This window comes from Zingiber officinale, chromosome 3B, assembly GCF_018446385.1.
Source record: "Zingiber officinale cultivar Zhangliang chromosome 3B, Zo_v1.1, whole genome shotgun sequence".
Lineage (NCBI taxonomy): Eukaryota > Viridiplantae > Streptophyta > Magnoliopsida > Zingiberales > Zingiberaceae > Zingiber > Zingiber officinale.
The window spans coordinates 20,632,909-20,704,388 of NC_055991.1; the positions used below are offsets into that span (position 1 = coordinate 20,632,909).

General features: G+C 41.4%; 5 protein-coding genes across 5 annotated transcripts; 2 read left to right on the top strand and 3 right to left on the bottom strand.

Moving 5' to 3' along the window:
* Positions 1-13,296: 13,296 nt before the first annotated feature.
* LOC122056102 (G-type lectin S-receptor-like serine/threonine-protein kinase At2g19130) lies at positions 13,297-16,113 on the bottom strand. The gene has a single exon (XM_042617888.1). The coding sequence runs from the start codon at positions 16,092-16,094 to the stop codon at positions 13,602-13,604; it is 2,493 nt and encodes an 830-aa protein (XP_042473822.1). The 5' UTR covers positions 16,095-16,113; the 3' UTR covers positions 13,297-13,601.
* A 16,771-nt stretch (positions 16,114-32,884) lies between these two features.
* Positions 32,885-36,231, top strand: LOC122056103 (O-glucosyltransferase rumi-like). Its single transcript, XM_042617889.1, has 6 exons — positions 32,885-33,205; positions 34,071-34,648; positions 34,812-35,004; positions 35,090-35,154; positions 35,230-35,440; positions 35,534-36,231. Exons 1-6 carry the CDS (start codon positions 33,032-33,034, stop codon positions 35,894-35,896), a joined length of 1,584 nt encoding a protein of 527 aa, XP_042473823.1. The 5' UTR covers positions 32,885-33,031; the 3' UTR covers positions 35,897-36,231.
* Positions 36,232-38,076: 1,845 nt separating this feature from the next.
* Positions 38,077-40,078, bottom strand: LOC122056104 (probable CoA ligase CCL9). The gene is made up of 4 exons (XM_042617891.1): positions 39,837-40,078; positions 38,711-39,761; positions 38,530-38,633; positions 38,077-38,447 (listed from the first exon to the last, which is right to left on the bottom strand). Exons 1-4 carry the CDS (start codon positions 40,038-40,040, stop codon positions 38,238-38,240), a joined length of 1,569 nt encoding a protein of 522 aa, XP_042473825.1. The 5' UTR covers positions 40,041-40,078; the 3' UTR covers positions 38,077-38,237.
* Positions 40,079-41,165: 1,087 nt separating this feature from the next.
* Positions 41,166-45,056, bottom strand: LOC122056105. The gene is made up of 2 exons (XM_042617892.1): positions 44,861-45,056; positions 41,166-41,446 (listed from the first exon to the last, which is right to left on the bottom strand). The coding sequence occupies exons 1-2, from the start codon at positions 44,978-44,980 to the stop codon at positions 41,336-41,338; spliced, it is 231 nt and encodes a 76-aa protein (XP_042473826.1). The 5' UTR covers positions 44,981-45,056; the 3' UTR covers positions 41,166-41,335.
* Positions 45,057-59,758: 14,702 nt separating this feature from the next.
* On the top strand, positions 59,759-62,881 carry LOC122056106 (G-type lectin S-receptor-like serine/threonine-protein kinase At2g19130). Its single transcript, XM_042617893.1, has one exon. The coding sequence runs from the start codon at positions 59,859-59,861 to the stop codon at positions 62,352-62,354; it is 2,496 nt and encodes an 831-aa protein (XP_042473827.1). The 5' UTR covers positions 59,759-59,858; the 3' UTR covers positions 62,355-62,881.
* Positions 62,882-71,480: the final 8,599 nt, after the last annotated feature.

Below are 71,480 nucleotides of genomic sequence, written 5' to 3' on the forward strand. Positions count from 1 at the left end.
ATCAAACGTGTTAAGTTCCGCAGGCGATCCAAAATTTAATTTAAAAGAACACATGGTAGCTAGGAAAAAGTTCAGACCTTTGTACAAAATTTTTGTACAGTGGAACCTCTAGGTTTTCCGAGTAGCAACCAACAATTCCGCACCCTTGAAGTCGTACCAGCTCATAGAGATAGGGGATCTTTTTCGGATGAAATGCCTAGACGAGATGACAGAAAGGGGAAAGCCCCCCGAGCGGACGCATCACCCGAGAGGATTAATCGCCAATTTTCAGAGGCTATTCTGCGAGATCCTCTGCCGAAGCACTACGTGCCTCCGACGATCGGCGAGTATAATGGGACAACCGACCCAGATGATCATCTGGGTAAATTCGATAACACAGCTACTCTCCATCAATACACAGATGGAGTAAAGTGCCGAGTTTTTCTTACCACTCTCTCGGGATCGGCTCAACGGTGGTTTCGGAGGTTGCCGGACGGATCCATCACAAGCTTCAAGGACTTCCGAACGGCCTTCCTCCACCATTTTGCAAGCAGCCGACGCTACCAGAAAACGAGCGTGAGCCTGTTCGCCATCAAGCAAGAAGCCCGTGAATCGCTCCGAGCTTACATCCAGCGGTTCAACAAAGTGGCAATGGATATTCCAACGGCCACTTCGGAAACCATGATGAACGCCTTCACACAAGGCCTAGTGGATGGGGATTTTTTCCGATCACTCATCCGAAAGCCGCCCCGAGATTACGATCACATGCTACACCGGGCTAACGAATACATCAACGTGGAAGAAGCGCAAGCGGCCAGGAAAAAAGAAACTCCAACCGAGCGGGCTCCCCCTGCCGAGCGGAAACAGCACGCCGCTCATCAGCCGCCTAGAGGACCAAGGGTCGAAGCAATCTGATCCCCCCACGCCAGGTCCCATGTGCAAGAGGTAGCTGCCAAAGAAGAGATGGACCCGATGTTCGCTTCCTTCCACCGGACGGATACGTAACACAAGGAATTGTCAAGTCTTCCTTCGTGACTCATCCTCGCCCCGAATGCCGGACGACGTTTCCCTCACGACACAGAGAACTCATGAAGCGATCGGACGCGGTGATAGGCCAAGAAGAATAGACTCCGATCGGCATCGTTCTCCAAGGCAGGAGAAGAGAACGGTCCCGACCGTCCGCTCGGGAGGAAAATAAAGCAATACTTCCCGAGGCGAGATCAACGTTATTCGCGGGGCGACCGGAGGAGACTCCAACCGAGCTAGAAAGGCGAGCGTCCGGCCGCTCCGCTGTAGCCAAGAACGAGCGGAAGGACCCGAAATTAGTTTCCCGGGGACTGGAAGAAGTTGAAGTACCCCACGGCTATGCTCATCAAAGCGGTAATAGCCAATTACACTATTCACGCGTATTTGTTGACACAGGAGCTCATCAACATCATATTCAAGAAGGCGCGATCACCGCAAATTGATCGAGCCGAGTCATACCCATGACAACTCCGCCTACGGGTTTCACGGTATCTAAGTTCAAATTTGACAGATCCGGCTACCTCACTGAAAAGAGCCGCCAGAGGACAAGGACAATAAACTTCGTGGTGGTCGACTCTCCTCGTCCTACAATGTCATTTTGGGACGACCGGCGAATTCCGAGCGATCGTCTCAACCTTCCATCAAGATCAAGTTCCCGTGGAGGACAAAGTGGGAGAAGTACGGGAGATCAGCTAGCAGCTCGGCGATGCTACATCGAGATGGTCCGAGCAAATCGGAAGGCGCCCGGATCGAGGTAAACGCCATCATCGAAAAGCCACCCTCTTTAATTTATGAAGAAAAGAGGAAGCAGATTCACCCAACCCGATGAAGGCCACGACTTTTATTGCCCAATCTAGAGGAGAAGCGAAAGAGGAGTTGATCCAATGCCTCAAGAAATCATGATGTTTTCGTCTGGTCACATGAGCTGCCGAATTTCGCGAGCATAGCGCAAAGACGAGTTGCATGTCCGACCGGCCGGTAGCGTAGAAAAGAGATTTCAGCCGAGCGTAATGCCATCATCCCAGAGGTGGAGAAGCTCGAAGCCGCCATATACGCCAAGTGCAATTCCCGAGTCGGTCAGAATGTAGTATTAGTCTCCAAGCCGGACAACAAATGGAGAGTATGCATAGATTTCGGGATCTCAACAAAGCTTGCCCAGAATCACCCACCTATACACTATTTATCAATTAATATGTATGTTCGAAATTACCAAGGCTATCATCTGTCGCTCAAAAATCAATCAATATCAATGACCTATTGCTATAATGTGATGCCGTTCGGATTGAAGAATGCGGTAGCCACATATCAGCGCTTGATGAATAAAGTATTCAGAGAGCAGATTGGGTGAAATCTGGAAGTGTATGTGGACGACATTCTCATCAAATCTGTCCGAGCGGCCAATCTCTTCAAAGACATGGAGGAAACCTTCCGAACACTGCACAAATATGGAGTCAAGCTAAATCCCCAGAAGTGCTTGTTCGGAGCGAAAGGAGGGCGTTTTCTGGGGTACATAGTGACCGAGCGGGGAATCGAAGCAAATCCCAGCTAGGTGAAAGCTCTCCAAGACATGCCGCCTCCAAGAAATACAAGGGAAGTGCAACGTTTGACCGGTCGGATAACTGCTTTGTCCAGATTCATCTCCAAAACTGCCGACCGGAGCCTCCCTTTCTTCAAAATCTTGCGCAAGGCCACTAAGTTTCACTGGGATGAAGAATGCGATCGGGCGTTCGAAGACTTGAAGGCATATCTGAACTCTCTCCCGGTATTGGCCAAGCCGACTGCGGGTGAGCCACTTTATATGTACTTGTCTTCAACCGAGCATGCAATCGGCTCGGCTTTAGTGAGGGCGAGCGGAGAAGAGCCTGTGTATTTCCTTAGTCACATTTTAAAAGATGCTGAATCTCGCTACACTGGGCTCGAGAAGCTGGCTTTCGCTCTGGTCCTTGTCCTGGCGCATACCATCATTGTCAAAACAAATAGCCCGCTCGGTCGTGTGTTACTAAATGCAGAAGCCTCCGGGCGGCTCATCAAGTGGACGACAGAGTTAAGTGAATTCGACATCCAATACCATCCCCGCTCGGCGATCAAAGCGCAATCCTTGGCCGATTTTGTGACTGAGGTGCAACGGCCGGAGCCGGAAGCTATGTGAAGAATATATGTGGATGGGTCGTCCACTCGGCTCGGAAGCGGGATTGGAATATTGTTGCTCTCCCCTCAAGAAGAAAAGACGCATTTATCCATCCGGCTGGATTATAAAGCTACCAACAATGAAGGCTTGCAGGCAGCACGGCATGTAGGAGCCGGTCGGGTAACGCCCACTCGGATTCGCAGTGGCCGCTCAGCAGCTCTCTGGTACCTTCGAAATCAATAGTGCTTGGCTCAAGCTCTACGCTGAAGCCTTTGAGAAGCTCAAAGCCGATTTTAGAGAAGTTATTGTCCAGAAGATACCCAGAGCAGAAAATCAAGCAGCTGATGAGTTAGCCAAACTCGCGAGCTCAATAACGCCGGTCGCCATTCTGCAGCCAATTGAAAAAGTACTGTTGGTGACGCACGTCGACCGGATGGAAGGCCTCACATTTCCAAGCGATTGGCGGACACCCATCATAGAGTTCCTCCGCTCGGGCGCCACACCATCCAATGAGTATGAAGCCCAGCTGCTAAGGAGGAGGCGATCAGCTTTACAAAAAGGCTTTCTCACGCCTGTTGTTGAAATGCGTGAGCTCGGAGGACTCGGCTTACATCCTCCAAGAAGTACATCAAGGATCGTGCGGAGGACATCCGGGCGGACGAGCACTAGCTAAGAAGATCCTGCTAGCTGGATACTTTTGGCCGACTTTACAAGCAGACGTCGCTCGGACCGTGTCGAAGATGCCTTTCATGCCAGAAGTACCATAACTTCAACCACCGACCGGCAGAGGAAATGAAGGCATCAACAGTTTCATGTCCTTTCGATCAATGGGGAATGGATATTGTTGGTCCATTTCCGATGGCGACCGGGCAGCGGAAATTTTTGCTAGTGGCGGTTGATTATTTTTCCAAGTGGGTGGAGGCCGAGCCGCTAGCCAAGATCACCGAGCAGATGGTCAAAAAATTTATCTGGCAACACATCATCTGTCGGTTCGGCATCCCTTGCCGATTGGTTTCCGACAATGGGCGGCAGTTCACAGGGAAGATGCTAGAGGATTGGTGCAAAAGCTACGGCATCGAGCAACACTTCACGTTCGTGGCTTATCTCCAGAGCAACGGTCAAGCCGAAGTAGCCAATCGGGAAATTCTTCGCATTCTACGCACTCGGCTCGACCATTTGGGAGGGAGTTGGGTAGATGAAGTGCCGGGCGTCTTATGGGTCATCCGAACGGCTCCAAAGGAAGGGACGGGCGTCACGCCTTTCCACATGGTGTATGGCGGCGAAGCGGTCATTCCTGTTGAAGTTGGAGTCAAATCCGCTCGGATCCAAAGCTATGATGAGGGCAACGCCGAGCGGAGGAACATGGAGCTGGATCTGGTCGAAGAAGAAAGAGCCAAGGCGTCCATCCGGCTGATGGCGTACCGGCAACGGATGAAGCAAAATTACAACCGCGTAATCCCGGATCATTCCGGTCGGCGATCTTGTTCGAAGAAAGTCAAGCCGGCGACGTCCGGAAGGAGGCACCGTGGGCCCTTTAAGGTGATTAAAGCTCCGCCGGGCGCATATTATTTGGAGGATGAAGACGGACGGCACTGGATCGACCGTGGAGTGTAAATCATCTCCACTTTATCGAAATGGGATGAAAGGTACGAATGCAACTCATTTTATGTATATGCTAGTCGCCCGTGTCCTTGTAATGCAGGAAGCGAAATTAATTCAAAGGATGGCCAAGGGTTCCGCCGATCGGCAGATGTCGAGCGGAAGGCCGCCGAGCTCCGACGTTAAATATCGAGAGACGAGATGGCGTCTATAAACGCCGAGCGGAAGGCCGTCGAGCTCCGACGTTAAATATCGAGAGAGCGGCGTCTATAAACGTCCGAGCGGAAGGCCGCCGAGCTCCGCGTTAAATATCGAGACGAGCCGGCGTTTATAAACGTCCGAGCGGAAGGCCGCCGAGCTCACGTTAAATATTGAGAGACGAGCCGGCGTCTATACGCCCGGCGGAAGGCCGTCGAGCTCGGCGTTAAATATCGAGAGACGCGGCGTCTATAAACGTCCGAGCGGAAGGCCGTCGAGCTCCGACGTTAAATATCGGGAGACGAGCCGGCGTCTATAAACGTCCGAGCGGAAGGCCGTCGAGCTCCGACGTTAAATATCGAGAGACGAGCCGGCGTCTATAAACGTCCGAGCGGAAGGCCGTCGAGCTCCGACGTTAAATATCGAGAGACGAGCCGGCGTCTATAAACGTCCGAGCGGAAGAGCCATCCATGTAATATATTCTGGCGGTAAGAAGTCGATCGACGACAAAGCTCGTTCTTTAAGACCCCTGAGCAGTCGAGCGGCTCGCATAGCAAAATCTGTGGAAAACCCCTTTGAGGTAAGGCGCAAAGCAAAAGATGGTTAATTAGAATTAAAGACGTGAGCACGTGAACGAGTGACATTCGCGCGCCGAGAGGCTGCGCAATCGCATGGAGAAAGAAAAAGGTCTTGCCAAAACAAAAATTGCAAGGAAGGGAAGATGATCTATTTACGCCAAGCACTGGGCAAACGAAAAAAGTTACAGCAAAAAATAAGTTTGGCCGAGCGGCGAAGATAAAAAAAAAAAGTTGGTAAAAAACCCTCCTCACGCATCAAATTCAAAAAGAGCATCAGGAATGGCGCCCATCACGGTTGCCAAGTCCTCTGATGGGATGGTCAGCTCGGCGGGAAGGTGGCCTTTGGTCTTCAAGTAATCCACAGTCGCCTTAATCGCCTCTTCGAAAGTGAGGGAAATTTTGTCGGTAAATTTCTCTCCGAATTCGTCCGAGCGGACAAACGCCTTCCTCACTTCGTCAGAACGAGCCGACTCCCCGTCCTGATACTCTTTAAGCGTGGCCTGGGCAGCATCATTGGCAGCCTGGAGATCCTTTAAATCCCCTTCGAATTTGAGCAAATCAGCCGAGCGGCTCTCCTTCTCGGTGGTCAGAAGAGCATCCAGATCCTTGATGCGTTGCTCCAGCCCTCTGATCTCCACCTTCATTCGGTCCATGTCATCGATGGCCTGGCGCTTCCGAGTGGTCGCCGTCTTGATCTCCTTATCTCGTTGTTTGACCATCGCTTCGAGCCGAACGACCTTGCTCGCCAGATCGGAAGCTCGTTTCCGTTCGGCTTCCAGTAATTTTTTGGCCTTCTCCAGAGCGGTCGTCGACTGTCGGCTGTCTCCCGCGGCCTTGAGTTTTTTCAATTCATCCTCCAGCTCGGCCAACCGATTGCTAACGGCAATCTGCTCCACCCAGTTCTATGAGCAAAAGTGAACAGGTTAAAAACTTAATTCAAATACACGAACAGAGAAAAAGAGCATACCCCGGTGGCCTGTTGAAGGTTGTTGTCGCCGAGCTGCCCGGGAGTCATCGCTTTTATTCGGCGCCGAGCGTCCTCCCAAGCTTTTGCAAGAGGGCCCGTCAAGGTGATCTGCTGCTCGGGGACCACTGGCCGATCAGCAGCAGCCATGTATTCCTCTGAGGGGAGGCGCAGGACGGTTTTAATTAAATTCGGGCCGCTCGGCTCGCTCTGAGAAGCATCGGCCTTACCGGATGGCCCACCGGTGGACGAGGCAGGAAGCTCGCCCAAATGCCTGATACGGCGCAGGGTTCTTGAAGGGCTGGACGGCGGCACCTCATAGCTTGCCCTCGGAGAGCCATGTGGGGTCGGGGTACTCTCTAGAGAAATGGTCCCCGATAACATCGGAGCATCCGCGCCCCGCTCGGGCTGTGGCTCATCAAAGGCAGTTGATGCGGATGCCGGCTTTGGCCGTCTACGCTTTCGAGTGAGCAGGGGAACATCATCGGCCGAACGACCCTCCACTTCAGCTTGGGTAGAAGGTTCTGTGCCGCCCGCTGCCTCGTCGTGAGAGGTAGTAGCTGCTAATGCTTCAGGGGCATCCTGAGTCCCCTCACTTGCTTCGCCGGTCGGATCAGCTGGATCAAGGCCCCGCTCGGCGACCTCCTTGTTCTTCACCGCCTCAATCTGAGTGGCTTTCAATTTGAGCTTCTCGGTCGCCTTAGCACACCACATAACTTCAGCTGCAGAAACAAAGATTAAATCAATTAGAACAAAAGAAAAGGGAGGGATGAGAATCGCTTACTCATGCTGCAGGGCAGATCGGCTGTGGTAGAAGACAGGCCGAATATATGCATTACTCCCGGGAGGAGCAGCTTGTCAATATGATAGCGTTGACCGACCAGCCGTTCGGCTGCATGAAGGTTGCGCCGGCATCGCCGTCTGCCACTTGGTACGAAAAGTTGGCAGCTCGGGAAAATGCACATAGAAAAAGTGCTCCTTCCAATGTTTGTTGGAGCTCGCCATGTTATCGAAGAAGACGAAACATATCCTAGACTGGAAAACAAAGGTGCCCCACTCGGCTTGCTTAGGATAAAAAAAGTAGTGAAAAATCTTAGGGTCGCGGAGAATGTTGTTCAGTTTAAAAAGGACTATCACTCCGCTCAGCAGCCTAATGGAGTTAGGGACTACCTGGCCGAGCGGAATGCGAAAATAATTGCAGACTTGTAAGAAGAACTTGTGAGGTGGAAAACGCAGTCCGGCCAAAAATTGGTCTCGGAAGAAAAGAACGGTGCCGGGCGGCGGTTCATGTTGCCGATCGCCCGGTGTGGCTAACACTATGTGATGGTCAGGAGGAATATCATAGGTTCGAGTGAGGCGCAAGGCGTCCTCCTCATCGAACCAACTTTCCATGGTCGAATACCAAAGACCAGGAACACCGCCGGTCGGCTGTGAGGTACTGGTCATGGTATAAGGCCAGGGATGGACGCGTGATGGAAGAAAGGAGAAATAAAGCTAGGAAAGAGTGCGGGATGATAAAAGAAATAGCTAATAGAGAGAAGAAAGGAGAGGCAGCAAGGAAAAGGAAGCCTTACGGGCAAGGGAGATGATCGGAAGAAGCTGTAGGGTCGTCGGAGAGCCGGAACGCAAGGTCGCCGGAGAAGAAAGGAGCAGCGAAACGTCGGGAGGAGATGAGGCCGAAATGCAGCGGAAAGCGGAAGTCGGAGCTTTATAAGGGCGGCCGCTATTAATTTCAGCCGTCCGATCCAGGTCGCCGATATCGAGGTCGTCATCTAGCCGCTCATTTCAAACGGCGGCTGTCCCATCGGAAGTGACGCCACCGCCATACGCTGACAAACGCACGATCGCCACGTGTCAGCAGGATACTGGCCGCATTTAATGAGCTCCCCTTACCGTGCAAAGCGCACGTGATGGGTAGTAGGGGAAAGCATCGGACATGGATTCCAAGAGAACACAAGGCACGGACAAGATACCGCCGAACGGATGAGTATCCCTATACCTGGTCGAGCGGCCTAATGCAGTGATAATTGCTCAGTCAGATCGGCAGTCCAGTCAGTCGGACTTCGCCTCCTTCGACTAGACTCGAGGGGAAGGCCCGGGACCCCCTAACGAGGGGTCAACGCCCGTGGAGGTCAAAGGGCCAGGTGGTCCGTCGAAGAAGGGTGAGCCGACCGGACTCATGAGAAAAGGGCAGCCGATCGGTCCGCCAGTAAACATCGATAGTAAAAGGCGCCCGACAGGGATCGGGACGCTCAATGAAACAATAAATAATGACCGAGCGGAAGGCCTAAGAGAAGGCAGGGCGTAATGGGCCAGGGAATTAGGACCGTCCGGACGGCGCTCTTCGTAGCCGGACGGACGCCCCGGGGGTAAATAGGAACAGAACATCTGGCCGCCAAGTCGTATGGCTGTCATACTCCTAGTCCGACAACGGGGTGTCATGTTGTCCCATGTCAGGTAAGCTTTCGACAAACTCATACCGAGGTATGGGCTGCGGACACGCACGCGCCTCGGTGGTAGAAGCTCTTTCAACGCTTTATATAAAGAGCCGCATACGGAGGTACGCGTTCTACAAGCTTTGGAGCTACTTTTTCCACCACTTGCTTACCTGACTTGAGCGTCGGAGAGTCGCCGCCGGGAACCCCTTCCCGGCCCGACTTCTGTGCAGGTTCGCCGGAGTTTCGTGAGACTAGCCGGAGATCTACATCAGCAACCCGGAGAGCGCCACGTGCCCAGCGTCCGTTGATTCAGCATTCGGACAGGATCACCGAGTATATGGCAGCCTCTGAGGGAGCCAAAGAAGCAGTATGGCTCAGAAACTTCTTGATGGACTTAGATGTGATTCTTGGTTTGTCCAAAATTATCACAATTTATTGTGATAATAGTGGTACAGTAGCAAACTCAAAGGAACCACGAGCCCATAAGGCAAGTAAACACATTGAGCGCAAGTACCACCTGATACGAGATATCGTGAAGCGAGGAGAAGTTGTTGTCGTCATGATTGCATCAGCAGATAACCTGGCAGATCCTTTCACTAAGGCCCTTCCGGCGATAGCTTTTGATGGGCATGTTGAGGGGATGGAAATCAGATGTATGGCAACATATATGCCAGCATAGTCTTTTAGTATAAGTGGGAGACTATTAGAATGTATACTAAAAGCCTAGTTTTTGTATAAACATTTATATTTTTAAATGAGAATCACTCTGGTCAAATGTTGCATGTTAATGCAGTTATCCATTTAATTTATATTGTAAATAACATGGTGTGTGGTGCCACACAAAAGATCATGGTATCAGTTCCTTATAAATTATAAATAGTAGCTCACAACCAAAATGGATTGGGACAAATCATTGGAATGGTTGTAGTGTAATTTGGTATTAGTTTATCTTGACTATAAAATTACACTAGTACACTATGTGTGTATTGAGCAAGACCATTTGAGGTTATTTCTTTTTATACTGACTGCATAAAAGAATAAAACCTCTATTATTATGGATGTGCATACTCTTAATCCCGATATAATGACAAACACATATACTTAGTATTTATTTCTTTAATTTATCTAAGGGTGAGATTTATTCAGTTAAATCAATAGGCCCGATAAGTTGGGAAATAATATTATTTATATCGTGTGTTGTTGATTATAAAAAGAAACTGTGTCCTAGTAATCTAGGTTGATGATGTCCCCTTGAGGAGCTAAGGATTATCATGTAAACCCTACAGGTAGACTTAGCCCGACATGATAATAAGGTTGAGTGGTACTACTCTTGGAGCTAGATGTTAATTAAGTGATTTGTCAATAACTCATTTAATTAACGGACATACAATATCTTAAACACAGGGAGACTAACGCACTCATGATAAGTAGGAGTCCATATTGTAATATGGGATTGGTGCGGTAATTCAATATAACTCTTTAGTGGTATGAGTTATTATTGATGAACTTGAGTTGGGTGTTCGGGTCGAACACAGGAAGCGCAAGTCCATCAGGAGGCCAAAACTAATTCCTCCTCTCGGTCCTTGTTGTAGCCTCTATAAAGTCTCGCATTCACCCGTTTTGATTTTGCTTCCTACCCAAGAAAGGGGCTGGCCACATCCTTGCTTGGTGCCCAAGCAAGGGGAAGGCCAAGCCTTGCTTCCTACCCAAGAAATGGGCCGACCAAGCCTTGCTTGGTGCCCAAGTAAGGGGCCGGCCAAACCAAAAGAAAAGAAAAAAAAAAAAAGGAATTTTTTCTCAACAGAATTAGAGATTTTTCTAAAAATAATTATATTAATTCTTTCCTAGAAATTTTTCTAAAAAGAATTATGTTGATTCTTTCTTAGAAATTTTCTAAAAAGAATTATACTAATTCTTTCTTAAGAAATTTTTCTAAAAAGAATTATGTTAATTCTTTTCTAGAGATTTTTTCTAAACAAAAATCTATTACTTTTTCTCCTTTTTTATCTAGGGAAAAGGGTTATAAAAGGAGAGGAGGTTGTACCACAAAAATCAACAATTCAATTAAGAATTAATAAATTTCTCTCCACAACTAAAAACCCTCTCCTTTCCATTAAGGTCAGCGCCTCATTCTTTCTTTTCTTTCCTCTAGGGTTGGCGCCCCACTTCTTTTCTTCTTCCCTTTTCTTCCCTTTAGGGCCGGCGCCCCATCTTCTCTTGGTGGCCGGAGCTTGGAGGAAAAGAAAACCAAGAGACAAAGCACCTTGGTGGCCGACGGTTTGGAGGAGAAGAAGAAGGAGGAGGCGTTCCTTTCTTTGCATCTTTTGGTGGTAGTCGACTTGGAAACAAAAGGGGTTCGGATGTTTTTTTCTTGGTAGATCGTCGCTCACACGACGTCCAAGAAAAGGAGAGGAAAACGACAAAAGATCAAGAGGTCTTTGTCTACAAAGAAATGTACAACTAGTTATTTATTCCGCAGCACAACTAGTTTTGTTTTCTTTGTATGGATCCTGAAATACCAACGCAAGAGGCTAGCGATTTCGTGTTTTCGTTTTTGTGCTTCGATTTGTGTTTCGATCTTGTGCTTTGATTTGGGTCTCTGTAGTTAAACCTAAGGTTACTATGAGAAGTTTAAATATTCAATTTCTTTGAAAAGCTTTGTCTAGGAAGTGGTAGATGATCACATAACCAAGAAGGCCTAGTGTCTCGCCTACGACCTGGAAGCCGATCCTTGAAATAAATACTTAATCAACTTCTGTAATATGATTTAACTTCAGAAGAACACAAGGGTTGAACTTGGAGTAAAAATATTAAGTTTCGTTTCCAATCCAGGTTTAACTTTGAAAAACGAACTTGGAGTAAAAATGTTAAGTTTCGTTTCCAATCCAAGTTTAACTTCTGAAGAGCACATGGGTTGCTAGGAAAAGTTTTGTGCTTGTACAAATTTTTTTTTTACAGGGGAAACAGAACGGTATTCCAAGTAGCACCCAACAAACCTATTGTATAACAATAATCACGAGAATCATTAGATGTGATTCTCTTGTGTAGAAAGAATTCTAATAAAACTTCGGTCGTTTTCGTGGAGTAGGCATGTCGCTGAATCACGGTAACTCTTCTTCTTTTTCTCTTCTTTGCTCTCCTTTTATGCATCTTTGTTTTGTTGCTCAGCGCGATTTCTTTTCTCTCTTCCTCTTTTTCTGCACGTTAGAGGTTGAGAGATGTTGGCCACCTCTTTGCGCAACAAGATAGATAGAGGTTTGTATATAAATATACAAGTACCCTCTGAAACGAAGGATCAAATTGAGTTTTCAATTTCAATTGGTATCGATCGCTGCAGCGACAGAAAGGTCCGTAGCACGCATACACCGAGCAGCTAAACTTGGGCTTTGTACACAAGAACATCCATGATTGTGTATTCTCCATCAACGTCGAACTGAGCATCTGGCCGGACTAAGAATCGATGACAAATCTAATCTTGGGTTGGGATCATTAGCAGCCTAGGTAAATAGGTCTCCTCAGTGTTGTTGATGAACGCGAAGTTGAAGACGCCTCTCCACCTCATCTCCGGGACAGAAGTAAAGATGTCTCCGTCCCAGATTCCACCGGTCCAATATTCCTTGGACGAATTCCATAAAAGAAAATACTGAGAGGTTGCACCGGTTGGATCACTCTGGAGAGTGAAGAGTCTAGGAGAAGGGTCAATTTTGTTCTTCCAGGAAGTGAGACGTTGGGGTGTGCTGGTGAGCTTGTTGAACCCGAGCTTGATACCGGGAAGCCAGGTGTCGGTGGGTTGGTCGAAGCTCTGCCACAAGACGACGGAGGAGTTGGTTTCATTCCTGAGCTGGAAATTACCATTGTCAAGGATGACGGCGACGACTGTGGAGTTAGAGGATGAGATGGTGGTGACATTGGTGGACCATATGGGTTTTGAACTGGTTGAGGAGGACTATAAGTTGCCATCGTGGGAGATCTTAATCTCCGACGTGGTTGTTTCCGTGTGCGTGACTAGAGTGACTCTGTTGGCCACCCACACGAGGGTGAGCACAGAGATCTTATCATACCAGATGCCGATGTAGTAGTTGCCGCAACTGCCTGGTGTCGTGAAGAAGCCGAGCACGAACGTGCCGGTGCCGCCTCCAGAGGTGATGGTTTGGTTTCCGGTCAGAGAATGTTGTGTGGAGATTGTGTCAGTTGACGTAACTGTGAAGGTCGGCATTCCTCCTGTTCTAATGTCACTCCAAGTCCTAAACTGGTCATGGACCAAGAGCATCAATTCCTCTAGTTCACATCAGAACTAAGGATTCCTCAGATAAGGAGTGCTGCAACTTAAATCCTGTTTAAAGTTCCAATAAAATAAGAAAAAGAGTTGCTACTAAAATGTATAAGTTGAAATAAATTGGGCGTTTAGAACAAACAATTTACATCTCTAATTGAAGTGTAATTATACAATTACATTCTACATACGAACATAATGCAGCTTTCAAGGTAGCAATCATCTAAGGACATACAAAATAAGAAAATGCGATACCCTTTCAGAATAGCGTTTGGGCGATACCTAACATCGACCTATCTACCGAAAAAAAAAACACAACTTGGTCACATTTTATAGACCAACAAACTTGATATGCAGATGAAAAACAATACATAACAAATAAACTCGATGCATATCTTTGTTCTGTCTTAACTAGAGATTAAGTTGTAGCATTGTTTATCTGATGGCTAGTTGAAGAGGCACAACTGTTGGAATTCTGATTTGAAGAGAAATTTCCAGGGGAATTGATGTTGTCGGGCCAAGAGTCGGTTAGGTCTTGGAGAAACTTGGGAATAGGAGGAATGTTGATGTCTAGATTGCCCTCTAGAGCTTGAACAATCTGACTCATCGTTGGCCTGGAACTCTCATCATCTTGAATGCACCAACCAGCCAATTTACAAGCTACTTCAAGCTCTCCCAAGTCAGCTTCACCCTCGAGCCGGTGGTCTAGCAATCCTTCGACATCTCCATTAATGAGTTTGCTTGTTGCCACTGTTGGAAAGAACTCAAAACAACTGTCTGTTGCACAGACTAAATTTCTCTTGCCGGATATGATCTCGAACAACATCATTCCATAGCTATAAACATCTACTTTGGTGGTGATGGGTGTACCTTCAATCCATTCAGGTGCAAGATATCCTCTACTCCCTCGAATGGTAGTGAGAACTTTGCTAAAGTTCCTTCCAAAGAGCTTTGCTAGACCGAAATCTGCCACTTTTGGCATGAGCGCATCATCCAACAGTATGTTCTCTGGCTTAATATCACAATGTATAATGTTGTCTCTGCACTGCTCATGAAGATAAGCTAATCCTCTCGCAGTTCTGATAGCAATTTGATATCTTGTGTTCCAGTCCAAAACATTTGAATTGTTATGAAAAAGCTGAGTAGCTAAAGAACCGCTCGACATGAACTCATAAACCAGTAATTTCTTGGTTCCTTGAGAGCAAAAGCCCATTAGTCGAATAAGGTTTACATGTTGAATGGCTCCTAGTGTGCTCACCTCTGCTCTGAACTGTTTCTCTCCTTGATAAAAACCTTCGAGTTTCTTCACTGCAATATCAATTGAACCAGGCAACGACCCTTTAAACACTGATCCAAAGCCCCCTCCTCCAAGCTTATCTGAGAAATTTTTGGTGGCAATGCGCAGCTCATTGTATGTAAAAGAGACTAAAGAACTTTGCACAGCCTCTGACTTCTGAACCATTCTTCTACGTCCTGGCTTCAGAATTAAGATACAAACAACAAACAAACAAACAATGATACATGGCACAACCCCTACTATTACCCATATGACCACTCTCTTTTTGCTGCTTTCAGAACTTGGCAACTCAGAGGCCGCCAACCGAAGGTAAAGTGTACCTGCATCAGATTCATTAGATTCTTCTTGGAGATTAAGCAACTCTCCCTGCCAAACAAAACACCCACTAGAGTTAAAGGAATAAGCATTACAAGAGCAGTTATTCAAGCAAACTAGTTCGCAATCTTGTGAGCTCCTAAGCATGGTCAATTTGAAGGGGTTATCTGGTAGCCTAACATTTGTCATCTCAAAGAAGCCATCTTTCTCTGAATCGGCAGAGTTGTTATTTAAACCACTACATTGTAAAGCAGTCATCCTCTCACAACCCTGACTTCTATCACCCAAATCCCAATCTCTCTGAGACTTGATCCTGAAACCTTTAACACAATAACAGAAGGGTGATCTGAAGTCAGTGCAGCTACCAAAAGGTCCACATACCCCATAAACTGAGCACTTGCTTTTTGGTTGAGCCCAGATGAGCATCCATGACTTCAAATTCTCCATCCACACCAGTTCTTGGATCTCACCGGAATCATAATCCAGTACTAGTCTAGACGTGAGATAATTGGTTTCATCTACAGTGTATGTGACATACATCTCATCTGTATCATTGACTACTTGCATGTGGTACATATAATTTGATGTGGCCTCAGGGACTGAACTAAATTCGTGGCCATCCCACAGTCCACTAGCCCAACATATCCGAGACATATTCCACAAAATTAAGTATTGTAAGCATCCAGTCGGATCCATCCCATAGGTGAAGATCCCAGGAGAAGGGTCAACTTTATTCTTCCAGGAAGTGAGGTGTTGAGGTCTTTTGGTGATCTTATTGAACACCAACTTGCCACCAGGAAGCCAAGTGTCAGTGGGGTGATCAAAGCTCTGCCAAAAGATGAGTGAGGAGTTGGATCCATCCATGAGCTGGAGATTACCATTGTCAAGGATGACGGCAACTGTGGAGTTGGAGGAAGAGATGGTGGTGACATTGGTGGACCATAGGATGGTTTTGGAGTAGTTGACGCGGAGGACGAGGTTACCATCGTCAGAGATTCTGAGCTCTGACGTGGTCGGGTCTGTGACTGGGGTGGCTCTGTTGGCCACCCATACTGGGGTGAGCACGGAGATCTTATTGTACCAGATGCCGATATAATAGTTGAGAGAGGAGCTACCTGGTGGCGTGAAGAAGCCAAGAACGAAATTGCCATCTTTGGAGGTGATGCTTTGGTTCCCTGTCACAGAGTCATTTACAGCGATTGTGTCAGTTGATGTTGCTGAGGAGAAGAGTAGAAGAAGAGAAAACAAGAAGCAGCAGCAGAAGCATGACTCAATTGATGATGATGAACAACAAGCCATGGATTTGCTGCAACTTTGATTGGTTACATATATAAAGGCTCCAAGGACATGTCCTAAATGATTCCTTCCATGCACGTCATTTAAGTCTAACAACAAGCATTCATGTCCTCTCACAATCAACTGCTCCTTTGTATTTAATGATATCATAAATTTTCAAAAAATATGTTGGGACACGACTACCAAGGAATAAAACGTTTGAGTGATGAGTTTGAAAATGAAAGAATTGAATGATAGTAAAATGATAGTGTTTGAATTATGAATTTGGGAATGATTTTTAAATTTGTGAGAATAAATAAAACTCATATAATTAGGTGGGTTTCATTTCCATTCTTATTCTTATTCTATCTTACTATCAAACCTATATCTATAATCATTTTCATCATTTAACCAAACGTCACCTAAATTATTCATCCATCTGATTCATTTGCGAACCCAATAAACTGATGAAACATCCTCAATTATAGATCTATGAACTGGAATTATAGCAGTTATACAGACAATACCAAGCTTATACCAAGTAGAGCAAATACTCAACTCAAGGCATAGATCATTAAGATCTATATCTAGGTTCCCTAGTATATTGAGGTCCATAAATTTTATATATATATACCTATATAAATTAAATATAAATATTAATTATAAAGCATATAAGTATAGATATTGAATATTAAAATTATAGTTAAAATAAATTTTAGTCGAGATTTATTTTTATCGATAATTTTAATTTTTTACTAGCTAAATTATATTTAGTCAAAATTTTTAATTTTTCATAGATTAAATTTGGATCATTTTTATTTTTTTACTCGTGTTGGATTTAATTGATAATTTAAATTTTTTACTATTAAAATTAGATTTGGTTGGTAATTTATTTTTATTTTTTTTATTAAAATTTAATTAGTAATTTTAAATTTTTTTAATGATAAAATTTTGATTTATTAATCAAAATTAAATTTTGTTAATAAATTAAAAATATTTATTGGTCACACTTAATTGATATATATATATATATGATCCTGTCGGGAAGCTGATAAGACGAACCTGCCGGTGTGACGTGTCTGGAAGGTTGACCGCATCCCCATGACCCGGATGGTGATCTGTCTCCTGTGTTGACCAAGTCGCCCGGAATCCTCGGGTCAACAATACCTGTAGCCATCGACCGGGTTGACCTCGACTCTTAGGCCGGAATGCAACAGCAGCACGAAGGTCGAACACTCCATCGGCTCGCAGGCCGGGATACAATAGCGGCACGAAGGTCGAACACGCTCTCGGCTCGCAGGCCGGAATATAGGCATAGTACGATACCTGAACCCTTTGACGGCGGCGACCCGGAGGGTGACGACGCTGGACGCGGGAGGTGCTGTCTGCCATAGGCGGCTGTGGCCGGAGGCGGCCCCCACTGCAGGGTGATGTCGGCGGCTGCTGGACATGGTTGGCGTCGGCAGCAATGAATATACCATCTGTCTACACTTCTATCGTGCTGGTTGGGCACGAGGAAGCCCACGCCGGAGGAGATTTCCGGCAAGAAGAGAAGTAGTGCCTATGTTCCAGCAGGTGACGACCGGCAAAGGAGGAGGACATGAGGTGTCTTCCTCGCGGCGGCCTGGATCGACGAGGAGAAGGTAAAGAAGCAGGGGTGGCCTCGCTGGAGATGGTTGGCGCTGGGAACACTGAAGAGAGGCGACCTCTCGGGCCAAGGTCGTGACTGCCGGCGAGAGGAGAGGGAGAGAGGAGAAGGCCGACGGCGGCAGCGGCAACAACGAACCTAGCGAGCCCCCCTATTTCCTCCTCATGGCAGCGGCACTGGAATGAGAAGGCCGGAGTAATGGAGGGTAGAGGAGAGGAAGAAGGGAGCGCCGGCGGCTTCGTCGGTGCCGGCGGAGAGCTTGAGAAGGAGAGAGCCTCTCCCTAGTGGCTGGCGGAGGAAAGGAGCATGAACCAGACCTCCTTTCCTGGATGAACAGTGTCATTTTAATACAGCAAACCCTCACAAAGCCAAAAGACCAAACTACCCTTTCTCCCCTTCCTTATTACATCTAAGCCAACCCCATATATCCGCATCACAAGCCTCCCCTTCAAGTCTAATCGAAGGAGGCGCAAGTCCTACTGACTAGACCAAGTCCCAAAACAGAATCGCTGCAGAACATGAAATCATATCACTGTGCTCATCTTATCACGTCGAACGAGTAGTTGTGGTGATGCAAAGCAAGTGACTCAGGTAGTAGCAAGCAAGCGACGAGAAATAATGCGATCCGGGCAACAAAGATAGTGCTAATCGGACAGAAAGGCGGGAGATCAGGACAGAAAGGCAATCCGATATGATCCGTGACCCGTGAAAACTGCGCGACCCCGAACGGGGGAGATAAATGCTCGTGAAGACTGCTCGGCCCCGAACAGGGGAAATAGGATATCTGAAGCTGGTCCAAGACCAACGATGCCCGCTCGACCCCGAACGGGGGAGATATATGATATGATAAGTTGGTCCGAGACCAGTGAATACAACTCGACCCCGAACGGGGGAGAAAGAATATCCGAAGCTGGTCCGAGACCAGTGACGACCACTCGACCCTAAACGGGGGACATATAAAATCCAAGGCTGATCCGAGACCAGTGGCGACCGCTCGACCCCGAACGGGGGAGATATATGATATGATAAGCTGGTCCGAGACCAGTGAAGATAACTCGACCCCGAACGGGGGAGAAAGAATATCCGAAACTGGTCCGAGACCAGTGACGACCACTCGACCCCGAACGGGGGAGATAGAATATCCGAGGCTGATCCGAGACCAGTGGCGACCGCTCGACCCCGAACGGGGGAGAAAGAATATCCGAAACTGGTCCGAGACCAGTGACGACCACTCGACCCCGAACGGGGGAGATAGAATATCCGAGGCTGATCCGAGACCAGTGGCGACCGCTCGACCCCGAACGGGGGAGATATATGATATGATAAGCTGGTCCGAGACCAGTGAAGACAACTCGACCCCGAACGGGGGAGAAAGAATATCCGAAGCTGGTCCAAGACCAGTGACGACCACTCGACCCCGAACAGGGGAGATAGAATATCCGAGGCTAATCCGAGACCAGTGGCGACCGCTCGACCCCGAACGGTGGAGATAAGAAATATGATGCGCTGATAAGCTGGTCCGAGACCAGTGAAGACCACTCGACCCCGAACGGGGGAGATAAAAATACCCGAAGAACTGGCCGTGAAGACGGGGGTTTAACGTCACCGTTCGACGGTCTTCAAGCCGAGGTTTTTATAGTCGCTGGTTCGACTCTAGAGTTTAACGTCGCCGCTCGACGATCTTTAAGCCGGGGTTTTTATAGTCGCCAGTTCGACTCTAGAGTTTAACGTCGCCGCTCGACGATCTTCAAGCTGGGGTTTTATAGTCGCTGGTTCGACTCTAGAGTTTAACGTCGCCGCTCGACGGTCTTCAAGCCGGGGTTTTTATAGTCGTCGGTTCGACTCTAGAGTGTAACATCGCCACTCGACGGTCTTCAAGCCAGGGCTTTTATAGTCGCCGGTTCGACTCTAGAGTTTAACGTCGCCGCTCGACGGTCTTCAAATCGGGGTTTTTATAGTCGCCGGTTCGACTCTAGAGTTTAACGTCGCCGCTCGACGGTCTTCAAACCGGGGTTTTTATAATCGCCGGTTCGACTCTACAGTTTAACGTCGCCGCTTGACAGTCTTAAAGCCGGGGTTTTTATTGTCGCCGGTTCGACTCTAGAGTTTAACGTCATCGCTCGACGGTCTTCAACAATGAGCTCGCAGCTCGGATAATATACACCCGGCCGATCGGCGCGGGGTCTTCGACATCGAGCCGGTGGCTCAGATAATGTACGCCCAGCCGATCGGCACGGGGTCTTCGGCATCGAGCCGGTGGCTCGGATAATGTATGCCCGACCGATCGACGCGGAGTCTTCGGCATCGAGCCGGTGGCTCGGATAATGTACGCCCGACCGATCGGCGCGGGGTCTTCGACATTGAGCCGGTGGATCGGATAATGTACACCCGGCCGATCGGCGCGGGGTATTCGACATCGAGCCGATGGCTCGGATATGATGGAAACCCGACCGATCGACACGAGAGTCCTCGTCGAGAAACTATGATAAATTCTATGAACGAAAGAGAATATAGCTGAAAAACTAACCTGCCGACCAGCAAAGGTTCTGCATCAATTTCTCGACTCCCGAATACCCGTGGAGTGAGGAGGATACGATATACTCGTCGAACCCCCTCAAGGCCATGAGGATGTCTTGAGGATGTCGGACTTTCCGGGTCGTCTGTCTTCACGTTCCAGACCATGTGCGTTCCCACAGACTGCGCCAATTTGATCTTGTGATCCTGTTGGGAAGCTGAGAAGACGAACCCGCCGGTGTGACGTGTCTGGAAGGTTGACCGCATCCCCATGACCCGGATGGTGATCTGTCTCCTGTGTTGACCAAGTCGCCCGGAATCCTCGGGTCAACAATACCTGTAGTCATTGACCGGGTTGCCCCGGTCTCTGGTACCTCGGTGCTCGAGGCGAATCCCACAAATATATAAGCAGTCGAATAAATGACTAGCAGAATAATGACGTAAATGAGATATGAATACAGGAACGTACCCTGGCCCCGGGGGGGCGCCCTCGGATGGATGAATGAACTGATCGAGTCGCTGCGACCCTGAATAGTAGGTGAAGGTCCACCAGGCGAGTAGCTGGCTCTGGTGGCTCGAAGCCGGACGCGATATGGATCCGCAGGACGACGCACGGTCCAACTACAGCATCGGCTCTTAGGCCGGAATGCAACAGCAGCACAAAGGTCGAACACTCCATCAGCTCGCAGGTCGGGATACAATAGCGGCACGAAGGCCGAACACGCTCTCGACTCGCAGGCCAGAATATAGGCATAGTACGATACCAGAAGAGAAGCAGTGCCTCTGTTCCGGCAGGTGACGGCCGGCAAAGGAGGAGGACATGAGGTGTCTTCCTCGCGGCGGCCTGGATCGACGAGGAGAAGGTAAAGAAGCAGGGGTGGCCTCGCTGGAGATGGCCAGCGCTGGGAACACTGAAGAGAGGTGACCTTTCGGGCCAAGGTCGTGACTGCCGACGAGAGGAGAGGGAGAGAGAAGGCCGACGGCGGCAGCGGCAACAACGAACCTAGCGAGCCCCCCCCCCCCCCCCTCCCTATTTCCTCCTTATGGCGGCGGCGCTGGAATGAGAAGGCCGGAGTAATGGAGGGTAGAGGAGAGGAAGAAGGGAGTGCCGGCAGCTTCGTCGGCGCTGGCGGAGAGCTTGAGAAGGAGAGAACCTCTCCCTGGTGGCTGGCGGCGGAAAGGAGCACGAACCAGACCTCCTTTCCCTGGATGAACAATGTCATTTTAATACAACAAACCCTCACAAAGCCAAAAGACCAAACTGCCCTTTCTCCCAATCCTTATTACATCTAAGTCATCCCCATATATCTGCATCAAAATATATATATATATATATATATATATATATATATATATATATATATATATATATATATATATTTTTGAAAGTCAAAAAATATATTCAATAATGTAATATTATTCCTTTCTTAAATTTTATTTTTCTTTCACTTCTTTTTAATAATTCACCATCAATATTTCTAGCTAAATATTTTTGGATAAATAAATTTTATTAATAATTTATCAAAGTTAAAATGAATAAAAAGGCAGTTTGATTCACGAAGTTCCCGTCAATGAGGGATTCCGAGGAAGAGTCTATTATACGTAGTGATTATATCAAGTACTCGAATCTATTTCCTCTAGATCACACAATAATTTTACTGTTGTGTCAAAACTTTCCTTCAGTTAAAAATGATTGATATTTTTTGAAAAAAAATTATAATTAAAATGTATATTAATAGTATTACAATAATTTATTATTGTTTCTAAATTAGATAACATAAAATATTTTTTATTTTTTAAATTTTACTAATAATAAAAAAGTAAGGTTTGACATAAGATAAAGTTATTACTATGTGGTCACTGCTTCTAATTGTATACATAATTATTAACAATATATGAAAATACCCTTTTAAATCTTAATAACAGAATTAAATGTCGCTCCCGGAATATGATTAAGTTAATTAATATGGGGTAGATATTGTTACAATGGGTAAGGTGTCGAATCTCGACAAAGTCAAGAAAATTGCTCTCTCCGCAGTGGTCAACTATAGCTTTCCAATTTACCTCCTCACAGATGATCATAGGATCGTTCGTGTCGGACTACTAAGGTGGCAAATTCCACCTTTTACTATAACTAATAAAATTAAATATTTCTAATAATATTTATTTAAAAAAGTATTAAATTCTTTATTCTGCTTATTTGTGAAAATGAAGAACTACACATGCGAGCTCCTTTATTCGAATATGATCAATGCAGGCAGTCTCCTCTCATCTGTCATACTAAAAACTCTTCTTTTTTCTTTTCATCAAGTTGCTTACCAAACAGTTTATTAAATGATATTTCATATAAAAAAAAACTGTCTTCTTTGGGTCAAATATCAAAACAATCTTCATAGTCTATCGGTATCAAATTATTTAGTGAAATGATGTGTTATCTTTGTTCAATGGATACGAAAAGACAAGAGTTGAATCGGTCATTTTCAAACAGGAAGACTAGATTCAATGGATACCACGGTGAGATCGGTATTTGCCCTACCATTCATGTCCTTGATGCCCCTGTTGAATGCTCCTATCAACATCCATCAACTCAATACAGTGGACGCTTCGGATCCCTCGCCAAACAGCCGCCGGCCTCGCTGCCTGGAACCTTCTTCGCCTCTGCCTCTCCGACGGCATTGAATGCCATCTTAAAGAAGGCATCATTCGCCAACAGCCGATTTATTTATCGATCGATCATTAAAAAACTAAAAAAAATATCTTTAATTCGATCCGTTAGATTAGGAATCGATCAGTCACCTTAAGACGTTACCTGGTTATTCGCTGGTTGTAAATGAGGCGAAGCTATTGAAGGTGGAGGTGATTGGCCGGCGTCGCCAGAGCCCTAGCGAAGTCGTTTGTCCTGCATGAACCTTGACATCTCGTGCTACGTTGTGACACGATAATGCGGTTTATTGCATGGGCTCTGTTTTTTCTGATCCACTTTAAATATCTTTACGACGATGATAAAACCTGAATCCCGTAGAATTGAGTGATAGTTTGATTGAAAATTGCAATCATCAGCTACTTTGTTTAATATATAATTTAGAATCACATCACGTTACAAGTCACTCTATCCGTCAAATAACGATAATTTATCAAAAGGTGCAGGAGATATTTAAATTTATCAAAAAAAAATATATGTTATTTTAATATTTACTAAAGAACACATCTTTTTAAATGTATTTTCTATTTTATCCTTATGATAAATCTAACTTTTTTTTTCACTGTCGTTTCTCACTTTCTTTTCTATTTATTTTTTTCTATGCATGTAACCAATCTAATTTTTCCTCTCCGCTCTTCTCTTTCCTCTCTTTTTTTTTCAATGTGTGTATACATAACATAGGCTTGATATATAAATTATATCAGCCCCATAACGTTTAGGCTGCGTTTGGTAGGGCGTAATCTGCCTTGTAATGTAATCCTTATTACATTACAAGGCAGATTATTTTATTTGTTTCACTTTTAAACTTGTAATGTAATGTAATCTGGATTACAAAATGTAGTGAAGTTTTGTAATCTGGATTACAAAGCAAATGTTATGTAATCCGATTACATTACGAGGTCATCGTCCCACCAAAATTTAAATACCGAATATACCCGGCCGGCGGTCGACGGCCGGCGACGGCCGGTAGCTGCCGCAAGCTCCGGCAGAAGTGCGGCGACCGTCAGTAGAGGTCGTAGGACATTTTTGTCATTTTGTAATAATACAAATTACATTCCTGATAAAAAATAATATATACCAAACAAAAGAATGTAATCATCCTTGTAATCAAATATTACATACATTACATTTCCAAACGTAGTAATGTAATCAAGATTACATTACATTACATTACAAATTTGATTACATTACAAGCTAGATTACATTACACCCAACCAAACGTAGCCTTAGAGTTTAGTTAATTTTTTGATAACATTTTAATATATTTGGAGAAGTCAAATTAATCAATAGATGACATATTTGAATTCTTTGCAACCCCATAAATCAACAGAAACTGATCTATTATTTATTTCGACTTCTACGGAGGTGTAAAATTGTATTAATGATGAATTGACAAAAATCCTCATGCGTGGGCCTGATATGAATCATATCAGGCCCAACATATGAGAATTATTTTACTGATTCTTTCTTATTATATTTTAATATATTTTAGAAGTTGAAATAAATAATAGATAGCATATTTTAACTCCTTTCAACATTAAAAATCCACAAGAACTGAAATGGGTGCAATCGGAGCTCTCTAGGTCCATTAGTGAGTTTTGACCGGAACCCACTAATCGACCTAGAGAACTCAGATTACAGTCATTTCAGTTCTTATGGATTTCTAAAATTGCAAGGAATCCAAATATGTTCTTTATATTATTTTCGGCATTCCTACTGGTGGACCAGAGGTTTTGAAAAATCTAAATATCTCTTTCTTTCTTTTTTCCTTTTTTTTCTTTTTTTTTTGTTATTAGGCCTGATATCTCCCATATCAAGCCCACGTTGGACCTGATATAGGAAGATATAAGGCCCACATTGGGCCTGATATGAAGAGATATTAGGCCCAACGTGGGTCTGATATCTCTTCATATCATGCCTAATAACAAAAAAAGAGAAAAAAAAAAAAAGATTTAGGTTTTTCAAAATCTCTGGTCCACCACTAGGAATACCAAAAATAATAATGAAAAGCATATTTGGACTCCTTGCAATTTAAGAAATCCATAGGAACTGAAATGGGTGCAATCGGAACTCTCTAGGTTCATTAGTAGGTTTCGATCAAAATCCACTAATGGACCTAGAGAGCTCCGATTGCACCCATTTCAGTTTCTGTGGATTTCTAATATTGCAAGGAGTTCAAATATGCTCTCCATTGTTATTTTTGGAATTCCTAGTAGTGGACTAGAGGTTTTGAAAAACCTAAAACGTATGGAGAATGTTTTGCTGATTCTTTCTTATTATATTTTAATATCTTTTAGAAGTTAAATAAATAATAAATAGTATATTTTAACTCCTTGCAACATTAGAATTCCACAGAAATTGAAATGGGTGCAATCAGAACTCTCTAGGTCCATTAGTGGATTTTGATCGAAATCCACTGATCGACCTAGAGACCTCAGATTGCAGTCATTTTAGGTCCTATAGATTTCTAAAATTGTAAGGAGTCTAAATATACTCCCCATTGTTATTTTTGACATTCCTAGTGGCAAACCAAAGGTTTTGAAAAACCTAAATCTCTCTTTCTTTCTTTCTTTCTTTTTTTTTTATTTTTTTTTATTTTTTTTTGTTATTAGGTCTGATATCTCCCATATCAGGTCCACGTTGGGCTTGATACGGGGAAATATCAGGCCCACATTGGGCCTGATATGAAGAGATATCAGGCCCAATGTGGGCCTGATATTTCTTCATATCAGGCATAATAACTAAAAGAAAGAAAGAAAAAAAAGAGATTTAGACCTAGAGAGCTTCGATTGCATCCATTTCAGTTTCTGTAGATTTCTAATATTGTAAGGAGTTCAAATATGCTCTCCATTGTTATTTTTGACATTCCTAGTGGTGGACCAGAGATTTTGAAAAACCTAAAATGTATAGGGATTATTTTGCTGATTTTATCTTATTATATTTTAACATCTTTTGGAAGTTGAAATAAATAATAGATAGCATATTTTAACTCCTTGCAATATTAGAAATCCACAAAAACTGAAATGGGTGGAATCAGAGCTCTCTAGGTCCATTAGTGGATTTTGAACGAAACTCACTTATGGACCTAGGGAGCTCTGATTGCATTTATTTCAGTTCCTGTGGATTTCTAAAATTACAAGGAATCCAAATATGCTCTTCATTATTATTTTCGACATTCCTAGTACTAGACTAGAGGTTTTGAAAAACTTAAATCTCTCTTTCTTTCTTTCTTTCTTTCTTTCTTTATTTCTTTCTTCTTTTTTTTTGTTATTAGGCCTAATATCTCCCATATCAGACCCACGTTGGGCCTGACATGGGGAGATATCAGGCCTAATAACAAAAAAAAAAAAAAAAAGAGATATTTAGGTTTTTCAAAACCTCTGGTCCACCACTAGGAATGCCAAAAATAATAATGGAGAGCATATTTGGACTCCTTACAATTTTAGAAATCCACAGGAACTGAAATAGGTGCAATCGGAGCTCTCTAGGTCCATCAGTGAGTTTCGGTCAAAACTCACTGATTGACTTAGAGACCTCAGATTGCAATCATTTCAGGTCCTGTAGATTTCTAAAATTACAAGGAGTCTAAATATGCTCTCCATTATTATTTTCGGCATTTCTAGTAGTGGACCAGAGGTGTTGAAAAATCTAAATCTCTCTTTCTTTATTTTTCTTTTTTATTTTTTTTCCTTGTTGTTAGGCCTGATATCTCTCCATATCAGGCCCACATTGGGCTTGATATAGAGAGATATCAGGCCCAACATGGGTTTAATCTCTTATAACATGTTTAAGAAAAAATTTGAAAAAAAAAAAAAGAAACAAAGAGAAGATAAAAAAGAAGAAGGAAAGAGAAGATACGTTGCATGCATAGTAGGAAAGAGAAGAGAGAGAAATGACAAAGAAAAGAAAAAGGAAATCAGTTAAATTTGTCAGGAGGGTAGAATAAGAAGACCACTATAAAAAGGTGCGTCATTTGGTAAATGCTAAAGCAATATGCAGCTTTTGATAAATTCAAAAACTTAAGTATGTCTTTTGGTAAATTGTTGGTCAAATAAACACAATGGTATCACTAGTTTCAGCTCCCTCCCTAATCTTTCTATGGTTTTTTAAATTGCCCCTACACTTTTTAAATTGTCATTTTGACCGCAAATTAGATGTTCTTTTTTGTTGTATTTACATGTGAACAATTTCTCTTTTATATACAACTTTATGAGTGATATCCTAGGTCAATGGAGGATCCATGTGGGACCTGATTACTGATGAAAATTTTATTTGTGTGGGTCCATATGAGACATAAAGAATTTATATAAGATAGTATGAAAAAAAATTACCCGGCCTAAAGCCCGAGTAAATCCATACTTACCTTGCTCTTGCGTTTCCTCTTGCTCTTACCCTTACCCTGAGTACAGATCTCCTGGACCATTTTTTTGTAGTCCAGGGAATGTTCCACTCGCATTTACAGCTGGATCACGGTCGCGATCCGGTCGTAAATAGTTGCGATCTCTTCTTGACTTCACCGTCCCCACCAGGTTATAGTTTTTATTCGGAGCGGACGGCCGGAGGCCGTCCGAAGGTCTCCAGTGGTGGATAGGTTACTGGGCGCCGAGCGAGGATGTCCGCCGTGTGGCCTCCGCCCGCCTGCTCTGAACAAAAACTATAACTTGGTAGGGGACGATGAAACCAGGAAGGGATCGTAACCATTTACGACCAGATCGTGGTTGCAATCCAGCCGCAAATGCCAGTAGCACATCTCCTGGACCACAAAAAGTGGTCCAGGAGATCCTGCCTCCTCTTTCCCTTACCTAGGATAATGATTCCCTTCTCAAAATGCATTAACCTATTTGGCTTAAACTCAAATGCAATTACATGTGAGATATAAATGTGAGATATAATTGAGCCATAATTCACACCACCTATAATTCAATCATGCAATCAAATAATTCACCCCGGGGGTAGCACAGCTAGTTGTTGTGTGACAACACTGCATAAATGGGCAAAGATCAATTTCTAGGAATTTCATCATCCTAGAGTATGCCCTTTTGGTCCTTTTGGAGGTCAGCAAGAGGGGAGGGGTGAATTGTCCTACATAAAAAAAGCACACCATTCTCGGACTTCTTAAACTAACACTTCCATAAATAAATAAGAGCAATAAACTAAAATAAGAGGCACAGGAGTTTACTTTATTACAACTGCGGAGATTGTCAATCCAAGGAGAATGAAGTGCAATAGATATCTCCTTTCAAGTGGAGAAGCCTCTTACAGCATTCAAGCATAGAAAAATAAGAAGCTAAACTAACAATGAAAACATACTAGTGTTGTAATCAGAATTACTTGTCTTGTTGAGCTTCTTGGACCAAGGCTATATTTATAGCCTTAGTCGGGGCGTCTGGAAGGATTCTAGGTGTCTGAGAGGGGATAAAACTTTATCCCTTCTCGTATAGATCGCGTTTGGCCGTGATCTGGATAACATCCAGGTCCAGGCTCCCGGAAGGGTTTCGGGCGCCTCGGACTGGTCCGGGCCCTTTCCTCCAGTTCAGCTCGCCTCGATCCGGGTCTTCTGCTCCGGCTCCGGCTCCGCTTACTTGGGAGATCTCGGCCATCCGGAATAGGGCTCACCCGAACCCAAGTTCCGGATTTCTCCTCGAGTAGCCTTCCTCCCCGATTTCTCGTCCCTTGAACGTCGCGTACGTTCTTCTCGTCCACCGATGTACTCTTCCGCGGCACCTCGTCCCTCGGACTCACCGAGCCCGTCAGCTCTCTCCCCGTGTCGTCCTTCTCACTAGCTACCTCTTCAGTTCGACTTCTTGTGCTCCTAAGCTCCTGCACACTTAAACACAAGGGTTAAACGAAACAGGACCTAACTTAACTTGTTTGATCACATCAAAATAATCTTGGGGTTCCAACAATCTCTCCCTTTTTTATGTGAGCAACATAAGTTCAGCTAGGGTAAACAAATGCAAGAAAAAAAATGCAATGTAAAGATAATTAATTTTGAAAATAACTATAAACAGAATTTTTAGTTAAAAATTAGATTATACCTCCCCTAGACTTAATATATCCTTCTCCCCCTTTGATCACATAAAAAATGAGGTTCCTTAATAAGTCTAAGGTTATTTTTTTTAAAAATAAATTAGAAAATTTTAAATGTTAAAAAAAATTCTAAGTGAGAAAATATTAGGCAGAAAAATTTCTAAGTAACACAATTTCTAAGTAAGAAAATTTTTAATTTTCTAAGTTAAAAATAAAATTTTTTTACAACGGAATAAATAACTTAAAAAATATTTTAATAGAAATATTTTAAATATTGAATTTTTATAAGTGAAATTTTTAGAAGAAATTTTAATAAATGTTAAACCATTGACAAATATTGAAAGCAATTAACTATTTTATGCTTATCAGTTTGTCAATTAAATATTTAATTCAGAAATTAGCTTCCAGGCTGTGGCGAAGCACTAGGTCTTCATGGTTATTGGATCATCAACCACTTCTAGACAAAGTCTTTTAATGAATTCAAATATTCAATTTTCTACCTGAAAGCCCTAGGTCTAATTTCATTTTTAATTCAAATAAGTTTTTGGAACTCAATACAAGTTCCTTCCTATAGGGTTAATCAGGTATTTTCTAGGTATATAAGCTTTTGATATTTTTCTGATTTGACTTTTGTGAAACCTATAATACCAGTTTAAACCTCTATAATTTCTAAAAGCAAAAATATTTGAACAAGTAGAATTTTTCAAGTTTTCTATTTCTTTTTTTAATTTATCATTTTCAAGTGTTACTCTATCAAAATCTTCTATCAGACATTATTTTATTAAAATTCTTTTTATTTCTAAATTTTTAGTTTTTAATTTATTATTTTTACGTTTTAATTTACACATAGATTTTGCTATAGACTTAATACCATAATAAAGTTGATCAGGAGGTAAGAGACATACCTCACTTACCATATCAGACTTGAAGTCTGACTCTCCTCCTGCTTCGCTGCATTCATCTGAAGTCGCTCCCCCTTCATCGATGTTGACTTCTGATGTACTTTGCCCTTCATAGCTCGCCATCAGTGCTAGTCCAACATATTCTTGTATTTCGGATTCAGATGATGAACTATCATCCCAAGTAGCTTTCAGATTCTTGTGCTTCTTGGGTATCTTGACTTTATCCTTCTTGAGTTCTGGGCAATCTTCTTTTAAGTGCCTTTCCTTTTGACACTAGTAGCATCGAACCCTTTTTCTATTTTTTAGATTTTTCTTATTCTGTATTTTTTTTAATTTATTAGATCTAAAGAATTTTCTGAAATTTCTTACCATATAAGCTTCTTGATTTTCTTATGAGTCTGACTCAGGTTCATCCTTCTTGCTTGCATTTAGCGTCATAATCTGGCTTGAGTCTTTTGGTGTTCTTGCACATCTGGTTTCATGTAATTCAAGAGTAAAAAAGAGTTCCTCTAGGGTACTTACCTCCAGGTCCTTTGAGATGTAGTAAGCGTCGATTATTGAGGTCCATTCTGGAATCCTGGGAAAGACATTGAGTGTGTAGCGTATCGTGTCTCGGTTGGTTATCGTTTCTCCGAGGTTTTCGAGTCCGATGATTAGTTCTTTTACCTTTGCGTGTAGATCGGCTACCTTCTCACCTTTTTCTAGACGAATATTTGTCACTTTGTTTCGAAGTATATCTCTCCTTGTAAGTTTAGCTTCGGATGTGCCTTCGTGGAGTTCCAGAAATTTTTCCTAGAGTTCTTTGGCTGACGAGTAGTTTCCGATGCGGTTGACTTCTTGAGGCGGCAGCACACTCAGCAAGTGATATTCCGCCCGATTATTTGCTACGGAATCATTTTATTCTTTCTTCGTCCAAAGACTTTCTTCTTTTTCCTCTCCATTTTGATTCATAGGAGCTACAAAATTATATTTTATTATTAAACGAATTTCAAAGTCTGTTTTCAGAAATACCTCCATATGACATTTCTAGTGTGCGAAGTCTCCCTCAAATTTTGGTGGAACGATGCTTAGTCCGTGCATTGGTTGCTTTGCTTCGGTCGATGGTTAGTCCTTCTGAAGCGTCCTCACTCTGATACCACTTGTTGGTCCCTTTGGAGGTCGGCAGGAGGGGAGGGGTGAATTGCCCTGCACAAAAAAAGCACACCCTTCTCGGACTTCTTAAACTAACACTTGCATAAATAAATAAGAGCAATAAACTAAAAGAAGAGGCACAGGAGTTTACTTAGTTACAACCGGGGAGGTTGTTAATCCAAGGAGAATGAAGCGCAATAGATATCTCCTTTCAGGTGGAGAAGCCTCTTACAACATTCAAACACAGAAAAATAAGAAGCTAAATTAACAATGAAAGCATACAAGTGTTGTAATCAGGATTGCTTGTCTTGTTGAGTTTCTTGGACCAAGGCTATATTTATAGCCTTGGTTGGAGCGCTTGGAAGGGTTCCAGGTGCCTCAGAGAGGATAAAACTTTATCCCTTCTCGCATAGATCACGTTTGACCACGATCTGGATAACATCCAGGTCTGGGCGCCTGGAAGGGTTCCGAGCGCCCGGACCAAGAAAGTCAATAGCATTGACTTTTTCGGTCCGAGCCCTCTGCTCCAGTTCAGCTCGCCTCGATCCGGGTCTTCCGCTCCGGCTCTGCTTGCTTGGGTGATCTCGACCATCCGGAATAGGGCTCACCCGAACCCAAATTCCGGCCTTCTCCTCGAGCAGTCTTCCTCCCCGATTTCTCGTCCCTAGAACGTCACGTACGTTCTTCTTGTCCACCGGTGTACTCTTTCGCGGCACCTCGTCCCTCGGATGCACCGAACCCGTCGACTCTCTCCCTGTGCCGTCTTTCTCGCTAGTCACGCCTTTCGCTCGACTTGTTGTGCTCCTAAGCTCCTGCACACTTAGACACAAGGGTTAAACCAAATAAAACCTAACTTAACTTGTTTGATCACATCAAAATAACCTTGGGGTTCTAACATACCCTCCCACACGGGATCGTGTATGTATTTGATTTATTCTTTCTCAATGGCATGAGATAGTCACCGCAAGGCCAGGGTAACAAATTTCACCTTCTATAAAAATACAATCAAATAATTCATTAGAATTTTAAAGTAGGTGGTATGATCATGGGAGATTTGGTATGAAATCCAAATTTCATACTCTTCCTCTTTATTTTGTATTGTTCTATTTCTTTCATAGTAGCATCATGACTTAAATGGCGGAGGAATCTCATCGAGATGACTATTAATACCTTTTGATGTGTGTTAATCTATGTAGATCTGGTTACATTATGAAAAGAAGATTGGTCATCGAAGTCCAATGATGTCGTATATGCAAGATAAATAGGGTGAGAATTCTTTACAAATTTATTTGTTTACACTGAGGATGGATAAAAGAGGAATGTATCATCTTCGGTGAAAAATGATTCATAATGGTAAGAAAATAAAGAGAACTCTGGAAGGAAAAAAAAAAAAACTCACGATGAGAGAAGAACTCAAGCTCATGGTGGCTTATGACAATGCTTCGTATTTTAATCATCGCAACTTTTCGAAGAGACATAAAGAACATCGGATCGGACCCTATAGGTCATCTGAGTTGATATATGGTGGGATGCTTGCTACATGAGGTCGCGGGATCGAAATTCAGGATAGTCGAGGCGTAAATTCTTGGTCCCTGTGCAACTCATCCCCACCTGTCATATGCTCACTCAGGATGTTATGATTTACCTCCCTCGAGATGACCTTAAATCGGGTGCGACGGAAACGCTGGAGGGGATCGATTTTGCCTTTTTACCACATAAAAAACATCGGAGCGTAAATGCATGAAAAAAGTAATTCAAAATCAATCCGCGGATTAAAAATCTATCCTTTTTCTAGTTTTATATAATCATCCAACGTCACAATAAAGTCAATGTCTAGATGAGACCCACAAGCTACCAAACCCAACCAAACGCCCCAATTATTATTATTCTAACTCTTCCACCGATCCAACCACAAGCTCCTCCTCATCGCATTGATTCCCAAAGTTTGAAAAGTCCAATCGCAGTCGCAGATCTCCTTCCTTGCCATCGCTGAGCTGTTCCTGCTATTTTTTGGTCGCCGCCTTCTTCTTCTTCGATGAAAGCGCAGCTGAACAGGCTCGGAAATGGAGGCGATCAGGCAAGGTACGGTGTGCTGGATAGCAGAGGGAGGAATCCGGTGGCCGCCGTCTCCACTCACTCCGCCGTGAAGCTGATCATCGCCGCCTTCGTCGGCCTCCTCTTCCTCGTCTTCCTCATCTCTAACAATGCGGTGAGGGCTAATTATCTACATCTCTAGCATCGCCTTGAGTTCTTAGCAATTTGGTTTTGGTATTTTGTTGCAAGAGATTTGTCCCCAAAATCGATGAAATCGATGCCCTGTTTTTTTGCTTCTTTTCATTTCAACTTTAATTTTTTATCTATCAATTTTGATTTTAAGCTTTGAGGCATATTTTTTATATAATTTTATTCTATGAGAATTGGCATTTTAATCATTAAATTCATGATTAAGGCAACTTAATTGATTCAATATTAAAAAATAATTGTGCTCAGAGCACAAGGAAAGGAAAGGAATCTCTCCCCAGTAGTTGGACTATCATGCTCAAATTACTTAAGTTTAATTAACGTTTTGGTGTGCACTGAATCATTAACCTAAAATTTAAAAATGTGCCCCCTAGACTTGGCCAAGATAATATTCATTTTACCACAACATTTTACTTTAGTTGTAAATTTAGTACTTGCTAGATCTTGAATACAAGAGCAATAAAAATAAAGTCTAAAAAATGAAAAGGGGAAACATATAAAAGTTGCAAAAATAAAAAGTAAAATATCTTAACCAAAGAAAGATGGCAATTGAAGGGGAGGAAAGTGAATAAAAGCTCAACTACCTAACCATTGGAAATTATTATTTTAATATTTGATTCTTTCAGACGTGTCGTCCACATATGAGACCGTGTCAAACCATTGACTAAAATTTAAAATTATATAAAATTTATTAGATAGTTTATAATCTAAAACTTAAAATATGCAAATGTTAGAATGTTTATGTTGATAAATTTATTGAAATCTAAAATCAAATTAAAACTTTATAAAAATATGATTTTAATTTATTTGTTTGAATTTGATTTGTGGTAAAGACATTTAGTTGGAGCGATCAAGGAGGAGATCCACACCCAAAACTCGCATTGAACCAACCGATTGAACCGGATTTAAGAAGACCCATCACGTTGGTCTGCCCGAACCAAACGGCCCAAACCGAATCGGCACCGCCCGTCATCCAATGCCGGGGATCGCCGCCCCCTCCTCCTTCCGGCGCCCGCCTCCGCCCCTCCGCTGCCTGCCCCGAATACTTCCGCTGGATCCACGAGGATCTACGACCATGGAGAGAAACTGGAATCACCCGCGATATGGTCCTGCGATCGCTCCCCTTCGCGACGATCCACATGGTGGTCGTCGGCGGCCGCGTCTACGTGCAGGAGTACTTCGGCCGCGGCCTGTCGCGAAACGTGTTCACCCTTTGGGGTATTCTACAGCTCATCCAGCGGTACCCCGGCCGCGTGCCGGACTTCGAGCTGGTGTTTAATTGCATGGACATGCCGTCGGTGAAGGCGGCGGAGTACAACGCTTCGACCGGCCCACCGCCGCCGCTTTTCCACTACTGCAAGGACGACAAGACGAGGGACATCCTCTTCCCCGATTGGTCCTTCTGGGGATGGTAATACATCGCAATTTCATCTCCCATGATCAAAAGATCATTTTTTTTTTTTGTTTGATTTCGATCAAAGTCGAAAAGAAAATCGATTTTTTAGTCTAAAGGAAATTAGGGTTACACCACTATTTGAACTAATCTGGCTTAACCTTAATGGTTAATTTGGAAGGCCGGAGACGAACATAAGGCCATGGGTTCCCTTGATGAAGGAGATGAAGGAAGGCAATGCAGAGGTGAAATGGACGGAGAGAGTACCGTATGCTTACTGGAAGGGCACTCCTTTCATGGGCGGCACCAGGCTCGACCTTGTCAAGTGCAATGTGACCAAAGAACGAGACTGGAATGCTCGAATCTATGCACAGGTACACATTCAGTCAGCTTGGAAATTTTGTCGACAACAACAATCATTGCTAGATTTTCCTCAGTTTATTTGATATCCTTTGATAGGATTGGAACAAAGAATCGAAGCAAGGGTATCACCGGTCAAATCTGGCCAGGCAATGCCACCACAGGTAAGGAATTTGTTGCCTCAGTTTCCTTCAGGCAATGTGTTTGTACATTTGCTAACAAGAGGTTTTGGTGCACAGGTATAGGATTTATGTGGAGGGACTTGCGTGGTCTGTGAGCCAGAAGTACATCATGGCCTGCAACTCACCGACGCTCTTTGTTGACACTAAGTTCATTGAGTTCTTCCAACGTGGCCTCATGCCCAGCCGCCATTACTGGCCTGTTGCTGTGAACAACAAGTGCAGGGCCATCAAATTCGCTGTTGACTGGGGTAACGCTCACCCGGAGGAGGTAATTGCACAAGTTGGATTTCGAGATGTGAAACAAGATTTAGCTAAATAGATTTGTCACAATGAATGGCACATGACAGATGGCTTTTTATAGGCACAAGCTATGGGCAAAGCCAGCAGTGATTTCTTCCAGGAACAAGTGACAATGGATCATGTTTATGATTACATGTTGCACTCAATTACAGAGTACGCCAAGCTTCTGAGGTATCAGCCTAGTGTACCAGAAGGCTTCACTGAAGTTTGCATGGAGTCTTTGGCCTGCCATGCTTCAGAGAAGACCAAGGAATACATGTTGGAATCCATGGAGAGGTGGACAAGTGACACAGAACCCTGTGCATTAGATCCACCCTTTACTTCAGACGAGCTCCAGAAGCTGCTCGAGACAAGGGAGAACAATGTGAAGCAAGTGGAGACGTGGGAGCAGCAAGCTGGGGAGGAACAAGGGAACAAGAACTAGCCATTTCAATGCTTCCACATCTTTTGATAAAGCCATCAAATTTGAGGAAATGAGCTTCAAGTTGTTCCAATTGGAAACTGAACTACTACATGAGTCAGTGTAGTTGAATGGAGAATAAACACCATATGACTTGGGAGCCTTCTTTTAGCCATTTCCCCCCTTTTTGGTGATTACCAATAACGTTCGCACTATTCTTTTCGTGATCTCATTCTAATTGTATGACATGGATTAAGATTGTTTTGGTTTCTGTGTCTTTCAATCTGCAAAAATGTATTCTTTAACTGTAAGAGTTGAAAAAGAATGTCTTGATGAAGACCATGTGTAGAAATTCCTCAGAGTTAACTTTGCAAGAAAAATGAAAGGTGGATGTAGCAAATGCAAGTAAACATGACCAGTGGAAGGCCCTTGCATTGATTTATCAAGGTATCTATATTAGCTACTAACCATTGTTTTTGTTAGAACAGGAAGATGCAGAGAAGCAGACCAGAAGAGAACATGGCGGCAAGCGTTCCAATATCAAACTAGCCATCTCTAATTTTGCGTTATTCACCCCAACAGAGTGTAAGTGTCCCTTAGATCCTCATTCTTCTAGTACTGCCATTTTTCTAGTGGATTCTTTTGTTCTTTCATGCTTTTAAATTTGTGAGTTAACCACACAAGTTATAAATACTGATAACATATTTGTTCCATCAGTCTTTTGTTCCTATGAACAAGAGAAGCCATTAGGTACCACAGATAGGAGTGGTTCGGTAAGGTATATCAAAATTTAAACCTTATACTAATATCGTACCAGAAAATTTAATATAACAAAAATCCATACCAACAACGTATCAAATTTTTGGTTTGATATAAATTTCATATCGTATATAGTTAAATTTCAATGTCGATACAATATACTAAAAATTTTGATATAAATCTTATACTGATATCAAAAAAATTGATATGATATTATATTGTACCGAAATTTTTAAATATATTATTAAATTGGTATGGTTCGGTATATTTCGATACGGTACATGTGGTATATCAAAATTTCAGTATTTTTCCTCACCTCTAATCATAGATAGATGGAAGAACAATAAACTGTATACAGGGATATGATATAGCATAACTTTTGCTATTCCTTTAGCTTCTATGTAGATCTTTATATATAGATAAAGTTTAGTGAACTGAATACTTTATGCAGGGATATGATATAGCATAACTTTTGCTATTCCTTTAGCTTCTATGTAAATCTTTATATATATAGATAAAGTTTAGTGAGATACGATTTTTAGCTGAGAAATAAGTTTCATGTTGTTGAATATGTAGACCTTTATCTAAGTGTTCTATGACCTTTGGTTATCTAATAAATTCATGACTCATGAATCATTCGCTGATGGAGTGCAAATCATTCATATCTTTTCTTCATTCTCATCATCCAATTGGTGAGGGAACAGCTCGAAGATTATTTGGCTGAGAGTTTTCTATATGAGGTAAACTAAGACATAACAAAATTGAACCCTATGTTGAGAATAATTCATACATATTATCAGGAAATTCACTGTTCACCATGTTTAATTATTTAAGTTTGAGTAAAAAATTTGAGGCACTAAACTTAGAGGAAATGATACGAGACAAATATAATAGAGTGGAAGTTCATTAATTGCATTCACCAAAACAATCACTATATCTGAAATTCAAGTGGAAATTCTCTAATTACCTGAGAAAAATAATCATCACATCATTATCTTGAGGTTGAGAATGTTGACCATCTGTGTAAAGAATGGATTGGAGAAGGAAAGAAATTCAAAGTTAAAAACAAAAAGAAAGGTAATGGAAAAAATAGAAAAGAAAAAAAATCTCTAGGAAAAGAAAAGAAAAAAATAAGAAAGACAAACTAAAAGAAAAGAAAAAACAAGAAAGACAAACTAAAAGAATGAGAAGAAGAAAAAATTAAAGCGTCGGGGGCCGGGGCCGCCACTTGCTGTCCGCGCACGAGGCAACCTCACGTGCAGGTCGACACTTGCGGCGGCACGAGGAGATCCTAAACCGGTAAGTTCGATCCAATCTCTATAGGAGGGTGGAACATGAGTTGTCTTCTGTCCGATTTAGATCGACGAGAAACTTGATCAAAAATGATCCACAAATGGATTATTAAATACATCTGCACATTAAGTAAATAGAAGAAAAGAACAAAATTTATCCTGCCAAGTAAACAGCGTTTCGTGCCTGTAGTTCGAGATCATGATCATCAACCGATACAAGAGGGATTATGGAAAGAAAAATTCGGGAGAAAAGCTTAGAGATTTTGTTGATGCTAAATGAAAATAGATCATGGCATTTTTGTTTTATTTTTGTCTTAAGCGCCGGCCCTGGCCGCCTTCGCGGGCTGCACGAAGAACTCCGCCACTACCCGCCGTTGGATCTTCCCCGTCGCCGTCTTCGGCAGCGAGTCCGTGATGAACACCCTCTTCGGCACCTTGAACGCCGCCAGGTTCTTTCGGCAATGCCTCACCACCTCTGACTCATCGACCTCCGCCCCGTCCCTCGGGATCACTGCGCAATTTATCTGCAGTCACTGCCGTCCGTTAGCCAGCCGGCGGAGCTGATCCGATGAGAGAAACTATAGGAGGAGTTGTGGCGTGGCTTACCTCTTCGCCGTACTTGTCGTCTGGCACGCCGAACGCCACCGCCTGCGCGATGTTCGGGTGCTCCAGCAGCACCGCGTCTACCTCGATCGGGGAGATCTTCTCGCCTGCGATCGTGGTTAGTGGGAGATTAGATGGGATGAGAGTGTTCGACGAAATGAGAGGGGATGAAGTGAAGGTGTACCTCCGCGGTTGATGAGCTCCTTGATGCGGCCGACGAGGTGGAGGTAGCCATCGGTGTCGAGGAAGCCGACGTCTCCAGTGTGGAACCACCCGAAGGCGAAGGCCGCCTTGTTGGCCTCGGGGTTGTTTTTATAGCCCTTGGTCACGTTGAGCCCACGGATGCAGACTTCGCCGGGCTCGCCCGCCGGCCGGCGGGAGCCTTCCTCGTCGAGGATCGCCATCTCCAGACCTGCAGGGGGGCCCACGGCGCCGGGCGTCCGCGGCCCGTCCTCCGGGAGCGGATTCGATGCCATCTGGTGCGAAGCCTCGGTCATCGCGTACGCCTCCAGGACGGGAGCGCCGAAAGCGGCCTCCAAATGCTCGAGGATCGCCGGCGCCAGCGACGCGCTGCAGCTCCGGATGAAGCGGAGCTTAGGGTAAGTTGGCTCGGGCCGGGCGGAGTGGCGATCGAGCAGGATCTGGTGGATGGTGGGAACCGCGGTGTACCAAGTGGCGCCGGAGGCGACCATGTCGGCCCAAAATGTGGAGGCCGAGAAGCGACCAGCCGCTGGGAGGGTCACGGAGGCGGCGGCGGAGAGGGAGGAGAGAAGCGCCGCCATCAGACCGTGGACGTGGAACAGGGGAAGTACGATCACCGTGGAATCCGCCTCGGTGAGCCGATACACGGATTTGATGTTCTTGACCGACGCCGCCAGGTTGAGCTGCGTAAGAGGCACTCCCTTGGGGCGACTCGTCGTCCCGGAGGTATGGAGAAATAGCGCGACGTCCGAAGGATCATTGATGCGGCCGGCGAGCAGGGCGGCACCATCCTCCTCCCCGCCAGGGAGGGTGAGCTCCAGCGCTCCCGACGCGTCTGAGAGCGACGCGGCGGCGCGGGGGATCCCGAGTTGCTCCGCTGCCGCTTCCGCGGCCGCGTTGCCCTCCGCGCTCGTCACCAGCAGCTTCGCCTCCGAGTCGGACAGGTAAAACACGAACTCCTCTTGCGTATAAGCGGAATTGAGCGGGATGGCCACGCCGCGGGCCCGAATGACGGCGAGGAAGACGATCACGAGCTGCGGCAAATCGACTAATCAGCCAAACCAATCAAAGATCAAAGAGCCATTGCATGGGAGGGGAACAGAGCATACCTCAACGGTGTTAGGAAAAGCGAGCGCTACGACATCGCCGGCACGGACGCCGGATGCGGCGAACCGGGCGGCGGTGGCGTCGACGAGTTGGTGGAGGCGGTCGTGCGAGAGCTCGAGCCGGCCGGGTACAAAGACGGCCCGGCGGGAGGGGAAGTCGGCAGCGGCCTTCCGGAGGACGGCGGTGAGAGTGGCGAACCCTTCCATGGTCACTTCTACGCCAACAAACCAATTGCCAAACGAGCGACGGCGAGGATCTGGTGAGCGACGGCGTGAATAAATAGGGCACAGGCAGGGACGGAGTCAGGAACCAGGGCGAGGGGGAGGTATGGTATGGACATGTGTCGGGCACGGAACCTCCTCACTTCATTGCAGTGGGGCTAAAATTAACCTTAAAAAAATATTAATAACATAAATATATATTTTATTAATTTTAAATTTAGAAAAAAAAAACTAAAATATCTTGAAAGTATCTATTTTTTAAAAAAATATGTTGATTTTATTTTATTTACTTGAATTAAAATAATTATTGAAATTTATTTATTTATTTTCTGAGAGTCTCGTCTTGGCAAGGGGCCATGCATGGAAGTCGTGCTTAGACTAATATGAAACACAACGGTGTCTTGATTTAATACGAGTATCTCGTGCCATGTAAAAGTAGCATGGACTTCAGCGTTTTGTTCTACACGTCGAGTGGAGTTTGGTCTTCCGGTGCACAGGCATTTAAAGCCTCTTCTACTTGGCTTCAAGCAAAAGACGACAATTCAAGTAGAACCTCCACCGAGTGCTGCCTCTTCTTCTTCCTTTTGTTTTTTGCCTTTCTTTTCTCCTCCATGGAAAATGAAAACAATTCAAAGGGGCCGCTGCTGCAAACTGAGGACCAACTTGTACATTTTCTCTCTCTTATGCTCTGACTTCTAAATGTTTTCCAAAGTTCAAAAAAGGAGCGTGCAGTGTGTGTGGCTTGTGCATGGGATGGGCTGGCCTTGTCCAGCATAAGAATAACAACTCAAATCATGATCGAACTACGATATTAGTTGAGGAATTGGATTTTTATTCATCGACTTGAATGTGTTCTGACTCATATCTTTCTTAATTGTTGTTAACAATTCGGTACAGGAACATCGATAGAGACATTAAACTAATTCCTCATACTTGTTGGAGGATTGATTTATCATTTTGAATAAGGTTATTCTATTTGAGACGGATTTTGTTGTTTATACGATATTAAAGATGTGATTAGTAATATCAATTGAGAAAAAGCAAATCTTTTCACACAATTCGATTAATGAAATTTAACAAGTAACATGCCTTTAAAAACATGTTAAAAAGTACCATTAATTTTTATCTTGTATCTTATTAACGATGCCCATTAATGGTTTCTATTACATTTGAAGCAGTACAACTAGAGACTCCTGACGTATTCACAGTGCATTGAGAATAAGTATCTTTTGCAGCCATTTATATTAAGCACTTTATCCATTGCATTAGATATGAGATCACTATTTAGAATTTTCATTCTTGGGATCTTCCTCTGCGCTCTCTTGAATTCTTCCGGAACCAAAGATGTATCTCTTGAAAGACGACTCCGCTGACTCAATAGCCCGCTTGATCTGAAAATTGAAATCCATCAAGCTTGTGACCACATCAACAGAGAGATCGAAAGGAAATAGAACTCTAATTTATACAAAAATGTTATGGTAAGGGCAAATGAAAAAAAAAAAAGTGGAAAATTGCACTAAAACCATAACAAAGAATAAAACTATGTTAACAACTTCATCAAAACTAATCTTAGTCAGACTTCCAAATAGAGGATAAGATCCACAAAGACAACCTCAAATAGTGGAGAATCATTATGTGAATCTACAGATTCTATTGAAACGACAATACAAGTCCACAACTTTTTGGTTGTTCCCATCACTAATTCGGGTGTATGGTGTAAGCCATTCCATAGAAGCTAAGACAGCCAGACACCTCTCATCGACAATGTCCAAACTTGGGTATGATATGTGTTCTATATGAGTCTTTATATGCACCACTGATAGAGGTATAAACTGACTAATCAGTGTCAGAGTGTCAATATCTAACATTGTAAAAGAAATAGATAAAGAGTCCAAGTATTAAAGGTCTGCAAGATCATTCTGTCGAATTTGCTTAGGCTATGATACATCATGTCTTCTAACAAAATATTTTTTGTCTTTTTGATGGTTCTGATCACCAAATCAAGCCAACACTTAAGGTAAATCCTTCACCACGCCAGCAACCATGATGTTTCACTTCGTATGACCCTTGGCAATGACTTTAAACACACTCCTCTAAGAAGATTGATGGTGCTCACACAAACCTTTACTTACTTTTATCAATATCGAGAGGTTTTGGCTTCTCGGTTCATTGCAATCTCATCCTACATTCCTCTCTTCAGCCAGAAGGCCTTTTCCTTACCACATTCAAGTTAGTTGGGAATGACTCCTTTGAGTTCACATTGTAAATGATAATGTCAATATTAATGATCCTCAATGAGTATATCCACATAACAGAATTCCCATCACGAGTCATGCCAAATAATTCAATCCTCATCGCATATATACTAGAGAAGTTTTGGTTGGTTGTCTTCTTCACTTGTGATGTTCCATAAGCACTAATGCACTATGATCCCGTCCGGAAGCTGAGTCGGATGAAGGCGGGCCTTGTTGTGCTAAAAGTTGACGGAGAGTCGTTGAGATGCTGAATCAGCGAGGTACCCCCTGGGCATGTTCCCACGGGCGGTTCTACGGAGAGAAATGATCAGGATGATGACGCTATTGTTCTGCACACACTCAGACGAGTCCCACCAGTCGTTAGAGACCAGAAACCAAGGAAAAAGTCCCCGGGTCAGGCCCTCCGACGCTCAAGTCAGGTACTTTTTCCCCAGAAATTACAGAGAAAGCATGAAAAGTAAAAGACTGGTAGGAAATGACGAGTGAGCGTACCTGCGTATGGGACAAAGTATCCCTTTTTATACTACAACTGAGGCTTCTGGAACCTGGCGAGTGTCAGAGAATGTCGGATGTCAGGATCTGTCTAGCGGTGATCGACACGTGACTTTTTCTTATAGGCTGGCGGAGGAACCAAAAGGAGTATGAGCCTACCACCGTTAGAATATTCCCTGACATGTGATGATTGTTCTCTGACAGGTGGTTACGATTCCTTGCAGGCCTATTTGTCATGTAGTGTCTGGCCTCCTGACCCACCTTCGTCTGCGTCATTCGAAGTATGTACATCCCGACGACCTACTGATTTCCGACCCGCATCTGCTTATTGCTATCCAAGGCATGTATGTTCCGACCTGCACGCTGGGTCTAATTCCCGACCCGCATCTGTTTATTGCTATCCAAGGCCTGTATGTTCAGACCTGCACGCTGGGTCTAACTCCCGACCCGCATCTGCTTATTGCTATCCAGAGCATGTACGTTCCGACCTGCACGTTGGGTCTAATTTCCGACCTGCATCTGCTTATTGCTATCCAAGGCATGTACGTTCCGACCTGCACGCTGAGTCTAATTCTCGATCTGCATCTGTCCGCTGTTATCCGTGGTATGAACGTCCCGACCCGCACGCTGGATCGGCTCCCCGACTTGCGTCCGTCCACTATTATCTATGGTATGAACGTCCCGACCTGCACGCTGGGTTGGTTCCCTGGCCTGCATCTGTCCGCTGTTATCCATGGTATGAACGTCTCGACCTGCACGCTGGATCGGCTCCCCGGCTTGCGTCTGTCCACTATTATCTATGGTATGAACGTCCCGACCTACACGCTGGGTCGGTTCCCCGACCTGCATCTGTCCGCTGTTATCCATGGTATGAACGCCCCGACCTGCACGCTGGGTCGGTTCCCTGACCTGCATCTGTCGGCTGTTATCCATGGTACGAACGTCCCGACCTGCACGCTGGGTCGGTTCCCCGACCTGCAACTGTCGGCTGTTATCCATGGTATGAACGTCCCGACCTGCACGCTGGGTCGGTTCCCTGACTGTTATCCATGATATGAACGTTCCGACCTGTACGCTGGATCGGCTCCCCGACCTGTATCGCTTCATCGGAAGTCTTATTCGGTATACCCATCCAATCAATAAGCTGGCCCCCTAGTCGCACCCAATCCCTGGTTATACCTGACCATGGGTCCAATCCTCAATTGAATTTGGCCCTATGGGTCGGGTCCATTTTCGATTCCCTTTGAGATCAGATCCGGCCCAACTCGTAAATACTGTCTTTTGACCAGTCCACCAACTGAAGCTTTGACTTTAGCCACGTGGGCCGGAATCTTGACCTCCTTGTAATTCTGATTCCTGACCTCCACGATGGCGTTGCCACGGCGGTTAGACTTTTGACCTCCAGGCTGGTGTAACTTTTGACTAGCCACGGGGGCTAGACTTCTGACCTCCATGCTGGCGTGACTTTTGACCCTTCTATGGCTTTGACTCCGTGCTATATCATCTCACAGACCCCACATTCATGCACCGTATCACACTATTAGACACGTTCGCCTCCACCGTATCATGAGACCAAAGCACAGCTAGAAATCAGCTGGATATGACATGTTTAGATCTAGTTCAATAAATTTTTCAAGACAAATCTTGTTATTCTGTAGCTTATTGGATGGCTCCCTCACATGGCACACCAGCAATACTTGTTCATTTAGGTTTTCATGCCATCATTCAATGATCTTTCAGAGGTGATTCCCTCAACCACACTTAAACTTTGTTGCAAAAAAAAAAAAAAAACAATCTGCCAACAACAAAGACTTAAATGCAATGAGTTGAAGAAAAAGCAAACTTTGCATCTCTAGGCAGCAGAAAATTTTCCCAATCACAACAACACTACATACAACTTGAAAAAAAAAAAGTTTTCTAAAATTTTGTTTCTCTAGATATTTAACTACGCATGAGCTTAAAAAAAATCTGAGATTCAGACAAAGATTAAGCGACAAAGATATTAGAGAGGAAAAAAACTTCAAAAAAGGAGGGTTCAAGGGTTCCTAATGAACTCACGGGGAGAAGAGCGTTGTCTTGGGGGCCATAGTCGGCGGTGAGGAGGAGGTAGGCGGCGGTGGCGGTGCCGACCATGGCGGTGCGGCGGATCAGCTTGTCGGTCCTCCGATCTATCGCCATCCCTCTTGCCAGTGGATGCGACGCGATGCTTCTTGCATACGACCGAGAAGGTTCGAGTTCGGAGGCTTAGAAATAATATTGTTTTGTGCTAATTGTATTATAAAATTTATATCAATTTAAATTTATATAAAATAATTTCAAAAACAACTTGTTTATTTGATTAGAAACTATACGATGCCAAAGTTCACCATCCAGATGCCAAGGATTATAAAACAAGATCTCTGAAAAAACAATTCTCAATTGCTCGATCCCTGAAACGTCATTTCATACCAAAAAAGGAAAAAAAATCTATCTAGTAGATCTTTGATAGATAAGAACCCTGAAGGTGCTGCTTCCAACCTTGGCAGACGTAGAGCAATCACCCTTGCTCTTGTTGCCAGATTTACTAACCAGTTTCGCAGAGTTTTCTATCCTTGTAGTGTAATTAATTCCAGGTTATAACAAGGTTAATTTCACACCTGCAAATTCATAACTGAAACACTTCAGTTTAAAACAAAATCATTCCATTATATTGTAATGGTTGGTAGTTAACAATTCTAACTACTCTTTATAATCCCAACACCTCTGAAGTATCAGAGTCATCATGAACTCAAATGCTATTTAGCAACAACAAAACATCTTTTTGGAATTAAAAAGCAAGAGCAGATCTACCTCCTACAAAGAAAAACTAAGTGTCCAAAGGGATTCAGAAAATAAGGCAGCAAGAGGACTTAATCTGACCTCTTGTGTAGCCCATGCTGCCGGGCGGGCACCGGAGATGTTTCCTCATGAAGTGTTGCATCTTGATGCATTCGCGGTTGGCATGCGAGACACCCTTTTCTTTCTTCCTATCCATCTCGAGTTGGAATTGCAAATTAATCAATTCCATGATTTGTAAATGAGTTGTAGAACTTCAATTGTTTCATAGACATCTTTTAAGTAAGATAACTTGCTATGCAAAGAATAAAAAAGAAGCAATCCATACACAAGGAATCTGCATATAAACAGGAATTCAAGGTCTCTAAGGTCATCAAATTTATTTTTTTTTTTTTTGTCAAAAATGCGTAATGACCTTATAGAATTTAAAATCTAGATAAGTAAGCACATAATGTTAGAAATGGAGATAGTGGGGATGTGGGAACATGACTCATATTTCTCACTACTCATAATAGAAAAGTCCATTATGCCCCTGGTTTATTTCCCTATATAAAGGGGGTGCGTCCAAGGATCATTCGTGGGTGGGAGACGAGAGTAAGCGAGGAGAATATTCAAGACGGTGGGATTTGGTTTGTGGAATTGCGGAGGGCTTTCCGATTCTGTGATCGCTCTTCCGACAGCGAGTTTTGCCATTGTCGATTACGGATCTGCGGGAAATCGTTGTAAGTTGTTACCGCTTTAATTTAATTCCTCTTTTCATGCATTTAGAATTATCTACAATGGTATCAGAGCTGTGTTAATTCTAAATGCATGATAAATCCCAAAATCTTTATCTCTGCGTTGAATCAAAATTATGGCTTGGTTCTATTCGTTCTATTTGTTGGGCGAAATCATGACTAAGTCGTGAGCAGCGATTATTATCGCTGTCATGAACGGAGTTTGTCTCCGTCTGATTTTGCCATAGCCGAGTAAGAGATCGTGATTGTGTCACAATCTGTCACAATCCCCAATGGTCGACGCAGTAAAACCTCGAGGGAACACTTACGGAGTTAGTCTCCGATTGTGGCTGGCGAAGTGCTCATGGCCACCTCTCGTTGCAACCCGTGTTCGTCACGGGAAAGGTGGCGTGCACAACATACACGGTGTGCACAACGTGCACAGTGTGTGTGGCGTGCGTGCATGGGGTCGTGGCGATGAAGAAAACGGTGAAGAGATAAACATGAAGTTTCTGTTTTGATTTTTTCTCGAAACAAAAACAAAAATAAAAAAAAAAACATGGCAGTGTTATGATATGTTCACAGAATTACATTAAATTTTTTTTTCCAGTACTGTGATATGTTCACATAATTGCCGCATGCAATTAATTTTTTTTTTATGCATTTTTCTTAAAGCTTATGTGTTTAATATATATATATATATATATATGATAATGCATGCCTACTATACCATGTTAATGTATGCCTACCGTAGCATATATATGATAATGCATGCCTACTATACCATGTTAATGTATGCCTACCGTAGCATTACTTTTAATTTGGGTGCATGCAGTAATTAATTGGAAATAAGTTCAATTGATTTATCATTCATGATAAATGGTCTAGAGTAATTTTGGTCTATTTAGATCCGGTTCAAGTTTAAATCATTAGTTGGTTTAACCGAAAAAATTTGATCGAAACCCGAAATCAATTTGGGTTGATTAATTGGACTTGGACCAAATATGATCAAATGACCAGATTTGTTCTATTGGGTCATATTTGATCAAAATGATTAGATTTATTTTAATCAGTCAGACTTAAACCAATGGACATTGGTATTAGGATGTATACTAAAAGTCTAGCTTTTGGTATAAACATTTATCTAGAAATAAGAATCACATTGGTCAAATGTCTACATTTATGATAAATGTAGTTGTTCAATTAATTTATATTGTAGATAACATGGTGTGTGATGTCACACACAGAGGATCATGTTATCAGTACCTTATAAATTATAAACAGTAGCTCACGACCAAGATGGAAAGGAACAAACCATTGGAAGGTCGTAGTGTAATTAGGTATTAGTTTATCTTAACTATATAATTACACTAGTACACTTAGAGTGTATTGAGTAGGACCATTAGAGGTCGTTTCTTTTATACTGACTTTATAAAGGAACAAAGAGCTCAGTTATTATGGAAGTGTGTGCTCTTAATCCTAATATAATAACAAGCGCATATATTTGATATTTATTTCTTTAATTTATCAATGAGTGAGATTTAGTTCAATAAATCAATAAGCCCGATAAGTTGGGAAATGATATCACTTATAGTGTGTGTTGTTGATTATAGAAGGAAACTGTGTCCTAGTAATCTAGGTTGAGAATGTCCCCAAGAAGAGCTCGTAAGGATTGTCATGTTAAACCCTGCAGGTGGACTTAGTCCGACATGATGATAAGGTTGAGTGATACTACTCTTGGACTAAGATATTAATTAAATAAGTTGTCAGTAACTCACTTAATTAGTGGAAATTCGACATCTTAAACACAGGGAGACTAACACACTCATAATAAGAAGGAGCCCAAAATGTAATTTGGGATTGGTGCGGTAGTTCAATAATAGTTCTCTAGTGGAATGAATTATTATTGATAAAATTAAGTTGTGTGTTCGGGGCGAACACGGGATGCTTAATTTTATCGGGAGACCAAAACCAATTCCTCCTCTCAGTCCCTATCGTAGCCTCTTCTTAATTATAGAGTACTATACCCACCTTCTTACCCATCCTATAGGGGTCGGCTAAGCTAGCTTGGAGACCAAGCTAGGGCCGGCCATGGCTTGGTTCATGGGTGAATTCATGTGGCCGGCCCTAGCTTGAACTCAAGCTTAGGTGGCCGACCCTATTAAAATAAAAAGGAATTTTAATTATGTGGATAACATGATTTAAAAGAGAGTTTAAAAATTTAAATCTTTCCTTTTATAAGATTCTACAAAAGATTAAGAGAAGAGCTAAATCTATTTCCTTATTTGTAGATTAAAAGGTTGATTTTAATTTTGGTAAAAACTTTCCTTTTAATCATGTTCATGATTTAAAAGAAAGTTTAAAAATTAAAAATTCTCTTTTATTAGTTTCTACAAAAGATTAAGAAAAGATTTAATATCTTTCCTTATTTGTAGATTGAAAGGAGTTTTAATTTTTAGAGATAATTTTTCTTTTTGGAAATTATCCACATGTTTAAAAGAAAGATTTTTATTTATAAAATTTTCTTTTTATTAACCAATCATGAAGGGATAAAAATTATTGGAAAATTTTTATAAATTTCCGGAAACAAATTAGGAAGTTTTAATTAAAACTTTCCTTGTTTTGGGGAGAAAGTGGCTGGTCAAATAAGTTGGAAAAAGAAAATTGATTTTAATTAATTAATTTTTCTTTTTCATGGCAAAGAAATTAAGGAAGTTTTTATTTAAATTTCCTTATTTGCCAAGGCCAAGGATTATAAAAGAGGGGGGTAAAGGTGCCTTCAAAAATACACAACAACCTCTATTCTTTTTCTCCCTCTTTTCCTTGGTGGTGTGGCTGGCCCTTCCTTCTTCTCTTCTTCTTCTCTTTGTAGCCGAACCTCTTCATGCTCTTGGAGTTTTAATTGGTGGCCGGATTCTAGCTTGGAGAAGAAGGAGAGAAAGCTTGCATCCCTTGGGGCTTGATTGGTGGAAAAAGGTCTTCATCCTTTGGAAGTTTTTGCTTGGCCGAAACTTGAAGGAAGGAGAAGAAGGTACTAGGTGGTTCTCGTCTCGGAAGATCGTTGCCCACACAACGTCCGAGATTAGATGAGGAATACGGTAGAAGATCAAGAGGTCATTATTCACAAAGAAAGGTATAACTAATAATTATTTTCCGCATCATGTTAGTTTTGTTTCTTTGTAAAAATACCAAATACAAGAGGCATGCGATTCTAGTTTTTCGAATTAGTTTTCGAAGTTGTGTTCTTTTATTTTTTTCTTTTCCTTGTGATTTGATTGTTCTTAGCGGTTAACTTAGGGTTACTATGGGAAGGTTAAATATTTAATTTCCTTAAAAGGCTTTGTCTAGTCGGTGGTGGTTGCTCCCATATCCAAGAAGGCCAAGTGCCTCGCCATGCAGTACTGGAAGCTGATTTTGGAAATAGATATTTAATTGTCTTCGTGACCTAGGTGATTTGGATCGAACGTGTTAAGTTCCGCAGGAGATCCAAGTCTAAACCTAAAAGAACAAATAAATTAAACTTAGGATCAAACGTGTTAAGTTCCGCAGGCGATCCAAGTTTAATTTAAAAGAACACATGGTAGCTAGGAAAAGGCTCAGACCTTTGTACAAAATTTTTGTACAGTGAAACCGATAGGTTTTCCGAGTAGCAACCAACAATTGGTTTGATCAAACGGATCTGAGTTTGATCAATAAATCTGAACTTGGTAGAAATTGACTTAGAGAAAAAGTAACAGAACATAGGTACAAAAATCCCTGTCCAATTATATTAGTTCTAATTAAGGACAATGGACCAAGCTTAGGATCTGAATCCCTAATCAACCGATCCAATGGGTCTAACCAATTAGATTAGTTCTAATTGTCGACTTAAACTCCTGAAAATCGAGAAGATTTATTTTTCTTAATTTATTATGTTGGTATTATGCCTGTATAAATTGAAATAAACCGGTTTTGTACTGGTTAGTCGGTTTTGTACTGACGTATTTATTTTCAATTTTTCATATGACTAGTCATGATTTACGACAACATGAGCTTTGGGAGGAGATTAAGGAGCTTGATTTCGACCCTGTTCAAGGACTCGGATAACTTATTGGTCGGCTCGATCGGTTGTTCTGGAAACTCGAGCGAGAAGAATTTCCAGTCCAAGACACACACAGAAGATTTGCTCTAGTCTATTCACTGCCGAAAAACCTTAGGCATATAACATTCCAACTTTGGGATGATTATGATGAACACATCTCGTATTCAGAGATGTGCAAACAGTTGCTTCATCTCTATTGGGGTCCTGAAGACCCAGAGGAGGATCCAGATGAATCTGAAGAGAATTCAGAAGATCCTGAAGATCCTCCAGAGGAGGATCCAGAAGAATCTGAAGAGCATTCAGAAGATCCTGAAGATCCAGAGGAGGATCCAGATGAATCTGAAGAGGACCTGGGAGAGTGTGTGTGAGATCCAATTGAAAATCTTGAAGTTGTCCTACCTATGATTACCGCAAATAAATCTAGGCTGAGAGGGATTATATTGGCCACTGCACTAGTGTCTGCCCTAGTGGGAGTGGTAGTTACCTATTTAGTGTACTAAAGTTCTGTTATTGTTATTGTCATTTTGTATGAACAATATGTTAGTCCATTTCATTCATGTCAGTTAGTTATATGTTAACAATTTGCAGCATAACTTTATGTTAATGATGTGTTCATTTATTTATGTTGTTTGCTTGACATGATGGATGATTAGTTCATGAAGTATTAAATGATTAACTCATTTAATTAAAAAAAACATGATATATTAAATTATTAGTTCATTTAATTATAGAATTCATGATATTATAAATGATTAGTTCATTTGTTGGGATGTATGTAATAGAATTGACTAATATTAATTTGATTGGTCATACGGATGATGAGTGAAAACATAATTGTCACTTGATTTTGTAAACCAACTCAAAGTAATATTAAGTCACTCATAAATTGCATACATATGATATACACTAAATACTAAATAATGTGTTTATTTATGATAGATTATGACAACCAAAAACATAATAGCTGAACTCAACAAAGGTGAAAAACTTAATGGAGATAACTACAAGATCTGGCACCTCAGGATACAATATGTACTTGAGGAACAAGAAGTTCTAGAGGCTGTAAATCAGGTTATAGAAGTACCTGTAGATGGTCCCACTGCACAACACAGACAAGATCTTGATGCCTATAAGGCATGGAAGAAAAAGGACTCCACTGCAAAGGGTATATTGATTAGTTCAATGGTAGACGACCTAGCTTTTGAGTATGAGTCATTTCTTACGGCTCATGTAGTCTAGGTAACCCTTAAAGAAAAATACAGTGGAGTAAGTCTGAGCAAGCTTCGACAGCTGACAATCAAGTTTGACAGCTACAAAAAGTGTCTGAATGTATCAATGGTTCAACACCTCAGGAAGATGTGGAACATGATTCGGGAGCTTAAAACTGCTGGTCATGAGTTGACTGATGAACAACAGGTTCAAGCAGTTATTCGTTTACTTCCAGATTCTTGGGAGACCATGAAGCAGACCCTAACTTACAGTGAGAGTATTAAGACTTTCACTGACGTCTCACGCCATATAGAATTGGAGGCGGAGAGAGTTAAATCCGCAAGGATTTCTGGACAAGCCTATGTGGTTGTAGGTTTTGCTGGATCATATGGATCCAAGAAAAGGAAATGGTTCAAGAAAGGGAAGGGAAAGAAGAGGGAAGCTGTTGTTGTGGGACAAGGCCCAATCAAGAAGATAGTAAAGAAGACTGGAAAGAAACCTAAAAACAAGTTGACTTATTTTAACTGTGGCAAAAAGGGTCACTTTGCTCAGGAGTGCACTGAGCTGAAAAAGGTAAATCCAAGTATGTCTTCTTTTCTAGAGCATTTTGTTGCTAGTTCAGTGTTGTTAGTTGATTCTTATCCTTTGTGGATTATAGATTCGAGAGCAACCAACCATGTAGCTCAGGAACGAGTTACATTTATTGAGTATCGTTGGGTACCAGCTGGTAACAAGTGGATCTATGTGGGAAACAATGCAAGAGTTGAAGTAAAAGGAGTCGGCACTTGCAAACTTAACCTCCGTGGTGGTAGAGTTTTGTTTCTACATGATGTCCTGTATACTCCTGAAATTCGACGGAATCTTGTTTCCGTTACGTATCTTCTTGATTTAGGGTATTGTATTAATTTTTACAGTCGATCTGTTGAACTTAAGATTGACTTAGTATCAATCGGATATGGTTTTTTAACAAATAGTTTTATGGTTCTTGATGTAGAACCAGATGTCAATTATGCTATTGATGGTTGTTTTTCAAACATTGCTTTAACTAGTGATGCAGATATAACTGATGAGGTTTGACATGCTAGATTAGGATACATAGGACAAGAACGTATGAATCGGTTACCTAGAGAGGGTCTATTGGGCACTCAGGCTAAGATTCAATTGTCTATATGTGAGCATTGTCTTGCTGGAAAAGCAACTAGGAAACCATTTGGTAAGGCTATAAGATCTGAATCAACATTGTAGTTAATTCATTCGGATATTTGTGGTCCAATGAATGTGAAGGCTAGACATGGAGCTTCCTATTTCATTACATTTATTAATGATTTCTCTAGGCTCGGTCACGTGTATTTGATTTCTCACAAATCCGAAACATTAGATTGCTTCATTCGTTATATGAACGAAGTTGAGAATCAAACGGAACTTAAAGTTAAGACTTTACGCACTGACCATAGAGGGGAGTATTTGTCTGATATGTTCAAGACAATATGTAATGATAGAGGGATTATTAAACAGCTGACAATCGCTGGAACTCCATAGCAAAATGGGATAGCTGAAAGAAGAAATAGGACTCTTCTTGAAATGGTTAGGTCTATGATGGCTCAAGCTAATTTGCCAATCTCCTATTGGGAAGATGCATTATTAACTGCAGCCTATATACTTAACAAAGTGCCTTCAAAGTCAGTTCCATCTACTCCATATGAATGTTAGACAGGCAGAAAACCATATTTGAGTAATCTGAGACCCTGGGGGTCACTTGCTTATGTTCATGAAAGTTCTCACAAGTATAGAAAACTAGGGCCTAGAGGTAAGAAATGTATCTTTATAAGATATCATGAGACCTCCAAAGGTTATGTTTTCATAGGTGAGCAACTAAATGGAACCATCTCCGAAATAGACTCGAGAGATGCGATTTTTCTCGAAACAGAGTTCCCAATCAGAGGTGATGTTGATAAAAATGTTCCTTTATTTGAGGAGGATGAGATATTATCAACAAGAAAGATGTCAAAAGGGATACCTGAGTCTAGTCAATCGAGTGGGAGTGATATGCCGAGTCATGAGTTGACTTCTCAACAGCCCAACTTACGGAGAAGTGTTCGTAAGATCAAACCTAAGAAGAGGTTTGATATTGAGAATGAGGCATTGGTAACACTTCCAATTGACGATGACGAACCTCAATCCATTGAGGAAGCATTGAAATGTAGAGTTAGAGAAAAATGGAAAGCTGCAATGGTTGAAGAAATGGAGTCTATGATTCAAAATCATGTTTGAGACTTAGTCGATCTTCATCCGGGTCGAAGGGCTATTGAGAATAAGTGGATTCTCAAAATAAAGAGGAAAGCAGATGGATCGATTAACAGATACAAAGCTAGTTTAGTTGCAAAAGGATATACCCAATTAGAGGGTATTGACTTTGAAGAGACATTTTCTCCCGTAGTGAAATTTGTATCAATAAGAGTTATTTTAACCTTTGTTGCACATTATGACTTAGAATTACATCAAATGGATGTAAAAATCGCTTTCCTTAACGGTGATCTTGAAGAAGAAATCTATATAGTTCAACCAGAAGGTTTCATTGCTGAAGGCCAAGAGCAGAAAGTATGTAAACTTAGAAAGTCTATATATGGGCTAAAGCAAGTGTCAAGACAATGGAATATAAGATTTAACGAAGTCATTTTATCTTATGGTTTCGAGATGATCAATGAGGATCATTGTGTTTTCCTAAAAAGGAAAAAAGGAAAGTATGTCATTTTATCATTATATGTTGATGATATGCTGATAGCTGGAAATTAAATGACATAAGATATGTGAATGAAGTCAAGAAGTGGCTATCATCACAATTTGATACAACAGATATGGGAGAAGTTGAATACATCTTAGGAGTGAAGATCATAAGAGATCATCCTAAAAGACTTTTGGGTCTGTCACAAGAGTCTTATATAAATAAGATGTTACATCATTTCAGCATGTCTAATTGCAACATAGAACATACACCTATTGTGAAAGGTACGGTGTTGAACAAGAGTATGTGTCCTAAAACTTTAGAGGAAATAGCTGAGATGAATAAAAAATCCCCGATATCAGCTATGTTGTGGGCTTGGTCAGTCGCTTTCAGTCAAACCCAGGACCGAGACACTGGAATGCGGTAAAAATGATATTCAGATATCTGACGGCGACAACAGATTATTGTCTCTGTTTTCAAGGATCATATATGAATCTGAAAGGTTATTCAGATGCAGATTGGGCTGGAGACCTGGATGATAGAAAATCCACATCAAACTATGCATTCTTGCTGAATGGTGGCGCCATCTCCTGGAACAGCAAGTAACAAGCTTATGTAGCTTTGTTAACTATGGAAGCTGAATATGTGGCATGTTCAGCGGCTGTGCAAGAAGCTGTCTGGTTGAGAAGGTTTCTGAAACATCTGAAAATTGCTGAGGATAGTGGGAGTCCAGTAACTGTCTACTGTGACAGTCAAGCTGCAATAGTTTTTTCTAAGGATCTCAAATATCATAGCAAAGGCAAGCATATAGAAATTAAATATAATTTTGTAAGGGATATTGTGGCTAAAAGAAAAGTCATTCTTGAGTATGTCCCTACACGTGTTATGCTTGCAGATTCTTTTACTAAGCCAATGACTAAAGAGTCATTTAAAGAACATGTAAAGTCTTTGGGACTTCATAGAATGTAACAATATTGAAATAACAATCAAACTTTGTGTTATGATTGTGTAATTTGCCATAATTTATTCAGTGTATATGTTGTATTTGTTACATTCATATAAGATCTCGGTGAGCATGTTGGCAAGTGGAGATTGGTCCACTCACATGGACAATCATCTCTGTTTGTTAAGTACAAATAGGGGTAAGACCGTTACTTGTGGAACAACTTATGTAGCTGAAATTAAAGGCATATCCATAAGTTAAGGTCACCTTGATAATTATGTCAAAATGAGATCATTTATGTGTTAATAATGATCGAAGTAAATGAACTCACCATTTACTGAACCTGTTGAAAGCCATATTAGAATTCATATGTTGAATTCAAGATTAGACATTAGGTATATGTCTAGATCAAAATCTGTACGATGTTAAATTTGAAGACAACATGCGCTCTTTTTAGTAAAGAGAATAATATCGTAACATGTGATTCATACCACATGTGCTATTGCGACAATAAAGGTAGTAGGAGAATGAATCCCTGTTTCTCTACTATGTGAGACCTTTGAGATTATATGTTAATCTCAATTTTTTACCTTAGTGACTATTTAGCTGTTTACTTGAAGTTTTAATCAGTGTCTGCTACTTTAGCGTGTATCCTATGGCTATGTATGATTCGGTTTATAGAGCATAACTAGGAAAGCGACTGATTAAAATGAATAGATTCTAGTTAAAAAAGAAGATTAAATATATTTACATCTTTTGTTATTATTCACTGGTCGACCCATTTCTGTTATGTATAGAAATGAATGTGAATATTGGATATGGAATATGCTCTTGACATAATGGTCATTATAAGAGATTAGAGATGTTCATATCGATGTAAATGAAAATTATTTAATCTGGGTAAATAGCAAGACATGGATATCTCCAAGATAATGGTTGTGTGTCACTTGAAGATTGGATGGATCCTGGATAAAGGCTATGTACCACCAAGAAAGAGGCTATGTGCCATAAAGAGCGTGTCTCTAATTTATTTGAGTAGCTAAGTAAAGTGTAACAACTTTATTAGCATTGATTGCTCAAAGAGCAGCTAAGTCAAGGTGTAACAATCTTCTTAGCAACTATCGCTTAGTGTGCTTGTTGTCGCACGAACCATTTTCTCTAAGTATGGATTGGATGTTCTCATATGTCTATGTGACCAAACTCTCTAATAGTCTATGTGACTTATTAAGTCTTTGTGACTTACCTGAATGAATTAGTCTTAGTGACTTACCTTGGACGAGTGGGAGATGTTGGAAATGGAGATAGTGGGGATGTGGGAACATAACCCATGTTCCCCACTACTCATAATGGAAAAGTCCATTATGTCCCTGGTTTATTTTTCTATATAAAGGGGGTGCGTCCAAGGATCATTCGTGGGTTGGAGACGAGAGTAAGTGAGAAGAATATTCAAGGCGGTGGGATTTGGTTTGTGGAATTGCGGAGGGCTTTCCGATTCTGTGATCGCTCTTCCGACAATGAGTTTCGCCATTGCCGATTGCGGATCTGCGGGAGATCGCTGTAAGTTTTTACCGCTTTAATTTAATTCCTCTTTTCATGTATTTAGAATTATCTACACATAAGACATTAGGAAATTTCTAAGAGCAAAATGATGCCTATTAACGTGAAATTGAGGTGTCTAAGTTAGTTAAACACTTTGGGTAAAAAAACTTGACAATGGTCAATCAATTGGATTTGAATCTAGTCAATTGAAATTGCTTGGGTCTCCTATTTGTTATCAAACGCCTTTAGCCATAAGTATTTAATGAGCTTAGAAACCTCAAAATCATAAAAAACAAACATGCCCAAACTCAATGGAATACTAGGAGTGTAATAGTATTCATTTGATACAAATTTGAAGCCTTTAGAATCATTTAATATTTTTGATAAAAAAAATATTTGACAACTAACAAGTTCAAATCCTTTAAAAATAATATTGACAAACTCAAACAAACACAAAAATTATAAAAAATGTCAGTTTGATTTGAATCACATTCAATTGATCAATTGAAAATCACTCCCGATCAAAGCACTCTAAAAAAAAAAATTAAATTTTTGGGACGAATTTTCAAAACAAATTCATTACAAAAAAAATTTACGATGAATTCTGTGACGAAAAAGAATTCATCACTAATCTGCCGTTGCTAAAGTTTGCGATGAAAAAAATAAAATTCATCATAAATTTTACAACGAATTTTATTTTTCATTACAGATTTCATTGCAAATCTGCAGAAAAATAATTTGTCGTAAATTTTATAATCTTAAATCTGCGACAAACATATATTTTCATCACAGATTTACGATGAATTAATTTTCATCCCAAAAAATGTTGCATAATTACGAATAAATGCAAGTAAAAAAACCCTATTTTCGTCGTAGATCTACAAAGAAAACAGAGATTTGTCGTAGATCCACAAAGAATTCAAATTCGTTGTAGATCTGTGATGAATTCTGCAACAAATTCAATTCGTTGCAGATTTGTGACAAGTCTGAATTCGTCGCAGATCTGCGACGAATTCTACAACGAACTCAATTTGTCACAGATTTGCAACGAATTCAACCAAAACCATTGCTTTTTTCTCTGCATAAAACTTCACACATTTGCTACGAAAATAAATTTTTGTCCCAAATTTGTGACGAATCAGGATTCGTCGCATAGTTGGGACAAATCCATATTTGTCATAAATTTACGACAAATCTAGATTCATCGCAAATTTACAATAATTTTATGATAAAAGTTGTTCATCGTAAATTTTGTTCCAAAAAAAAAATCCAACATCTCTTCAATTTTTTCTTTTACCCTGTTTACATATCAAACATACATCATAATCAATACATTCAATTAAACATCCAACACATCTAAATCCAACATTCAAACAAGTCATCCAAAACTCAACGCATCCTATTCATACACAAATAAACAACATCAACATTCCCCAAAAAAAATTAAAAAATCCTTCCCCAAACAAATAAACAACATCAATGCAACAACAAGTTTAACAAATCATTATATCCAAACATATAATCACAAAGCATCCAAAGCGCAACAAAAAAAAAATACAAATTGTCATGTCTTAGGAGCTTCATTCTTCTGTGCTTCTTTTCCTGCATCAAATTACAAACAAACAATAAATAATATTTATAGCTAAAAAAGAAATGTATCTAACATATCAATGATATCTGTATCTAACATTTATAATAAATTAAATAAAACTTAAATAATCATCATAATATATATATATATATATAACCAAATTTGTATGGATTAGTAGTAAGCAAGTCAAAAATATACAAAACATGACATAACATACAAAGTATTAAGGTAAAATAAAAATTGATTCTTGATAGGAAATGCATATAGTAAAAAATGTTTAATGATCCTTAATGTTTAAAATAACAATAAAAATGAGCATACATAAACTCATGTAAATCCAAGGAATGGAAAGATATTCATTTGATGCTAAATATAAGTATATAGAATTATCAAATACTTTTGTCAAAAATGCTTAACGACAGGATCCAAAATCTTTTAAAAAATGAATATTGACTTATTCATTATACTCTTAGAAGTACAAAAATTACTCATTTGGCATAAAATATAAAATATTTGATGATTATACAGAACTCAAAATCTAAAATTATAAATATAAACATACTCAATGGAAGCCCATGAGTGTAATAATGCCTATATAACACAAATTTGAGGCCTATGAGATTATCAAATATATTTTTTTTGTCAAAATGCTTAATGACCCTATAGCAATTTATATCTAAAAAAAAATAAGCACATAGAGAATTAGAGAAATTCTAGGAATGATATGATGCCTATTTAACATGAAATTGAGGTGTTTAGGTTAGTTAAACACTTTTGGTAAAAAAAACTTAACTGTGATCAGTCAATTTGAATCTAGTCAATTAAAGTCACTTCCAATCTCCTGATTATCATCAAACACCTTTAACCGTAAAAGTGTTTAACGAAATCTCTAAATCTAAAAAAGAAACATGGGCCAACTCTAAAAAATATATATAGTAAGAGTGCAACACTATTCATTTGAACGGATTTGAGGTCTTTAAAGTCATTTAACTTTTTTTTTTTACAAAATGTATTTGATGAAAATCCAATAAAAATAAAAATTGCAAAAATATAAATTTAACATAAATATGAGATCGCTTTGGTAGTAAATTATGCTAATCTCTAATTTATGTAAATGAAAATAAATTATAAAGTCAATTTATAATCAAAATTAAAATTTTTCTTCCGCCCGTTAAAAATTTAATCCTTTTTTCTATTATATAGAAAAGTTGTCATCCTAATTAGGACTCGGTGGGGACAAATATGAGATCTCTTAATTGAAAATCACAATTCCAATCAATTGAAGTCCAAATTGTCTCACGCGGCACGCGGCACGCGGCACACGCCGCGATGACTGACTGAGAAATATCTGAACGGAGTTGAGTAAATCAGTTCATTCCCGCGACGCCGTTAAATATTCCATATTCTCCTCCAAGCTCTTATCGCTCATCAGCCATCAGCAATGGGAGTTTCAATGGCTTCTTCAGGTTCCAGAGCAACTTCACTCTTGCTCTTGCTCTTCTCCTTCGCCTTTTCTCTCTTTCTTCTCTTCTCCTCCGCAACGTCAACAGACACAATCTCCGCACATCATTCTCTGTCCGGAAACCAGACCGTCACTTCCAGAGGCGGCACGTTCGTGCTAGGCTTCTTCACGCCACCAGGTAGCACCGGCACGACCTCCTTCAACTACTACATCGGCATCTGGTACAATAATATCTCAGAGCTCACCCCCGTGTGGGTGGCCAACAGAGTCACTCCAGTCACGGAGCCAACCGCGTCGGAGCTTAAGATCTCTGACGATGGCAACCTCGCCCTACTCGACCAGTTCAAATCTATCATCTGGTCCACCAATGTCACCGCCATCTCATCCTCCAACTCCACAACCGTCGCGGTCATCCTTGACAAGGGTAATCTCCAGCTCCGGGATGAATCCAACTCCTCTCTCGTCTTCTGGCAGAGCTTCGACCAACCCATTGGCACTTTGCTACCCGGAGCCAAGTTCGGGATCAACAAGATCACCAAGAGATCCCAGCGCCTCACGTCCTGGAAGAGCAAAGTCGACCCTGCTCCCGGAATCTTCAGCTTCGAGATGGATCAGGAAGGAAGCTTTCAGTACTTCTGCTTTTGGAATTCGTCTCGCACATATTGCACTACTGGGCTGTGGGATGGCCGAATCTTCAGCCAAATGAATGAGTTGCCTCCCGTTTACATTGTCAACTTCCAAGTAGTAAATGAAACAGATGAAAACTACTTCACGTACACTGTCATTGATCCCAACCACTTGACGTCCAGATATGTGATCGATTCTGAATACGGCCAGATCCAGCTACTGACATGGATTGAGAATTCAAACTCGTGGCAGCTCATCTGGGCTCGACCGAGAAGCAAATGCTCCGTTTATGGGGTCTGCGGGCCTTTCGGAAGCTGCCATGACCTCCCCACGCCATTCTGCACTTGCGTTAAAGGTTTCAGGATCAAGTCTCAGACAGATTGGGGTTTGGGCGATCGAAGCCAGGGTTGTGAGAGGATGATTTCTCTGCAGTGCAGTGGCCAGAACAATTCTGAAGAAGATGGTTTCTTTAAGATGGAAAATGTTAGATTACCTGACAACTCCCTCAGTTTGGCCATGCTTGGGAGCTCCCAAGATTGTGAACAAGCTTGCTTGAGTAATTGCACTTGTAATGCTTATTCCTTCAGCTCCACTGGGTGCTTTGTTTGGCATGGAGAATTACTCAATCTTCAGGAAGAACTTAATGAGCTTGATGCAGGCATTCTTTATCTGCGCTTGGCTGCCTCGGAGTTGCAAATTTCTGAAAACAACAAGAAGAGAAAGGTAGCGCACATCTCCTTAGGGGTCGTCACTGCTGTAGTTTGTTTGTTCATGATTGGGGGTTTCGTTTGGAAGCGAGAGAGGAGGAGAGCCATCCAAAACTCAAAAGTTGTGCAGAATTCTTTGGTCTCCTTCATGTATGATGAGCTGCGGATTGCCACAAAAAACTTCTCCGTAGAGCTCGGAGGAGGGGGATTTGGATCCGTGTTTAAAGGGTCGTTACCCGGCTCAATTGATATCGCTGTGAAGAAGCTTGAGGGTCTTTACCAAGGCGAGAAGCAGTTCCGAGCGGAGGTGAGCATACTAGGAGTTATTCAACATGTAAACCTCATTAGGCTAATTGGCTTTTGCTCTCAAGGGACCAAGAAGTTGTTGGTCTATGAGTTCATGCCATGTGGTTCGTTAGCTGATCAGCTTTTTCGTAGCAACTCGAATGTTTTGGACTGGAAAACAAGATATCGAATTGCTATCGGAACTGCAAGAGGATTAGCTTATCTTCATGAGCAATGCAGGGACAACATCATACATTGTGACATTAAGCCAGAGAACATACTATTGGACGATGCACTTGTGCCAAAAGTAGCCGATTTTGGTCTAGCAAAGCTTGTCGGAAGGAACTTTAGCAAAGTTCTCACAACCATTAGAGGAAGTAGAGGGTACATTGCACCCGAATGGATTTCAGGTATGCCCATCACCACCAAAGTAGATGTTTACAGCTACGGAATGATGTTGTTCGAGATCATATCCGGCAAGAGAAATTTAGTCTCTGCAACAGAAAGTTGTTTTGAGTTTTTTCCATCAGTGGCAACAAGCAAACTCATTAACGGAGATGTCGAAGTCTTGCTAGACCACCGTCTTGAGGGGGAAGCTGACATGGGAGAGCTTGCAATAGCTTGTAAATTGGCCGGTTGGTGCATTCAAGATGATGAGAGTTCCAGGCCAACGATGAGTCAAGTTGTTCAAGCTCTAGAGGGTAATCTAAACATCAACATTCCTCCTATGCCCAAGTTTCTCCAACGCCTATCTGACTCTTGTGCCGACAACATCAATTCCCCTAGAAACTTCTCTTCAAATCAGAACTCCAACTGTCGTGCCTCTTCAACTCAGATAAACAATGCTACAACTTAAGCTCTAGTTCAGACAGAACAAAGATATGCTTCAAGTCCATTTGTTATTTGATCCCGTTCAAAAGCGGTGAGAGATGGAATGCTGGTGAGGTGACTAGAATGTGGATCAAGTCATCATGACCTATAGGGAGAAGAAGGTGAGCTGTCTATCTTCTAGGTTGATTGGAATACTATACCTCCAAGAAAAGCCAAAAAAAAAGGAGACCAAATGCGCCAAAAAGTTTCCTGTCAATGACATCTGCAAGACTACTAGAAGACAGGAAAAGATAGACAAAGCGTTAAGAGGAAGACCAGGGATGCCTCAGCTTTCCACTTCGATGTTTGATGTCAAAAATGGAGAGATAAATAGTGTAGGAGAATAATAAAATATAAATGTATGTAATAAGGAGTATCCAATGTACCTTAACCCATAGGGGCATGACTTTTTATAGCATGAAGGAGTTATGCGTCACATCCGTGGCTGCTAGAAGAGGTGGTGCATTTCTTAACAAGATGTCATATTTACATTAAAGAATATGTTATGTCAAAGGTATCAGAGGGTCATGTCACCCATATCTTGCATTGTGGAGATCTTTTGGGAATCACGCTATGTCACATATACTACTCCACATGTTTGGACACTGATATATTCTGACAACTCATGTACTTTGAGAACCCAAGTATTCTAACAACCTATGTATTCTGACAACCTATGGGGAGGCCCACATATTGTTCTGGATATTTGGACCTAGAGAGGCACTACAATAAAAATGACTTGCCACAGTGTACAATTATATTATGCGCAGTGCGCATTGCATGCTGCACAACTCCATGTTGTTAAAAGTCATAACACATTCGCAGCGCATGGTCGTGTGTTGCGGTAAATTGCATTCGCATCACACAACTGTGAGCTATGGTAAATTGCATTTGCAGCGCACAGTTGCGCGTTGTAGTTAATATCATTCACAGCATGTGACTGTGCACTACGATTAATTGCATATAAAATATTAAAAAAATATCTCACATATAATTATCAATATGACACAATTATCATTATAGGAATAACTGTGTTACAAACATATAAAAAATAAAAAAGATATCATATAATTTTTATTTCCAATAGAAATAACCCTGTTACAGGTTGATAAGGTAAAAAAAAAATTATGAGCAGTAAGCCTTTCCTCTCCATCTATGCCTCTCTAAAGTAGTATAAGTAGTTTAAAGTCCACATTGATTTCTAATTATTGTGTTGGTTCTTCTAAATCTCTTGCATTGAAATACATAAATAGTCATAATTTTAATAGACTACTTAATTCTTACAAGCTAACATTCATGAGACTAGTCTTACTAGTATCTAATAAATAATACATAGAAATTTTTATTTTTCATATCCAAAATCTACTTGAATATTCAAAACTTATTGGGCTATTTTATAACAAATAAGAAAAAATATATAAATTAGATGAAAATTTACAGTGATCGGATTGAATTCCAATAGAATTGGATACAAGGCTTTAAAGTTTGCCTGCAGTTTTAGAGACACGTTAGAGCAATGATGTCTTATTAGTGCAATTTTTTTGGGTCAAAGTTGACTAGGTTGATTAAGTTTGAGTTGACTCAAGCTTGAATTTTAATGTTTGACAATATATAGAGATTGTAGGTGCAATTGTCCGTTTGGGAATGTTAGTCAAAGTTTGACTAGTGTGATGTGAAGAAAAGTCAAGTAGGTCAAGGTTGACCGGATACTTGACTAGGAAGTCCTAACTGGAGGTTAATCAAGAGCAAGTCTAATGAGAAGGTTGGCAGAAGAAGGAAATCCAAGTGGATCAGTGTTGACCAGACACTTAGTAGTGGAAAGCTCTAGTGAGTGAAGCTAGGCAGATGGAAAATCCTAGTGAGTGAATCTAGGTAGTTGGAAGACTAGTGAGTGAAGCCTAATGTGCGTAGATTATATACACTTTTATACAGGGGCGTCCGCCCTTGGTTTTTGTCTGTTTTTTTTTCAAAATAATGTTAAAATAGCTTTTGTGTTAAAATAATTTTTATGTAAGATTAATTTTAAAATATTTATGTTAAAAGAAAACTACGTTAAATAGATTAAAATAAAATAAATTTTAAGTTAAAACGATTTTTAAAATAAATTTTAAATTAAGAAGATTTTAAAAATAAATTTTAAGTTAAAAGGAAAATAAATTTTAAGTTAAAAAGATTTTTAAAATAAATTTTAAGTTAAAAATATTTAAAATAAATTTTAAGTTAAGAAGACTTTTAAAATAAAATTTAAGTTAAAAAAAATAAATTTTAAGTTAAAAAGATTTTTTTTAAATAAATTTTAAGTTAAAAGGATTTAAAATAAATTTTAAGTTAAAAATATTTTTAAAATAAATTTTAAGTTAAGAAGATTTTTTTAAAATAAATTTTAAGTTAAAAAAATTTAAAATAAATTTTGAGTTAAATTTTTTTTTTAAAAAAATAAACTTTTAAAAAATAAATTTTAAGTTAAAAAGATTTAAAATAAATTTTGAGTTAAAAAGTTTTTTTTTTAAAAAATAAATTTTTAAAAAATAAATTTTAAGTTAAAAAGATTTAAAATAAATTTTAAGTTAAAAAGATTTTTTTTAAAAAAAATAAATTTTAAGTTAAAAAGATTTTTAAAATAAATTTTAATATAAAATATTTAATTTAATTTAATTTAATTTAAAGTGAAGTCCTTAGTCATCTCCCCGATCTAAATTTTCAATCAGGGAATCCTATAATTTTGTGAGATAAATTAGATTCAATTTTAGGGTTTGGTTTAACTTTGTGTTAGATTCAAGTTTAACTTTGGGCTCAACAAATAGCATTCTCTGGATAAACTTCTGGGCTATGGAGAGTCATTTGGACATCATTAGAGTAACCATGCCTTCGAGGTTTTCCAAATAGTCCTATCCACTGAATTTAGTACAAAACCTTGGTCTAACTAATTAGGATCCGTAAAGGGTAGCTTCGGTTAGTTCCGCTAAGCCAAATGCACTAGGTCGAAACCATATCTTCCTAGACATGCATAGACAAAGTTTCCCTAACGTACTATCAGGGAATCCTATAATTTTGTGAGATAAATTAGATTCAATTTTAGGGTTTGGTTTAACTTTGTGTTAGATTCAAGTTTAACTTTGGGCTCAACAAATAGCATTCTCTGGATAAACTTCTGGGCTATGGAGAGTCATTTGGACATCATTAGAGTAACCATGCCTTCGAGGTTTTCCAAATAGTCCTATCCACTGAATTTAGTACAAAACCTTGGTCTAACTAATTAGGATCCGTAAAGGGTAGCTTCGGTTAGTTCCGCTAAGCCAAATGCACTAGGTCGAAACCATATCTTCCTAGACATGCATAGACAAAGTTTCCCTAACGTACTATCATCCAAAACTTCACCAGTACCGTTGGTCAAGTTAAGTTGTTATCTCTTTAAACTAGTTCTAATTACCCTACCGGGTAGGTTGGTTTTGGTTATCCTGTCGGGTAGGTTAATTTTGGAGGTCCCAATTATTCTGGAGCCTCCCCCTGAATTATTGGCCTATATTTTTAATTTTTAGTTCTAGATTATGTCTGTTACTTTTATAATTATATTTAACTTGATGATAATCTGATTTTCCATGGGTTCTAAAATTTTTCAATTTTGATTTTGTTGGTCTAGGATTGTGTTTTGATTTTTGATTTGATTTTACATAGTATATTTTTTCTTTAGGTATGTAATATTGGTTAATTCCTACTTGCGTGGTTAAGCACGCTTTCGGAACTCAAGCTTTATTTTGTTGTTTATGTTGGGTTATTAATGATTTAAATGTTTTATTTGAACTTGACTTGTAGCCAAGTCCGGTTTTATTGTAGACTGCTTTTTGACTATTTAAAATTAGATCTAAATTCTTAGATCTTGTTGTAAATTTTTCTAACATACTTTTTAATTTATTATTTTCTGTTTTTAGTGTTAAATTTTCTTCCTTAAATGTTAGGTCTTGAGTTGGATTAGAATTTATGATTTGTTCCTTGAGATTTTGATTTTCCTCAAGGAGTAATTTATTTTCATTTTCTATTGTAGTTAATTTTTTATTTAAACAAGCAATAATTTTAAAAAAAATCTTATTCAAATTAAAACATACCTCTTCGGGACCTTCAGAAACGAGTACAGACTCGTGGATCGATTCGGGTTCGGACCTGTCTTCCGATTCGTCCTCCGATTCTTTTTCGCGAGCCATCAACGCGAGGTGACTCTGATGCTTCTGATCTTCGGCCTCCGATTTTTCTGAGGATGAGTCGCCCCAGGTCGCTTTGAGAGTCTTCTTTTTGGATGTCTTTGACTTGTCGCCCTTCAATCTTGGACACTTGTTCTTGTAATGGTCTTTCTTGTTGCACCCGAAGCAAGTCACGTTCTTTGGTTCAGATGGGGTGTTGATCTCTTGTAGGTCCTTTTTGCTGAAGCTCTTCTTTCTCCTGGTGAACATCTTCCTTACTAGGTTCACCAGGAACTCTTCGTCTTCAGAATCTTAGTCGGACTCATCTTCAAGGCTAGGCTTGGTCTTTTTCCTTTCCTTGGAGGGACCTGCAAACAAGGCAATACCTTTCTCGGTTCCGGTGTTAGTCTGCTCGTGTAATTCAAGTTCGTAGAATAACTCGTCTAATTTCAATTTAGATAAATTTTTTAAAATTTTGTAGGCATCCACAATAGATGCCTACAATGTATTACGTGGAAAAGCATTTAAAGCGTACCTTATTAAGTCTCGATTTTTCATTTGGTGGCCTATCACGTGGAGTCTGTTGAGGATGTCTTTGATCCTCACATGAAGTTGATCCACTATTTCTCCTTCCTGCATTTTAATATTAAATATTTTATTTAACAAAAGTTCGTGTTTAGTTACCTTGGCGTCGCTCGTTCCTTCGTGTAGTTCGATCAACTTGTCCCATAACTCTTTAGCATTTTGGTGCGGTCCCACTCGGTTCAACTCTTCCTTTGTCAGCCGGCATTGCAGCGTGTGAGAGCTTTGTAGTCCGTCGAGGACTTCTTTCTCATGTCCGGAGTCCACTGTTCTGGGTTTAGTGGGTTTCAGGAGTTGTCGACCGGCACCTTGTATCCTCTAGTGACGCTAAACCACTGGTCGAAGTCGATTTTTAGGTAAACCTCCATTCGCTTCTTCCAGTAAGGGAAGTCACCCCCGTTGAATAGGGGGACGAACTGTGCTGAAGCCTTTGACTTGAGACATTTTTATCCTGCACACAAATAAACAAGGAGACGAGAAATCCCAAGACTTGGTCTTGGATTAGCAGTGCGTAATAAAATTAAAGAAAAACTGAATTAGTGTTGCACCAATTCAACTTAATTACTACGAAAATTTTTTTCCAAAAAGGCAACGATACTAGTTTGGATTTTTAACGTAAAACTAAACACAAAAAAAAAATAAAAAAAGTTTCACCCCCTGTCTGATTGGTGGTTGCACCAAATCAGAGTGACACCTACTCCGATATCACTTGTTGGACCGTGAATTCGCTAGAGGGGGGTGAATAGCAATCGAAAAATAAAATAGTTTTTCAAGTTAGAGTGCACAGCGGAAAGACAAGAATACAACAACGCTAACACAAAACCAATTTACTTGGTTCAGAGCCTTCGTCGACTCCTACTCCAAGGCTTGCACTCGTTGAGTGCTTTCGTTGGACAATACACTAGCAATTCAAAATATTACAAGTGAAATTACAATTGCTTTAAAGGGAAAATATCGACAACAATAGGAAATGAGAAAGAAGCGCGTTGTCGAAGGAGCTTCGCAGCGTTGCAGGAGCGCATCACAGCAGAGCAAGCGTTGACAGATCTTGTTGTGAGTTGATTCTTTGCTCTAGGGTGAATCCTCCTTATATAGGAGGCTCCGGGTGTTGGTGCAACATTCCCTAGGTCAAGGTTGACCTGTTTGACTGGGCTTGAAGTGAGTCAAGCTCGAGTCTTGATGATTTGATTTCGATGTTTGACAATACTTGTAGACAACACATGAACATTGCAGGTGCAATTATTTATGTGGGGAGATTGTGAAGGAGAGTCAAGTAGGTCAAGGTTGACTGGATACTTGACTGAAAATCCTAGTGAGTGAAGCTAGGTGAAAGTCCTGGTGAGTGAAGCCAGGCAGAAGGAAATCCTAGTGAGTGAAGCTAGGTGAAAGTCCTGGTGAGTGAAGCCAGGCAGAAGAGAAATCCTAGTGAGTAAAGATAGGTGAAAGTCCTGGTGAGTGAAGTCAGGCAGAAGGAAATCCTAGTGAGTGAAGCTAGGTGAAAGTCCTGGTGAGTGAAACCAGGCAGAAGAGAAATCCTAGTGAGTGAAGCTAGGTAGAAGGGAAGTCCTGGTGAGTGAAGCCAGGCACGGGGAAATCCAGATGGGTCAAGGTTGACCAAACATCTGGTGAAAGTCCAAGTAGGTCAAAGGGATTGACCGGATACTTGGCAAGAGGAGAAAAGTCCAAGTGGGTCAAAGGAATTGACCAGACACTTGGTGAGAGAGTCCTAGCTGGTCAAGAGTGATCGGATGCTAGGTTTTATGTACCAACAAGTCATGGTTGACTGAATGTTGGTTTAGGGGGCTTTGGACTTGCTTTTGGGCAAAAACCAAGATCTGGAATGATCAGCCAATTGATCCAGCAGATCTGGATCGATTAGCCGATTGATCCAGCAGATCTGAATCGATCAGCCGATCGATCCAGCAGATCTGAATCTATCAGTCGATCGATTGGATCATGCCCAATCGATCGGGTGAGTCCCCATGAACAGAACCCCTTTGGATCGATCCGTGGATCGATCCAGAGGTCCCAATCGATCAGTGGATCGATTGGGAGCTGCTGTTTGTGCGCGATAAGCCCTGGATCAATCAACCGATCGATCCAGGCTATTCCAGAGAGCACAGAGGCACTCTGGATCGATCGGTTGATCGATCCAAAGCCTCCCCGATCGATTGGGAGCAATCCAATCGATCGGGATCCGACCGTTGGCGTCGTATTTAGCTGCATACGAGCGTTTCCTTCAGCAGTGCTTACACAATTCATCTCCGATCTTCACCAACGACTCCACAGCTCTCTCTCAAGTTCAGATCACCAGTTCTTGAAGATTCTTGGAGGTTCTTCCAAGTCAAGAGGTGAATCAAAAGCAAGAAGAGAAGTTAGGGTTAGGGTTTATTGTAAGACTTTGCTTGTATTTCACATCCTTTCCTTTCTTCTTGTATTGAGAGTTTGTAAAGTTTCTTCGCCTTCGGTAGTTACCGTAGAGGAGTGTGTTTCATAGTGGAGGGTGCGTGAGTGTGTGGATCCTTGAATTAGTCACCTCTTGTGAGGTGGATACCAAATAAAATCCATTTGTTAGAGTTGTATTTTGTTTCTTGTACATTTCCGCTGCACATCTTTGAAGAAACAAGCAACGCCAACCACGAAGCACGCGACGAGCTATTCACCCCCCCCTTTAGCTACTTTTCGGTCCCAACAAGTGGTATCAGATCCAGGTTGCTCTTCACCGGAATCATCACCGGAAGGGGCAAACAAAACAAGCAAAACTAGAGGGTGAAGAAGTTGGAGCAAATTCATCAGAGTCAAAGAATTCAAGAAGCTCAACTTTAAGATGCAATTCCAAGATGGACTTGGATTTGACACAAGGGTGGCTCCACCATACACATCTACTAGCTTTGATCTTTGGAAATCAAGGATCGAAAACTTCTTAATGGTGGAGATAGAGCAATGGTTTGCTCTAATGGAAGGCTTCGAGGCTCCAAGAAATTCAAAGGGCAAAGTCCTCAAGAAAAGCAATTTGAGCCAAGAGCAAATCCAAAGATGTGAGGCCAATGATAAAGTGACCAAGCTCTTGGTCAATCTATTGCCTAGCCACATTCTTGGAAAAATTGGAGAGTTCAAGGATGCCAAGGAGCTTTGGAGTAAATTGACATCAATCCATGAGATCCCCTCCACTGTACCGAATCAAGAGGAATTCAAAGAGGGTGACTCATTGGATCAAGACCAAGAGGAGGACTCCGAAGTTGAGAGATGCTCAACTTCCGAAGAAGAAGTCCAAGAAGAAGCTTCATCTTCAAAGGGATGCAATGAAGAGGGCAAGGAGGGAGCATACTCCTTGTTCCATGTACAAAATGAAGATGAAGAAATCTCCACCTCTAGGATTGAGGGGGAGCAACTTTTGGTGACACCGGATCAAGTAGAAGGAGAAGTCTCCACATCCGGGTCAAGAAGAGGAGAGGATGAAGAAGCTTCCACCTCCACAAATCAAGACATATCTATTGGAGGAGAATCATCATCAGATCAAGAGGAAGTCTCCGCATCCGGATCCAAAGGAGAAGAAGCCACCCCTACACAAGAAGGTATAAATAGTTCATTTAATAATAAAAATCATATCATATGCTTTGAATGTAGGGAACATGGGCATTACAAGAGTAAATGCCCTAAATTGGTTAAGAAGAAGGGCCAAGTGACACAAAAGGGTAAGGAGAAGCCTAAGGAGACCACTCCCAGAACAAAGAAGAGCAAGGAGCACATTGTGTGCTTCACTTGCAATCAAAAGGGGCATTACCGAAGTCAATGCCCTAAGGGGAAGAAGGTGGTCAAGGCTCAAGGAGGAAGCAAAATTCAAGGGGGAGCCTCCAAGGTAAAAAGGAAGGTATCGTTCATTGAACTACCCCCTTTAATAATGGTAAAAAGCATGATAGTTCTAATCTATATCATTTTAATGCTATTACTATGAAAATAGAAGGCATGATAAGATTAAGGAAAATCATGTAGCTTATCATGCTAAAACCTCTCAACCTAGGCCTAGAAAGGTAGATAGGAATTTAGGCAAGAACCCTAAGGATTCTAGGTATTTGCCTAAGAAGAAGAAAAATCAAGGTTTTAGTGAAAACCCTAAGGGTGAAGAATTATGGAAGGAAAATCAAGTCTTGAGATCAAAACTTGACAAATTAGAGAGGACTCTTCGAAAAATAACAAATATAACACAAGGGTCCAAGAGTCAAAATCTAGGTTTAGGACAACAAGGGTCATCCAAGGGTCATAGAGGTTTGGGATACAAACCTAAAACCAAAAAGGATGTACCTACTTATCATAGAGTTCCATATAGTTATGGAACAAACCCTAGGTCTAGTGGT

Excerpts from the sequence above, each read along its gene's own strand:
- LOC122056102 (XM_042617888.1), bottom strand. The coding sequence starts at position 16,094 with ATGGCTTGTTGTTCATCATCATCAATTGAGTCATGCTTCTGCTGCTGC.
- LOC122056103 (XM_042617889.1), top strand. The coding sequence starts at position 33,032 with ATGAAAGCGCAGCTGAACAGGCTCGGAAATGGAGGCGATCAGGCAAGG. Across the intron at positions 35,005-35,089 it reads ATGCTCGAATCTATGCACAG|GATTGGAACAAAGAATCGAA; the intron begins GTACACATTCAG and ends ATCCTTTGATAG. Across the intron at positions 35,155-35,229 it reads GCCAGGCAATGCCACCACAG|GTATAGGATTTATGTGGAGG; the intron begins GTAAGGAATTTG and ends TTTGGTGCACAG.
- LOC122056104 (XM_042617891.1), bottom strand. The coding sequence starts at position 40,040 with ATGGAAGGGTTCGCCACTCTCACCGCCGTCCTCCGGAAGGCCGCTGCC. Across the intron at positions 39,762-39,836 it reads CTTTTCCTAACACCGTTGAG|CTCGTGATCGTCTTCCTCGC; the intron begins GTATGCTCTGTT and ends GATTTGCCGCAG. Across the intron at positions 38,634-38,710 it reads GGAGCTCATCAACCGCGGAG|GCGAGAAGATCTCCCCGATC; the intron begins GTACACCTTCAC and ends CCACGATCGCAG.
- LOC122056105 (XM_042617892.1), bottom strand. The coding sequence starts at position 44,980 with ATGGCGATAGATCGGAGGACCGACAAGCTGATCCGCCGCACCGCCATG. Across the intron at positions 41,447-44,860 it reads AAGACAACGCTCTTCTCCCC|ATCAAGCGGGCTATTGAGTC; the intron begins GTGAGTTCATTA and ends TTCAATTTTCAG.
- LOC122056106 (XM_042617893.1), top strand. The coding sequence starts at position 59,859 with ATGGGAGTTTCAATGGCTTCTTCAGGTTCCAGAGCAACTTCACTCTTG.